Raw genomic sequence first — 72,089 nt, forward strand, 5'->3', positions numbered from 1 at the left:
ATCAATTGATTATATTCACTACATTGTCTATTATCTTTTTTTTTTTTGTGCACTATTTTTTAATTAAATATCAAAGTTAAAATACAAAATAATGCAATATATTTATTTACCAAGTATTTTATTAATACCATGAAAAAATTTAAAAATAATAATTAATAAAGCCAATCATATTAATTAACTACTTGAGGAATTTGTTGACAAAGAAAGTATTCAAATTACACAACAAATTGAAGTGAGAATTACCTCGCAATGTCCTTGTTTGACAATTAGCAGTTAGCAGTTAGCGTTAGCGGATTATATTAACGGATTTGACCAGCGAATTATATCAACGGTTGGTAAAAAGATATTTGAAAAAATTAACTGTTTAGATTAACATGTAAAATGACCTAAGGGTATACATATATTTAATATTAATAATAATAATAATAATAATAATAATAATAATAATAATAATAATAATAATTGTTTAAAAAAAAAAACAATAATAATTAAGCCAATCATATTAACTACTTGGGCGATTTATTGACAAAAAGAGTATTCAAATCACACAACAAATTGAAGTATCCTTGTTTGACAATCAGCAGTTAGCTCTTCAATATTAGTATATATTTAATATTTTATGCCCTAATTTTTATTTGCTCTCCCTTATGTCCCATATTTGATTTCAACCAAACATATACAATTATTTTATTGACAATTATAATCAATCTTGACTATATTATCTTGCATTTGTAAACTTAGAATTGCCTATTTAAATACACAAATTTAACATTCAATTATCTATGCATGAACAATTTCAATATAATATTGCCATGATATACCTTAAAGTACTTTTAAAAAAAAAAAAAAAACATTGGGCATTATCTCAATCGCGCAATGCGCGTAAAAAACTAGTATAATCATAAGAGGGAATCTGTGTTAGTACCATTGATTTATGTCCATATTCCTATACTTGTTGAGTTGTATATTGTGTTACAAGTATTGAGAAAAAAAGTGTCAAATAAGCCACTGAATTTTTACGCATTATGCAATTGAACCATCGAACAGAAAAAATGTGCAATTAGACCATTAAAAACTCAAAAAATATCAATTTTTACAGGTTATTTCTAAGTTTACCTTAAATATGATGTCTCAAATTGTATATAAAAATATATTTTAATTATAAGTTTTATTATTTTTAAAAATTAAAAGATATAAAACAATTTTTTTTATCGTTCATTGATGAGGAGCAGGAGCTAGCTAGAACACGAGGATTGTGATTCCTGAATGACCAATTGACCATATTGCTATGATTTCGTGCTTGGTTTACTGCTTTGAAGCTTGAACCCAAGCCATCCGGCTCAAATTCAGTTATTAATCATCATGTTGTCTAGGTTGTGAGGAGATGTTAATTGTAAAAACTGTGGAGTTTTGAGTTTAATTGGAGGAGTTTCAAAGCCATCTAGATACATCACATGGAATTGAACGGCTCTATACTACGAGACATGATGATGAGGCGCTATGGAAGTAAAGAACGGACAAATTACAAGTATTATGGATTCAAATTAGCAAGACGAACGAAGGATTTGAGGTTTAGGGACAATCTTTATGGAGTCGTTATGTTGTGCATTCGTGTGCATCATGCATGGTGCACACAGATGCAAAAACGACGTGGTTTTGACGTTGACTTGAAAAATAAAAAATTTCATAATTGCATAACTACACATCCAGAATTGTATAACTATACATCCAGAATTGCATAACTGTACATCTAGAATTGCATAACTATACATCCAGAATTGCATAACTACACATCCATAACTTCATAACTATAAATCCAGAATTGCATAACTTCATAACTATACATTCAGAATTGCATAACTACATACACATCCATAATTTCATAACTATAAATCCAGAATTGCATAACTATACATCCATAATTTCATAACTATACATTCAGAAATTATGCACAACATAATGTTGTTGACGAGAATCAAAACTGATTTTTTTTTTTAGTTGGACGTGCGTTTTTAATCAAAACGACGTCGTTTTTGCATTCTGCACAGCATAATTTGCCATCTTGATGGGCACCATGTTAAATATGTCCCTGACCATGTTTGCCTTGTTGTATGCCAATAGTTATGCTGTGCAACCGAATGCACCATGCGCATGGTGCATACGATGCAAAATGACGTCGTTTTGATTAAAAACGCGCCTCCCACTTAAAAAAAAATTCAGGTTCGATTCTCGGCAATAGCATTATTGTGGATATATAGTTATGAATTTCTGGATATATAGTTATGAATTTATGGATATATAGTTATAAATTTATGGATATTTAGTTCATTCATTGTGGATATTTAGTTCATTCATTGTAGATATTTACTTCATTCATTCACTGTGGATATATAGTTATGAATTTCTAGATATATAGTTATGAATTTCTGGATATTTAGTTCATTCATTGTGGATATTTAGTTCAATCATTGTGGATATTTAGTTCATTCATTGTGAATTTTTACTTCATTCATTCACTGTGGATATATAGTTGTGGATTTTTACTTCATTCATTCACTGTGGATATATAGTTATGAATTTGTGGATATATAGTTATGAATTTATGAATATATAAAAATGCTATTACCGGAAATCAAACTTGATTTCTTCTTTAAGTGGGACACGCATTTTTTAACCAAAACGACGTCGTTTTGCATCGAATGCACCATGCGCATGGTGCATCAGTTGCACAGCATAATTTGCTTTATGCTCACCAGGCCATAGGCCCACCACGACAGTTTTTGGAGCTATGGTCAAGGCACCAATGTCGTTTAAATAGTGTTTTGTCAATTTTTTTTTTTTTACATATTTTTTAGCCCCTTTTAAGAGCTCCCTTCTTTGGCAATTTATATCCTACACCACGGCGCACGTTGCACTGTGCGCCCAAATGCAAAACGACGTCGTTTTAATTTTTTTTTTTTTTAAATTTCCCGCCCTAGTGTATGACAGTTAATTTAAAAAAAAAAAAAAAAACTCATGTTCAAAAATGTACATAATGTTATACTAAAATACACATAATTGTATATATGAATGTACATAATTATACAACTAAATATACATACTCTTTTTAAAAGATAATACACATAATCTAACATAATACATAATAAACATAAACTTTTAACATAATACACATCAACTCTGAACATAATACATACAAATTTTTTGATTCGGATGTACATAATTGTATAAAAAAAATGTACATAATTGTATAAAAAATGTACATAACTGTATGAACAAATATATATAATTGTATGAACAAATATACATAATTGTGTGAACAAATATACATAATCACAGCAACTTCCTACCGCACCACCCAAAACGACCCCAAAACGACGTCGTTTTGGGAGGCGCGCGGCGCACAATGCTACACGCGCCGTGGTGTAGGGTATAACGATTGCCCTTCTTTATTGTTCATATTCCAAAATAGTTTAGAGTTAGAATATATAGCTTGTACTACACATTTATTACTTAGATTTAGGGGCGGAGTTACAGTGGGGATAGCTGTCCCACTTACCCCACCCCACTCCCACTCCCACCTCGTATATAATCTTTATATGTATATATGTATATATAATATAGGATTTACTATAAGTATAGAAAAATAGATAATTGTTAACAAGAGAGGCATTAGATTAGTTGGCAAAGGGTGCCTTTCATCTTGAAAAAAGGCAAGGGTTTCAACACATGATTGGCTTTTCCTTTCCTTTTATACACCTATTACTAGGTGTAAAATATTAATGTGGTTTGATTTTTTTTTTCACTATTATTAAATGTATAAAATATTGATAATGAGCCTATTGCTTCAACACTGATACATAATTTCTTTATGATTTCTAAATATTAATTAATGGTGAGATTTTTCACACACATAATATATATATATATATATATATATATATATATATATATATAGTTGCACTCGGGTGCGAACGGCTCGCCCAGGCGCGAAATAGGAATGAATTCTGTTCGTCCACGTGTCCAGATCTAATGGATGAGAAACACTGATTTTTTAAAAAAACGCGGTGGCATTTTCATAAATAATTGAACATCGAAGTGTAAGTAAAATGTATTACAAGTGCATGTAAAATGTATTATAGGTGCAAGTAAAAATTTACACTGAGCATCAATACTTAGTTGCACTTATAGTTCTAAATAGTTGCACCTATAGTTCTAAGTAGTTGCACAAATAGGTATAAGTAGTTGCATCTAGGTGTATGAATGTTTGCGAGTGGTTTTCAGGAGTATTACTACCCGCTGAACTCATATCAATGAATGTTAACAAGACAAAATTACATGCACTTATAGGTGAAAGTAGGTGCACATATAGTTATAAGTAGGTGCACCTATAGTTATAAATAGTTGCACATATAGTTATAAGCACACCCAGGTGCATGAATGGTTGCGGAAAGTGAATGCTAACAAGGCAAAATTGGCAAATTATATTATGCACCGCGGTGCATAATCGATTATGCACCGCGCGTCTTTTTTTTTAAATGAAAATTAACAGTGTTTATTTCCGCCGTTTCGCACCCTTTTACAAAAAGTAACTCTGTTATTCAGTGTCATTTTGTATACACTGCAGTTTCAGTTGAACACAACTACAGTTTCATTTCGATATAACTATAGTTTCATTCGATATTTTATAGACTCAAATATGTGAAAATGTTATTTAATTTTTTTTATATACACTATAGTTTTATTAAAACACAATTACATGATCATTTTGATATAATTACAGCTTCATTGTACAATATACACTCAAATATGTGAAATGTTATCCAGTTTCAGTTTATATACACTGCAGTTTCATTTCACTATAACTATAGTATCATTTTGATATAACTGCAGTGTCGGTTTGGATATACTGTAGTGTCAGTTGGTGTTTAATACACCAAACAAACGGACTCCGTTAACTCTAACGGCGGGCCGTTTCTTTACTTAAAGAAACGGCGCCGTATATGGGCCGCGGTGCATAATCGATTATGCACCGCGGTCTATAATATAACAACTGGCAAAATTACATGCACTTATAGGTGAAAATAGGTACACTTATAAGAGATTTTACTTGCACTTCGATGTTCAATTATTTACGAAAATGCCACCGCGTTTTTTTTTAAGTTATTAGATCTGGACACGTGTCACGCGCTGATTCGTTCGTATTTCCTTCCTGGGCACTTATTCGCACCTGAGTGCGTCCCTATATATATATATATATATATATATATATATATATATATATATATATATATATATATATATATATATATATATATATATATATAACTTTTTTTTTTATTAATAATGAGATGTGTGATTTATAATGTGTTTTTCTATTCGAATTATTTTATTAAATTAATTATGTTTCATATTTTCTTATGAATATTTTTATAAAGTTTTGATGTGTTTTATTTTTCGTTCATATCTAACATATTTATAGTTATACTTCTTAAGTGTTTCATTTTTTTTTTCAAACTATCTCTTTTATTTTAATGTTTCGCCCCCACTGGAAAAAATTCATAGATTCGCCACTTCTTAGATTAATGCCTTGTTTGGTAACATAGTTAGCTTATCAGTTAATTTTGGCTTATTTGATTACTATTAACTGTTTGACTTGGTTAAATAGTCAATATAAGTGTTTGATTAATTAGTTTTTTTGTAACAGCTTATTGTTCCAATACTCTAAAATTCAAAAAGCTGCTCAAAACAGTTTTTTTAGAAAGTTATTTTGCATGTAATCAAATTATCAGCTAACAGCTAATTAACCAAACATCTTTCTACAATCAATTAATGTTATCAACTAATCAAACTCACTAACCTAATCAACTAATACAACTATCAGCTAACAATTATTTACCAAACACCCCCTAATGCTCTTTAATTAATCTTGTATTTCAACATTTCTATGGATTAATATATAAGTTTTCTTTAAAGGTTTTGCGTCTTCTGTCGTCAAAATTTGGATTCTTTGGTCAAATTCTTTTGATGTTAATGTTTTGTTTGATTGTGAACAATTTGTCTATTGTAAAGCATCATATCCTACACACCTCGGGCCTTTGATTTTGAGTTTGTAGCGCTGTATGCAATGCACACTCGAGCAGACAGGCAAATCCTTTGGTCACAGCTGGTGCTTTAATTGAGGATTGTTAGATATACAATAGTCTAACTATATGAACCATAATATACGAGAAACCTAACCTCGTATGATAGCGGAAGCGTAGCCGTGTTGATCTCCAGCCATAGTTGATGTTCCTGTTGTGTTACCTCTTAACGGTAGACCGTCAGCCATGTTTTGCCTCAGACCTGACTCAGAACCCTAGATGGTGTATTGGTATCTACTGAGCAGTCTGAGTACCGTAACTGAATGTGCTAACAACAACCATCCTGTATCCCATCAATACAGGATTATATTAGGCACAGAGTTTGGTTGACTAACAACTACTGGTTATTAAGTCCAACCAGACCACTTAATAAGTCTAGTCAACTTGCACCACTTAATTAAGACCCTAATATATAATATATAATATATTATATATATTATTAGGGAAAATCTTACATTCTCCCACTTGGTGCAAGTACCAGCACAACCTTCATCAAAGAACAAAACACACAAATCATAGTGATATGTCCTCTATTTAATCAGTAGTATCCATTATGGTCACATGCATTTTAATTCTTCAACTTAGGTCCTTAATGAACAAACCCTATGTTTATTCTCAGTACCTTAAGGGATGTTTCTCAAAATACATTATGTGCACAACTGAAGGAGAAAACGCATCCAAATTGTACAAAAGAGTACATTGTATGATCTCTAAAACTTTATAAGCATGCCTTACGTAGAGATCTCTTAATGTTAGCATAATGCTAACTATATTCCATGACTTCTTTATAAGTTAACTTTAAGTACTATCTCTAACAGCTAAGAGCTTGGAGTTGACACGTCTGTCACTCCCACTCATCAAAAATAGCCAAAAGATAGTCAAGTCACAGAAGCATTCCAATAACTTAGACAAAAAACCAAAGGTCTAAGTCCATAAATTTGGAATCTTAATCATACACCATAACTTCCCAAATAACTTCAATGTCCATTTTAAATGAACGGAACATAATGAGTCTTACTTATATGTCCCACAAAATTGTTTTGAGCCTTACAACCGAAATGACCCAGAATCAATTTTGAAGAAACTAAAGACTCTATTAATCACTGAAGAATTTATTAAATGACAGTGCACCACAAATTAAATGTTTTTGTTCTAATAAATTCCTTAATATTGTTACAACATTTTCATAAATATGTTGCACAACCAAATGTTCAATAATTTGAACTTATGAATTTATATGAACAAATACAAGATTAATACTTGTGGAATATTTTGGACTTATTGTTTGACATTCAACCCAATTTGGAATGTATGAATACAATAATTAAATCCAAAAACTTTAGTGGAGTATCTTAATGATCTTTTGCTAAATGATCACTCCCACTGATTAAAACATTCTTCAGCGAAATTAATAAAATGAACTTAATAATATACATACTCATAATTGATTTATTGACCAACTGACAAATGAAGACATAATTCCCCACCATTAGTTGGACATACTAAATAATCAATTTTTGGTTCCAATTAAAGTCTAACTAAATAATGAAGATATATTTCCCCACCATAGTTGGACATACTAAAATAAACAAAATACATCTTTCAAAACCAAGATAGAATTTGGCTCAAAAGATACATTTTATCATTATTGGAATCCAAGAGGTATGTCAAATCACGTAACTTACTACAGTTAGTCCGAAGAACCGAGCAAGATCTGTGGATCAATTAATAAAAGTTGCTAAATTTTGGGAAGTAACTGAATACATGTTTTGCCAATGCAAACCATGAAACTTAGAATTATAATTGAACTGAATTTATAACTCTAAGAAATTGTGATAAAATTATCATATAATGGGTGGTGGGATTTATTGACATAAAACTTGCCTTTGGGCTAAAATTTTAATTCTATTAAATCCAATTAAGAAACCCTTATAATAATATTTTTCACAATTACTAAAGAGCCAGAAGAATCTAGAGACATAAAACTTGCCTGTGGGCTAAAGTTTTACTCAATTAGATCCAACTGAAAAATTTATTTATGATGAAACCATTATCAAATGAGTTGAAGAATCAAATGACATAAAACTTGCCTGTAGGCTAAAGTTTTAGTCAATAAGATTCATTGCTATCATTATGATAAAAAAACTTAAGAGATCATGTTCCTTTTCTTAATCCCTGTGGGCAAATTAAGAAATATGATCTAAAGTTTACATCATAAAATTAAACTTCATGATAGAATTGGAAATTATTTACAAATAACCATAAAGTAAATAAATTGATTTATTTCTATTGTCACTGATAAAACTACTAAACTACATTCCGATACATAATTGCCTGTTGGCTAAATTATGACCGTAGTCCAGTATTTCATCCTGATTAATTATACAAATACAACGAAATTGCCTGTGGGCTAAATTCCATCATATTACATACAATTAGTCACAAATGATATGTCCAAAACTTTATGTGATCAAAATAAACCGCTTAATATATAATTTTAACAGATTAAGGATGCTGTGGCTACTCCAAAATCAAATTAAAATTATAAGATCACTAGACAATTATCAATTCATTGCCTACACTTTATGTGATTGAAACTTAACAATCTTAGGTAGCTGAATATGCTGTAGCATTTCCTTAATTAACCAAGATTGAAAACTCAAGATATTTCAGTAAATTAAAGATGCTTTGGCTATTCTTTAATAAACCGAAATAAAATCACATTGGCAAGGAATACTTAAAATTTTGACAAACAGATTATACCAGATTGTGATGGGAAAATCTAAATATACTCCAAGGAAAGGCGGTTAGAGACTAAGTCTCACTGAAAACCAATTCCTTAAATAGAGTATCAATTTAAGGAGACTAGTGGCTCAAGAAGTCTTTAACTCATGGCCATTAAAACTAGTATGTCTCCCCGATTCATATATACTGAATGTATAACTGTTTGGGGTATAAACCTGTAAACTGTATGGTATACACCAAAAACTGTATGGTTCACCTATGATTAAAGCTTAAATGGTGAACTAAATTAGCGGACTAAACGTGCTTAAATTCAGGCACTACCGCAACTAAAGTTTATGCATAAGTCCAAATTAAATAGAAACTAATGTAATTCCATCTCAAAGTATGCATTGCTAAAGGCATAATAAAATTGCATAATTTAAAACATAATATTATGCTTAGGACGAATATGCATAAAATTAAACATTAAACTCATATATTTCAAATAAATTGCATAACTTAAAGCAATTTACAATATGAGATTTTAAAGTATAAACTTAATATTCAAACACCGATGAATCCAAACCAAAAGAGACCCAACATTTTGAATAATAATGTACTGAATATATACTTTAAAATTTTTAAACTGTAAGCCCATGGAAAAATGTTTTAATGCATAAATATCAAATTTATGAGAAATAACTGAATTTACAAATTCAAACAATATCAAACCAAAAAGATATCCTATAATTTGTAAATCAAAATCTCACAAACCCTAATTGCATAATTAAACTTAATATTATGCACTTAATGTGATCGAATGCGTAAAACAATATAAAGAGTATGAACCAACTAAAGGATATGAATTTAAACAAAATATTCATTTATTCATACTTAACCAAACATGGGCAATCAGAACTAAAATCATAATTCCAAGAACTAAATGAATTATGGAATTAATGGCAAAAGTCAATTGCCTAGAAAATATGTTTTTCCAAGATTACTAAATTGATTCAAAATCACTCTCCATAACTCAGTTAATAATAATATTATTATTATTAATGGCAAAATTTCAAATAACCAAAATAGCAATAAATAGCCATAATAATATTATCACATTAAGTAGGAGACTAAATATGAAAAAACAATGGTTAAAACCGCTAACATTAATAAACGTTTTCAGATAAAATTTTGAAAACTTAATAAAATTTGAAGTCCGAAAAACATTAATGTCAAGAAAAATTATTTTCTGCACTGAATATTGTCACATAAATTTATTTAGAAACAGTTCAAGGTACATAGCTGAATACCATAACAATATTAATGTCATCATTAATTAATTATTAATAGTAATAGGTAACATTATAATCACTACTAACATTAATAATAACAACAAACTGAAGTATGGTAATGCATCTTTAAATGTTTCTATTTTTCTAAAGAATAAAATATGTGACTAGTCCAAACTAGCGGTTAACTGTAACTGTAGCACTAATTATCAATAATAAGCATAAAAGATAATTAATGGCTAACCTTAATGATGCAAACCGCATCTGCCCATTGCGCTAACAACGATGACGATCCACAAGAGAAGAAAAGACTCCAGAATTCTCCCAATCTTCACTATCGGTGTCAATAAACTCGATGCAGCGTCCAATGGTACGTTAAAAAATTTATTGGTAGGACTTAATTACCAACATTAATAGTCATGTAAAATGAAGTGGTAACCATGCCAATGTACCAAATATAGCAGATTACCATTAAATAATAATTATTATGAAAGGTAATAAAATGAGATTAGCCCCTTAAACTTAATAACAGTAATTAATAATGCCAATTAATAATAACTACAATAAAGGCAAAACTGTAATTAAGGGATGTCAAATACTAATCTCAATTTACCACATAATAATTAACCATGACTATTATGATACTAAGAGAGACTGAAGTTAAGGTAATAACCAAATTACCATTATACAGACAATATACCAACTATATTGCTTTTACCCTAAAATTAAAGACTTAATATTATTATTAAGGCCCTGAAAAACTATTGATAGATTAAAAATTTAATCAACTTAAACAATAGTTATAGTTCTTAATGGCCAAAATAACAATTAAATCCTTAAATCCTTAATGTCTCTAAACAGGCCGAGACAATAATTATAGCACTCAATCATTCAAATTAGGCTCATAAACCTCAATGACCCAAGTGAATTATAACATGAATAAAAATGGTCTAAGTACTGAAATAGACTCAAAACTTAATATTATTACCAACGATGAATACCAAAACATGGTAGTTAATAATAATTAAAACTTAATAAACATGTTATAAGGAGGTATAATTATTATTAAAATATCAATCAAAAAGGTGGGATCCATACTTTATTGACCGAAGATAGGTCCTGAATAGCTTGTTCAAAATAGGTTCTAAAGTCCCAGAGACACATAAAATTAAAATGTGCTCAAATTAAAGGGAAACGAAACAAGCTACCTTTAACATGCTGAAATGACTAAATTTGGCCTAAGGATCCAAAATTGAATGATATTTAAAAAGAATTTATGAGTTAATAATATGCTAAATCCAACCTTAATACATGCTATTATGAATGTATAATATAACAATAATGTATGAATATACATAGCATGCTTGGATTTGCATATTAATATATTATTAACACATATTTTCTAAATAAATTGCAACACTTGAGGCAATTTAATTTGCACCTTAACATTAAACTAAAATTCAAGCAGCAAATTAAAACTTAATATTTGCCTCAAATTGAATGATAATTTAATAATTAATTAAGGAGGAATTAAACTGAAAATTAAGATAGAAGAAGCTTATATATGATGAAGGAAAAATAATGAAGTAAGCCTAATAAACTAAAGCAGGCCCAATATGTTTTTTTTTTTTTTTTTTTTTAAAGATCCAGGTCTGGCCGAATTGGGCCAGACCCGGCCCAAAAACATTTGCCTTCATCATCTTCTTCTACCACTGTAACCCTAGCAGCCTGGTGACTCATTAGCGTCACCCAAAACTTGAGAAGCAGAGACGGAGCAACGACGGCCTTAAGGAGGAGGGGACGCTGAGAAGTCAAGCACGCCTCTGCCGGACCACCTCGCTCAACGCCAAAGGTTGCCGTCGTCGGTCCTAAGAGCAGTGCGGAGAGGGAGGAGCAGCAGCCGGTCGCCGCCGTCGCCTGAAGGAGAAGAACAAGCAGCGACGTGGCCGGGAAAATCCAGCCTCGCCTCCGCCGTCCGTCCTGGTGCAACGCCAGCTTCGCCGCCGTCCTCTATAGTCGCAATGCCATCTCCGACTCACGACTTAATGGCATAACAACGATGGCTCGGAGGAAAATGACGGTGAACGTCTCGCCGGCGACTGGTCCCAGAAAATTAAAAAACAGTAGCTCGCCAAAACATTGTTTGCTAGGCAGTGGTTCAAAATAAAACACAACATATAATTCCACAAATCCAAAAGGAATTAAAATTGTGTTGAATGCCAAAAATAATTCCAGCATACCAAAAACAATTACAAATAATTCTTCTAAATATACATGCTAAAATACTAAATTATATCAAAACTAAATAGATACAATTTTGTACGCATATTTTGAAGAATTAATGTAATGTAATTGAAAATCAAAGTATATACAAAAACTCAATGTATATGATATTAATGTTGATTTTTTAGGCAATAACAATCAACCAGACAGAGATTATAATGGCTCTGATACCAAATGTTAGATATACAATAGTCTAACTATATGAACCATAATATACGAGAAACCTAACCTCGTATGATAGCGGAAGCGTAGCCGTGTTGATCTCCAGCCATAGTTGATGTTCCTGTTGTGTTGCCTCTTAACGGTAGACCGTCAGCCATGTTTTGCCTCAGACCTGACTCAGAACCCTAGATGGTGTATTGGTATCTATTGAGCAGTCTGAGTGCCGTAACTGAATGTGCTAACAACAACCATCCTGTATCCCATCAATACAGGATTATATTAGGCACAGAGTTTGGTTGACTAACAACTACTGGTTATTAAGTCCAACCAGACCACTTAATAAGCCTAGTCAACTTGCACCACTTAATTAAGGCCCTAATATATAATATATAATATATATTATTAGGGAAAATCTTACAAGGATAACTCTGTTCCATTGCTTCTGGCCTTATGGGCAGTGATTTTAATGTTATCTCAAGCATTGCAACCCCTGAATTAAATAGCATTTCAAAATTTTTAACATTCATTGCAGACCATTCTTTACTTGATTTAGCTACAACCGGAGGATATTATACCTGATCTGGAGTTCGAAATACGAGAAGAGTCTGGAAACGACTTGATAGGTTCCTTCTTAATTACTTCTTCCTTTAGAGATTATTTTACTGATGTTCGTATTATGCTTTTGAATTGGACTACCTCTAATCATGCACCCTTGCTTTTAAGCTAAAACGGCTTAAGGAAGTTCTACGAGTATGAAACCGGGATGCTTTTGGTAATGTTTAAGATTGGGTAAGGAATTTGGAACAGTCGGTTTCAGACACAAAAATAAGGTTTGATGAGTTGCCATCCCTTGAGAACCGAGAATTGCTGAGTCGTGCTCAAGCTTCGCTTCTCCATGCTCTAAAGCAAGAGGTAACTTATTAGAAACAGAATGCTAGAGTCAAGTGGTTGCCGGAAGGTGATGCCAACACTCGCTTTTTTCATGCTACTGTTAAAGATAGGCATCGACGACAACACATTAGTGCTGTTAGAGCTGACTCGTCCGGGGTCCTTCTTACTAATCAGGCTGATATCCAATTAGAGGCAGTTAACTTTTACACTTCTTTATTTCAAGACGAGGATTGTGAGGGAATGGACTCTATACTAGAGTGTTTACCTATAGTTTTAACTATTGAGGATAATGTTTCTCTTTTGGCGCCTTTGACTCGGGAGGAAGTAAAAGATGCTGTTTGGGCGTTAGATCCGGACAGTGTTGTAGGTCCTGATGGTTTCTCTGGATCTTTTTTCAGATGCTGTTTGGGCGTTAGATCTGGACACTGCTGCAGGTCCTGATGGTTTCTCTGGCTCTTTTTTTTCAGGAGCTGTTGGGATTTTATTTAGAATGACATTTTCATGGTGGTGTTGAATTTCTTTGTTGGAGTCTCGGTACCTATAGCCTTCTCAAGCGCACAGATTGCTTTAATTTCCAAGAAGCTTAATCCGACTACATTTGCAGACTATAGGCCAATTTGTTTGTGCACCTTTGTTAGCAAGATTTTTACGAGGGTGATTATGACTCGTCTCAGTAAGATGCTGTCGAGGCTTATATCAAGAGAACAAGCAGGCTTTGTTCAAGGTAGGAACATTCATGATAATGTTCTTTTGGCCTTCGAATTAATCCACTTTATTAATAAGTGTTCTCAGGGCTATAATGTGGCAATTAAGCTTCACATGATGAAAGCTTTTGATTGACTTCCTGGCCTTTTCTACGGGCAGTTTTATTGCATTTCTGGTTCTCGGTAAATTTCGTTAACCTGATTATGAATTTTCTTAGTGCAACTCGTCATTCAGTGCTTGTTAATGGAGTTTCTTTGTGGATTTTTCCAGCTTTCTAGGGGTGTAAAGCAAGGGGATCCGCTGTCTCCATTACTGTTTATTCTAGTTTCCGAGACCCTATCTCATTCGTTGATTTTACATTATGACTTGGGACTTATTTCCCCATATGAAACTTCGTTAGGCTGCCCGACAATGTCGCATCTAGCCTTTGCGGATGATATTATAATATTTGTTAATGGAGGTGTGAATTCTTTGAGAAATCTATCCAAAGTTTTGAGAATCTATCAGCACACTTCGGGGCAGAGAATTAGTTTTGGTAAAAAAAAATTTGTCACCTCTAAACATTGTAATTTGCACCGCATTACTGCTATGGACGGAGTCTTGGGTATGAAACACTCTTCATTGCCTTTTCGTTATTTGAGAGTGAATCTTTTTCAAGGCCGCAACAGGTTAATTTTTTATCACTATATTTTGGAGAATGTGGATAAGAAGCTCCAAGGTTGGCAATGCAAGCTGGGGGGGGGGGTGGGGGGGGGGGGTCGTCTGATTCTTATTAAACACATTTTGATATCTATTCCTCTTTATACAATCGCATGCGTCCAATTACCTCGCAAAGTAATTAAAGAACTTGAGTGAAAGTTTGCTAGATTTTTTTGGTGAACTTAGGAGGGCTGATTTTTTTGGTTTAACTTTAAGTGCAAAGGTTCTTTGCGGGCTGAGTTCATGACGGTCCGTTATTCTAAGAGTTCTGCCCGGGCAACTAGGTCTCATATATCATATATGGCGTCGTATGTTGCAAATTTCTGAGCTCATCGATGATCATATTTGTGAGGTTGGCAGTGAAACTATTTGGACGCCGTCTACAATGGGTGATTTTACGTTGGCATCGGCATATGATATGCTTAGACCACGGATGGGTTCAACTCTCTCTTCAAAATGTATTTGGGCGTCGGGGAACTCTACTAAGTGTTCAATATTTATGTGGAAGCTTCTCCGGAGGTACTTGCCATTCCCAGATTGCCTAGAGAGGTTTGGTATTTGTTTACCTTCTAGTTGTCCTTTTTGTTTTAATGCGAGTACATCTTTGGAGCATTGTCTTTTTAGATGTGCTCATATTTTTGGCGTGTGACATAGTTTTGCTCTAATATTTGGAATTTTCCTTGATAATGTTCGGTCGGTAAGAGCTGCATGCCATAAATGGTGGTTATTAGCTTCGTCGAGGACTGCTGCGGTTTTTTTTTTTTTTTTTTTTGCTACCTCCTCCCTTGTCTTATTTTTTTGGATGGTGTGGACTTTGTATAATGCTTCTCTGTATAATGGTACTCCATTCTCTTCTATTGCTGCTATTTCCAAGATTAAAAAGGAGACTTTGTTGGTTTCTTTGGTTCATCCTGTTCGTAGAAGTGGTTTGTCTATGAAGGGATTGTTGCTCTATTTGCCTATCATCCGAGGCGCATGGTGACTTGGATTAAGTGCCATAAACCACCTTCAGGAGGTCTTAAGTTAAACACTATTGCATTATTTTTCATAAATGGAGTGACAGGTGGGGAATGTTTGAGAAACTCGACAAGCTTTCTCATTACGGGATTATCTTTTCCGTTGCTTGCCTCCTCGGCACTCGAGGCGGAGGTATTGGCATTAGATTTTGCCTTGTGTTGGTGTGATATGGCATCTATGATACCTGCACAGTTTGAAGTTGATTCTCTTGCACTAGGTAGCTATGTTACCTCAGCTCATCCACAATGTTGATCCCGTGGAGAGTTCGTGGTGCACTTAGTCGGATCCATTCGCGATATTGGTTTCTTGGTCTTCATCAATTGTTCATGTTTATCGTGAAGCAAACCATGTCACAAATGTTTTAGCTTTTGAGGGTTTGCTTTGCTCATCAGCTTCTGTGTTTTATTCGTTTAGCTTGTTACCAGAAACTGTTATATTGGCCCTTCTGTATGATTTCCGGGGCTTTGCTACTCCGAGATTTATTCGTTCCTAATAAATCTTATACTTTTCATATATAAAAAAAAGTTTTCTTTATATCCTGTCTTTCTATCTACCTTTATTTATAAAGCTAGCTTTACCTTGTGTTTACTTTGTGCTTTAGGATTTACTTTGTTAACATGTGTGGCTAAAGAGTTTGTGGGTTCGAGTTTATTTGATTTTATCTTAAGATTTATTTGATCCCCATTCCCGTCCCTTTCGAGACAAGAAATTAATTGGGTTCCCCGTTGAATACGGGTACAATTGACATCCCTAATTAGTTGTTTTGTTTGATCTTGTATATGATTGAGGCCTCATATGATAGACTCTATGAATTTGTGTTTTTAATTTGGTATAAGAATAGAACACATTTTTGCTACACTACACAGTCTACACACACTCTTGTTCTTACTTTTTGTGCTATGTGCTTGTTGTGCCAAACTGCCAATATAATGGAGTGGACTTGTCTTGAGAATAGAGTCTAAGGTTCGATTGGCTTACCAATTGCCTACAACTCTACAAGAATAGCATTTGGGTGTTTTGATGCATCTCTCTCTGGCTTCCACTACACTACCCCCCCTCCTTTTTCTTTTTTTTTTTTTTTTTTTTTTTTTTTTTGTTTGTTTCCTTATCTTGTTATTTGTTTACTTGTCTATTTCACTATTCCTCGATCTGGCTTGAGCTAGCTTCTACATAACTTGCATGATTAGTGTTTGATTTGCTTTTTACTCTTTGCTTATTTTGTACTCCGAATTCCTAAAGGATGACACTGTGAAACCACCATTTCACAAATTCACCCGTTTAGACCATATTAAAGTTATTTATTTATTTATTAATACAGTAATTTGGGTCGGGTCTAGGTTATGGGCTCAGTTGTGTAATAAACCCATTTATGAAATTGGGCTGCAGGTTGGGCCTGTTCTAGACAAATATATATATATATATATATATATATATATATATATATATATATAGAGTTGCACTCGGGTGCGAAGGGCTGGCCCAGGCGCGAAATAGGAATGGATTCTGTTCGTCCACGTGTCCAGATCTAATGGATGAGAAACACTGATTTTTTAAAAAAATGTGGTGGCATTTTCGTAAATAATTGAACATCGAAGTGCAAGTAAAATGTATTACAAGTGCATGTAAAATGTATTATAGGTGCAAGTAAAAATTTACACTGAGCATCAATACTTAGTTGCACTTATAGTTCTAAGTAGTTGCACCTATAATTCTAAGTAGTTGCACACATAGGTATATGTAGTTGCATCTAGGTGTATGAATGTTTGCGAGTGGTTTTCAGGAGTATTACTACCCGCTGAATTCAGATCAATGAATGTTAACAAGACAAAATTACATGCACTTATAGGTGAAAGTAGGTGCACATATAGTTATAAGTAGTTGCACCTATAGTTATAAATACTTGCACATATAGTTATAAGCACACCCAGGTGCATGAATGGTTGCGGAAAAAAATGAATGCTAACAAGGCAAAATTACATGCACTTATAGGTGAAAATAGGTGCACTTGTAAGTGATTTTACTTGCACTTCGATGTTCAATTATTTACGAAAATACCACCGCATTTTTTTTAAGTTATTAGATCTGGACACGTGTCACGTGCTGATTCGTTCGCATTTCCCTCCTGAGCACTTATTCGCATATATATATATATATATATATATATATATATATATATATATATATATATATATATATATATATATATATATATATATATATATATATATATATGGTAGGGTTCCAGTGAGAACATGTGCTTAGGTGAGAACATGAGAACACATCATGTGCATCCATCTAATATTTTTTAATGGTATAGATTAGATTAAGTGTGTGTGAACGCGCATTAAATGTGTGCAAACATACTTAATCGCGTTTGCACACCTTAATCTAATCAAGACCATTAAAAAATATTAAAAGGATGCACACGATTTGTTCTCACATTCTCACCTAAGCAGGTGTTCTCATATGATCTTAAATAAATAAATAAATAAATATATATATATATATATATATATATATATATATATATATATATATATATATATATATATATATATATATATATATATATATATATATATATATACATACAATCGTTATGCTGTGAAACGGTGTCTACCTTGCAAGGTGGACACGATTCTATGTTCATAATTACTAACTATATGTTCATAATTATAAAGCTATATATTCATAATTTTTTAACTTCATATTCATAATTATTGAATTCTATATTCACAATTACAGAACTCTATGTTCATAATTACTAAACTACATGTTCATAATTATAAAGCTATATATTCATAATTTTTGAACTTCATATTCACAAATATTGAATCTCTATATTCATAATTACAGAACTATATGTTCATAATTATGCTCACAACACTATTCTCATAATTATAGAACTATATGTTCATAATTTTTGAATTATATATTCATAATTATGAACAGTTTTGGAATCGTGTCCATCTTGATAGGTGGACACAGTTCCACAACATAATTTGCCATATATATAGGCAAATTATTGGGTGGACCATGGTCCACATAGTTGTGTAAACCATGAATATCAGGATCATTTTTAATATACTAAAAGTACATTATTTGTGTATCACATATTCTTTTATCTTTACATATAAGTCAGGGACAGACGTTATCCCATGTTGGATAGCTACTTAGTAAGCCAGTTTTTGTACAATGAAAGTTATATATAGCCGCATTTAGAGTGAGCAATCCTAAAGGTCTTGAAATTTTCCTTCAAAAAAAAAAAAAAAAAAGGTATTTAGAGTGAGCAATCCTAAAGGTCTTGAAATTTCCCTTCAAAAAAAAAAAAAAAAAAAAAAGGTATTTAGAGTGAGCAATCCTAAAGGTCCTGAAATTTCCCTTAAAAAAAAATTGAAATTTTGATTTGTAATGAATTAGGCAATAGTTTGTAATTCAACCACCAATGTTATTTACGAAGAAGTATTTAAAAATTTGTAATTTCAAGTTATTTTTGACGTATTCTAACAATAACAATGACGTATTCAAGTTGAATCAACGATTTGGTCCCTCACTTATTCGCGACTTGTCAATGTTGCCCCTGAATCACGTATTCATCGATTTAGTCCCCAAAAATAATTGTTTTTCGTCAAATCAGTCCCTATGGCCGTATTCCGTCAAGTCTCAGGCGAGAGCTCCGATTTGCCCTGGGCATTTTGGTATTTTCACACCTTCTTCTTCATTAAGACCAAGCTTCGTCGGAGAAGCTCAAGCTCGCCAGAGGGAGCTCCATCTCTTCTCTGCTCGTCGAAATGAGCTCATCCGCAGTATTCCAACTCTTCTTTTTCTTCCTCTAGGTTTTTTTTTTTTTGAAAGTTGTGGCCGGAGAAAGCTTAAATACTCGGTGAGGGGGGTCGGGTGTGCGCTAAAGACTGGGGAAATGGAAGCATCGTGCGTGTTCTGCGGCGGCGCATCGAGCTTCCTCAGTATAAGGGTGCGGCGTCAGAGGGATTCCCTTCATTCTTCTTTCTTTGCTTCTGTTACTCCGTTCGGCGGGAACAGTAGCTTCTCTCGTTCCATCTCGTTCGCGTCGCCTTTGCCGCATTGTCGCTTCCAGGTTGCGAACTCCAATGGCGGAGGCACCAAGGCCGTCCGTACTGCCAAACGGAAAACCCGCAAGTCCGGGGAAGTAGTGGGCCCGGACTCGGACCCGTTGATGAGAATTTGAAAATTTCCCCAGTGAGCTCGTCGGTTGTGTTTGAACGGCAAGGACGAAGGAAGCCGGCGCTAACAAGGAAAAATACGAACACGCCGGCGAACGTTGCCGCACTGTACCAAAGCGACGACCCGCTGGGGCGGAGGGATCTCGGCAAGTGCGTGGTGACGTGGATTAGTCGAGGTATGAAAGCCGTGGCTATTGATTTTGCTACGGTGGAGGTTCAGGGGGAGGGGGAATTCTCGGAGCTTCGGCAGCAAATGGGGCGAGGTCTGACCTTCGTTATTCAGGCGCAGCCTTACCTCAACGCCGTGCCGATGCCGCTAGGCCTCGAGGCCATCTGCTTGAAAACCTGCACCCATTACCCTACCCTCTTCGACCATTTCCAGCGGGAGCTCAGGGATGTTCTCAAGGACCTTTAGAGCAAGTCTTTGGTTCAAGATTGGCGGGAAACCGAGTCATGGAAGCTTCTCAATGATGAATCACTACTGCGGATGAGCTCATTTCGACGAGTAGAGAAGAGATGGAGCTCCCTTCGGCGAGCTTGAGCTTCTCCGGCGAAGTTCGGTCTTAATGAAGAAGAAGGCGTGAAAAGACCAAAATGCCCAGGGCAAATCGGAGCTCTCGCTTGAGACTTGACGGAATACGGCCATAGGGACTGATTTGACGAAAAACAATTATTTTCAGGGACTAAATCGATGAATACGTGATTCAGGGGCAACATTGACAAGTCGCGAATAAGTGAGGGACCAAATCGTTGATTCACCCTAGTTATTATTATTATTAGTAGCAGTAGCAGCAGCAGCAGCAGCAATATGCAGCCTACAATTACTTTCAACTATATGAAGAATTTAGAGATGTAAAATAAGGAAACGATACAAGATAACACTTACATTGTCCCTGCAACTCTTGTGCTAATATGTGTATTCCCATCATCGTTAAGTTTAGCAAGGTCAAAATCAGAAATTTTTGAATTGAGTTCTTTGTCAAGAAGCATATTGGTGGCTTTTATGTTTCTATGAACAATCTTTATTGCTAATTCTTCATGCCGAAAAGCTAAACCTTTTGTAATAACGAGACAGATTCTTTGTCAGAAAGGCCAATCTATTTAGACAGATTCTACATGTAGACTTTTTTTTCTCAAATATAAATAGTTAAAATCCAACCATCAACCCCAAGATTTCAAAATTTTCTTTCTAACAACTTTGAATGTTTTCTCTCTCTTATTTAAACTCTATTTTTTCTCCCTATTTAAACTTTATAAACCCATTTAAATTTAATAAAATTATTTTTTCTTCATTATCCTATATTTTCCTCATACCTAAACTCTACTAATTTTTCTCTGCCGCCTAAACTTTACAATCTTCCTCTAAAAATTTGAAATAATATTATTTTTACTTCATTATTGCTTGTTTATTTTGATTTTTATTTTTTCTATAAATTTTTTATCTCTAACTTTCTCTAATTCTCCCTAAATACATGAACAAAGCAAATTTTTCATCGTCAAATTTTAGTATATTTTGATTTTTATTTTTTCTAAGAATTTTTTATCTCTAACTTTCTCTAATTCTCCCAAAATACATGAACAAAACAAATTTTTCATCGTCAAATTTTAGTATATTTTGATTTTTATTCTTTTTGTATTTATATTCATAATATATATTTTTCATTTTTTTTTACAACAGGTTACTATGAATAACGAACTACTGTTCGCAACAACAATTTGGGGTTGCAAATAGTAGCACATTATTGTTGTTCGCAGTCTCAAATTATTGCTATTGCAAATAATAGTTCTTTGTGTGATGCCTAGCAATATATGAAGTATAATTTTGTATATATATTAATTATTAATATTAGATTTTTACTTTTTTTTATTTTATGCAACTTGTAATTATATTTTTAAATATTTTATTTGATCAATTATTTTATTATAAATTTTATTGTTCAATATTGTTATAAATTTCTAATGAAATAGTTTTTTTTTTTTTTTTTTGATGTTTATTGATAATATATATAACAATTGACATATAAGTATCAGCATACTATCGATAAAAAAAAAAATAATAATATAGAGAATGTTGATGTTGGTGAAGAACTATATAGTAAGAAGAATTTTATGATATATTATAAATATTTTGTAAGAAAATTATAAACGATAAGAATCAAAATCATTGAAAGTTTGTAAGGATGTATTCAATTTAGAATTTCAATAACTTTTGTAGACTTTTTAAAATAAAAAGTTGATAAAAGTCTATGAATGTTTTTTATATAGACTTTTATAGTCTTATAAAGTTTTAAAAAGTTTTGAACTACTCTATGAAAGTCAATCAAAGTTTATTAAAATCTATCATTTTAAAAGTCTTTAAAACTCCACAAAAGTCATTTTTTGAAAGTTACTGGCTCTATTACATTGTAGTATCTGTTCATATACTTTCTCAACCTACTGAAACACAAAGAACCAATAACGCCTCCACTGAGGCTCGAACTCATAATCTTCCAAATGGAAGTCCAACCCGGGTACCATTGGACCACATAGTCCTAGTGTATGTAGTTATATACTTACATATATATTTATCGGAGACGGGACGGGGAGAGTACTCTCCATCCTTGCTCCTGTCCCTGACGGAAAATTAAAAAAATTCTCCCCATCTCTAAGCCCGTTCCCTTATTTTTATCGCCATCCCCATCTCCGCTGAGACAAGTCAGAAAGTCGAGTTCACTGTCGATATGAGTATAATTGACATCTCTAGTTAATTGTTTTGTTTGATCTTGTATATGATTTAGGCCTCGTTATATGTTAAACTCTATGAATTTGTGTTGTTGCTATAAAAATAGAACACATTTTTGGTACACTACACACACTCTTGTTCTTACTATGAGAATAGAAGATCAAAAGGATCAGAGTTTTTTGTGCTATGTGCTTGTTGTGCCAAACTACCAATATAATTGACTGGACTTGTCTTGAGAATAGAGTCTAAGGTTCGATTGGCGCAAATTATGCCCTAGAAACGTGTTCACCATGAATGGTGAACACGGGTCTAAACGGCGCCGTTTTTACGTAAAAAAAAAATAAAAAATTGCAGATATGGTGTTAACGGCGCACGTTTGGTCGGATTATGAATTTTCTGTTATGAGATTATGAATGTATTGTAAATTCATAATCTCATAACAGAAAATTCATAATCGCATAAAAGAAAAACATTTATTAAATTATGAATTTTTTGTTATGAGATTATGAATTTACTGTAAATTCATAATCTCATAACAGAAAATTCATAATCTCATAACAGAAAATTCGTAATCTCATAACAGAAAATTCGTAATCTCATAACAGAAAATTCGTAATCTCATAACAGAAAATTCATAATTTCATAACAGAAAATTCATAATTTATGAATGTTGAAGAAGCTTGCGCTACAGAGGAGCAGTCATGGTTTCGGACTGGAATGTGTAGGCACGGGTCCAAAGTGAATGTGCAGGTAGCAGTCATGGTTTCGGACGGGAATATGTAGGTACGGGTCCAAAGTGAATGTGCAGGCATGGATTCATAATTTATGAATGTCCGAAATCATTGCTCACCTCAAATTAAAATGAAACCGCAAAATGTGAAAATGAAGAAGAAAAGTCACGCGATTAATTAAGAAAAAAAAAAAAAAAAAAAAAGATAACGGTGCACTAACACCGTTGGGACCGTGTTCACCATCCATGGTGAACACGGTTCCATGGCATAACGATTCTTCGATTGGCTTACCAATTGCCTACAAGAATAGCATTTGTGTATGACTTGAGTCCACGTTATCATATGAATCCCGATCCATGCTGTAACCATTGTTAAAAAAAAAAAAAAAAAAAAAAAAAATGGCCTAGCATATACGGAGTATTAGATAAAACAAAAACCTTAGCTTTTTTTTTTTTTTTTTTTTTCAAATTCATAACATTCTATTTGATACAAATTCATAAAACAAAAACTAAGACCCAAATTGTTCATACAAAATGATTTAAAACTTGTTGAAAGTGTATTTGATACACAAAATTATTGAATCTTATTTTTCCTTGAGTTTTCTTACACCAAAAACCAATATTTTCTAACACCACGGACTACTGTAATTCCATATTTAGATATGTGCACTCTGAGATGTTTGGAGAATTGCTTGAATTGACTAGAATTTCATCATAATGATTTCTCATTGCTTGAACGTTGAATTCATGTAGATCGGATTTGTACTCAAGAATATCATCATGGTCTTCAAGCATACTGACTACTGCAGACATGGATGGCCTTAGCACTGGCGAAGGATTAGTACAAAGCAGAGCCACTTTGGTCATTCTGAGTGCCTCTTCTTTGTCAAAATCAGAACCCAATTTTGGATCAATTAGCTCCATTAAGTTCCCCTTTTTTTGAAGATCAAGTGCCTGAAAATTGTACAATAAAACATAGGTCACTTAGTTTGTAAGGTCTACAATCAAAGAATTGGGTTTTGTAGTACTGATATCTCACCCAATCAAGGATGCAAATATATTTCTCTTCAGGATGATACTTCATGTTGCTCTTCCCTGCAACAATTTCTAGTGCCACTACACCGAAACTATAAACATCTGCTTTGTATGTTAAGTAGCCCCACATCGCATATTCAGGAGCCATGTATCCTCTATAGATAAGTAAAGAGTAATAGTTCATTTACTTGAAAGATTCAACGTAGAGAAGTGTATAATGAAGTCAGAAGATTCAAAATTTGTCAAAATGACGAAGTAATCAATTTAAAACTTTAGCAATTCTTCAAAAGAGCAATAAACTTTTTAAAAATGAAGATGTTTATGCAACCTACAATTACTTTCAATTATATGAAGAATTTGGAAATGCAAAATAAGGAAACTATACAAGATAACACTTACATTGTCCCTGCAACTCTTGTGCTAATATGTGTATTTCCATCATCGTTAAGTTTAGCAAGGCCAAAATCAGAAATTTTTGGATTGAGTTCTTTGTCAAGAAGCACATTGGTGGCTTTTATATCTCTATGAACAATCTTTATTGCTGATTCTTCGTGCAGAAAAGCTAAGCCTTTTGCAATACCGAGACAGATTCTTTGTCGGAAAGGCCAGTCTATTTTCAGTTGACACTCTTCTGAACCTATAATTAACTGTTAACTCAAAACACTTTTCTTTATCTCAATATAAAATAAACTAAATCATCTATACTCTAGTAGCATATCTTGCATATACATATAAAGAAAATTATTGTTTTTATTATGACTAGCTGGAAAATTAATTATGATTTCAGATTTACCGAAAAGAGCATGGGCAAGGTTATTGTTTTCCAAGTACTCGTAAACCAGCAACAATTGCTTTCCCTCAACACAAGACCCATAAAGTTTCACAAGATTAGGATGTTGCAAACAAGAAATCATGCCTATTTCATTTAAAAATTCGCGATTTCCTTGACTTGATTTGGATGAGAGTTTTTTTACAGCAATAACTGTACCATCCAATAATGTACCCTATACACATAGAAAACATTTAATCCAAGATCACTAACATAAGCATCTAAATAAGTCCAAAAGCAAAAATGTCAAGGCATGAATTAACAGATATTATGGATAATCATATTTCACTCTACCTTGTAGACAGGCCCAAAGCCACCTTCCCCAATCTTATTTGCAGCATCAAAATTGTTTGTAGCGACTTTAATTTGTGTGAAGGAAAACAGTCCTGTTCGTAGATCAAGATCTCGTAGTTCTGTACAAGAACAATAACTTTATAGAAATTTCTAGTGCAAGAAAGAATGAGTTTTGGGATTGAACAAATTGTCACAATGTCCAGGTTTCCTATACAAAATTAGAAAGTAATTAAAATTAACTGCATATATTACCCTTTCTAGTTGAGGTCATGTTTCTTATCAAGATCTTCCACCAAGCAAAATAGAGAATTGTGGAAGTAAGAATCAAAGAAAAAATTACTGAACCAAATATGATTGAAGTCTTTCGCTTTTTGGGAGGCTTGGAATCTACAGAATTGGCTAGAAAGTAACAAACATATTAATAAAAACCTAAATATATAAATATGTGCTATTAATTAAAAATATGGAAGCCATAACTAATTTTACCAAATTCCACAGAAATGGCAGAGATTAAAGGTCCATATGTTCCTCTACTTGGGGCTGCTGTTGTTCCTTTCCCCGCATACTCAAAGCGCACCTCTAAAGTTTTATCTCTGACAATTGTTTGAAATTCTTTAACCAAGGCTTTATCAACTCCTTGTGCTTCGGTTTTAATTTCAAAATCCTTTAGTTTCACTTCACCCTGTAATAAATAAAATCACTATAGTCAAATGCACATCATTTAAACATTGAAGTCATCCGTTTAAATTAAAATTCTTAGCTAACCTGTATATAAACATTAAATATGCGTCTTCCAAGACTTTGAAAAGATCTATTATCTCTAATTACTATTTCTGCAAAATGAAGTTTTACAGTATAGTTTCCATTTGCCAAACAGCGCCCATAATACGTTAGAGATAAAGGAGACAAACGAGCAGTCTTGTAGATTTCAGAGATGTCTTTTCCACTGATGACAGATATATTTGTTGCTGTATAGTCATTTAGGGATATAATTTTATCCCAAAAAATCCCTGTACGACTGGTTACCCAGTTCTCTCTAGTGGGAACAAATTTTGCGAAGCTTGTGTTATCTACATCTGCGTCATATGTAGTGTCACCAATCAAAACATTGCCCCCACCACAATTGATGTGAAATGAATACCAATCTGTAGAAAAATGAACTAGACATTGGTCTACAATGATAAACATAAAATGGCTATTGCTTGTCAAGTGCAAATGACACATGGTGCAAGTATATATTGTGATATGATGAGCAGTGCTTACCCTTCGAACATTGCTGAAAACACTTTGCAGCATCTCTATACAAAGCCAAAATGGAGCTCAAGTAAGAAAACCTTTGGGGACTATATTACATTAACAGCACGTTTGGTTCACGGAATGAATTTTGAGGTAATAGGAATGCTATTCCATAAGAAATAGAATAGGCAAGGAATAGAATAGGAATTGTATTCTATGGTTTGGTTTGCGGAAGGAATAGACTTTAGGAATTATATTACAGTATTTGGTTGATTTAAGGAATAGAAATGAAATATGTTTTAAAAGACATAAATACCCTTATAAAAATATGTGATGTTGGCGATGGTGGTGGTGGTGGTGGCGGTGGTGGTGATGGTGGTGATGGTGGTGGTGGCGGTGGTCGTGGTGGTTCTAGGGTGGTAGTGGTGGTGGTGGCGGTGCAGTGGTGGGGGCGACGGTGGTGGTGGTGGCGGTGCAGTGGTGGGGGCGACGGTGGTGGTGGTGGCGGCGGTGGTGGTGGCGGCGGTGGTGGTGATGGTGGTGGCGGTGGTGGTGGTGGTGCTGGGGTGGTAGTGGTGGTGGTGGCGACGACGGTGGTGAAATAGGATAAATTTATATATAGGATAAAAAAATTAGGTTAAAGAAAAGGGTAAAAAAGAAAATAAATTCTAAAATCTATTACTGAGGATTCAGTAATAGGCTAATACCAGGGGGGGCCCCTAGTAATAGCTATTACCTTATTTGAGGTAATAGGCTATTACCAGGAATAATATTCCTGGTAATAGAAATGGTTACCAAACAAAGGAATATGCCTATTACTGGGAATGCTATGCCATTCCCGGCCTATTCCGTGAACCAAACGGGCCATAAGAGTGTTAATGGGGTGTTTAATATATAGTTGTTAGCTTATTCGGTTAGTGGGTTTGACTAGTTGATAGCATTAGTTGATTGTAGAAAGATGTTTAATTTGGTAATTAAGTTAGTTGTTAGCTGATAGCTGATTACGTGCAAAATGACTTTTTCAAAAAACTAATCGTAAAAGTTGTTTTGAGTAGTTTTTTGAATTTTACCGTTTTGTAGCAATAAATTGTTACAAAAAGCTAATTAATCAAACACATATTGGTTGTTTAACCAAGTCAAACTGCTAATAGTGGTCAAACAAATAAAAATTGACATATAAGCTAACTATGTTACCAAACCGGGCCTTTAGTATTTTGAAGCAATAAGCTGTTACAAAAAGCTAATTAATCAAACACTTATATTGAGTTATTGACTGTTTAACTAAGCTAGTCAAACAACTAATAGTGGTCAAACAAGTCAAAATTGGTTGATAAGTTAATTATGTTACCAAACATGGTCAATATCTTTGTCAAAAGATGTTAAAACTTACGAACTTTCTCCTCCTTTGTAGCTTTTGAAAAAATTTCTGATAAAACATGAGAAAGTCAGGTAAAATGATCTATGTCTGAAGGAACACTTGAAAGAGTAGATGTATAAAAGGGATAGAATTTTACATGTTTTTCCGACAATTTGGTGGCACTGAGCTCTTATCAAAATTATTGTAGGAAAGATCTATGTTCACCGCTGGAAATCTTTTATTTTTTGACCTAAAAAATGATCGAAAAGTGGTTGAAAATACCGACCACAAAGTAAAGGTGGTCAAAAAAAATTCAAATTTAAACTGAGTTGGGAATTTTCGCCAATCTTTTTAGTAGCTAATTTTTCCGACCACTTTACAAAATTGGGTGCTATTTCCGACCACCTTTCCAGTGATCGGAAATAGTAACAAAGGTTTTTTAGATACCCAAAATGGTCGGAACAAGGGCTTGCAACTTAATTTAAGATCAGTTTTAGGTGGTCGAAAATTCTTTAATTTTCTGCCGTAATTACTATACACCAACTTTTAAAATATGTTAGAGAATAATTGAAAACTCAGATATAAACCACTCATCTAATGTATAAGACTGAACTTACAATCTGGAATTTTGATTTAGAACCCATGAAGGTATTTTCCCGGTAAGGTTGTTGTTCGTTAGAAACCTAAGAACATGCATATAACAAAAATTCAATTTAGTAAGGTGTTACAATTCAAGTGAGTAATGTATATTATATTGTATAATATAAACATAAATTTATATATTTTTAAATGATATTATATATTATTTTTCAGTGTATTGCATAATATAAATATGAATTAATACTTTAGTGTAACAAAATTAGTACAAGCTATGATTATGATTAAAATACTAAAACATCATTATCCATCAAATCATATTATATATAAATTAAAATTTATATTTTTTTTCTAATTATAAAACATAGTATGTAATGTTAAATAAATATCTTCTTGCGAAAATAACATTTTTACACCTGAATTGTTTTAGTTTTGAAATTTTGGTCCTTCTTAATTTCCAAAACAAATTTAATTAGTACCTTAATTGTTCATTATGTTGCACTTTTAGTATCTTTGTTGTATAAGATAATTTTCACTTTAGTGTACTATTATTAAAATTTTCAAATTTGGTACCACGACTTTTAAATACTTGCCACATTTGATACATCCAAACTAAATTTCAGCTACCGGTGACAAAATTTTATGCAAGTGAATTATCTTAAGGGTGAAATTATCATTTTTTAATACTTTTTTCTTAAACTTATTTTTAAGATAAACTTTTTGTTAACCTTATTTTTAGAAAAAGGACAGTTTTATTCACTACAAAATTATCTTAAAAATAGTTTAAGAAAAAAGTAATTGAAAATGACAAATTTAGCCGTAAAATAATTCATTTGCTTGAAATTTGTCACCAATAGCTGGAATTTAAGTTCGATAGACCAAATGTGACAATGATTTAAAAGTTGTGAGATTAAATTTAAAAACTTTAATAATTATGGACCAAATGTGAAAATGGTCTCATACTTGTCGAACCAAAAGTAAAAATAAGTTAGCAAAATTTTTAACATCAAAATTGATTTGTTACTCACAGAAACTTCACTTTGTTATCAGATTGAAGCCCTTGAAGACCTCGAAGACCTTGAAGACCACTAATCCCTCCTTCGAGATGATTAAAGCTCAAATCTCTGCAAACTCAATATAATAACAAAACAGTAAAGCAACCGTAAGCTAATATGACATTAACAAGTTGAGAAAGCAGAAAATGGAATTTTAGTCCTTTAATAAAGAAAATTAAAGAACAGAATTACAGAAACGAAAATTTTCTGAAATAATTACACTGGATAATTTATTTATTGACATGATTTGTAGTATAAAATAAATAATTTCCCCAGACAAATTAAATAGTCGAGAAATTTAGTTACTGACATCATTTGCAAGTTTGCCATAGCATGCAAATCATCAGGTAAATTCCCCGAAATGTTGCACCTACTCAACATCCTGCACCAAAAATTATTTTTTGCATAAATAATATCTTCACTTCATAGTGGAATCACTACTGGAAATTCTGAAATTTTCGACTACCTGAAAGTGATATTAAATCAAGTCAAAAGCTTGTTCCGACCACTTTTGGTATCCGGAAAAAACCCTTGTTGCTATTTCCGACCACTTTTTGCTTTCAACTTGATTTAAGATCACTTTCAGTTGGTCGAAAATTCAATAATCTCCAGTAGTGAATTATGAAACTTATGTTCATATTTTGGAAATTAAAGAAAATGAGATACTCACAACTTTCTCATGTTTGTCATGTTATTTAATGTAGGAAAACTCGAGACACCTCCATTTAGGTCACTGATTCTACTGCAGGTTTGTGTTATTGACAATCATATAATAATCAGAACTTGAGTATTAATTAATTTATATTGTAAAGGAAATCAATCTCAACTCACAGTTCTGTCAAGTCTGACGGTATAAAGTCGTTTTCAGGTATGGGTCCTTCAAAACCACTTGCTTGAAGCTCTCTGCCAATCATATATTATGCATTTATGCTAGCATATGTCAATAAAAAATTAATGATTTCATCAATTTCTAAGTGTTAGAGTTGAATGCTTACAGTCGTTGAAGGTTTGTTAAAGATCGAAAGCTAGGCAGTTTCCCAGTGAAGTTATTACTGTTCAGCCTGCTGCAATATATTGATTTCCCAAGACACATGACAAGTAGTAAACAAAAAGTATAGAATTAAGCTAAGGATTGGAGTTGCAGCATAAATTAGCTAGGAATATGCATGCACTTACAGATATCTCAAATTTGTGAGATTATTAAGTACTTCTTTTGGCAATTCACCCGTGAGATAATTAGCACTAAGAATGCTACAGATCAGAGAGCAAAAATAATAGAGAAAGCGTCAAACAAGTGATAACATACGAAAATTTAATATATATAATCAGCTAATAGTTAAATTAAGAGAAGGATTATATTCTTACAGATTCTGTAAGTTGGTAAGATTCCCAAACTCTAGTGGAACGGTTCCATTGAACATATTGTTTTCCAAGCTTCTGAAAATTTGATCATTTGTTGTGTTGTTAATTAGGACAAAGTCCAAACATTTAATTAAATTAGTTCCTCATAAAAAAATTGTACTATATGTGTGAGATCGAGGAGCAAGCTAAGCTAAGGGAACATACAATTGTTGAAGAGTTGTTATATTTCCCAAGTATTTTGGAATTGGCCCCGACAATCGATTCACACCAACAATGCTGCAAACTTTCACTTCTTTAGCATGGATATATGACATACACTTATTGTATGGCTATAACTTATAATACACAATACAACTTACATAGTTACCAATTTGGTAGAAGCCCATTCAGGGGGAATTGTACCACTTAAATAGTTGCGGGTGAGATCACTGCATGAAGTACGTAAACAATATTATTAATCAAGCAAACAATATATACAACAGATTATTGCATAAACTACTACTGGAAATTATGGAAACAATATATATCAAGCAAACACTACTACTTGAAAGTGATCTTAAATCAAGTCGAAAGCCTTGCTCCGATCACTTTTGGTATTCGGAAAAATTTTTGTTGCTATTTCCGACCACTTTTTGCTTTCAACTTGATTTAAGATTACTTTCAGGTGGTCGGAAATTCAATAATTTCCAATAGTGAACATAGAAAGTGTGTGTTGTTACATTGTCTTGAGAAAGGGTAACTTCACCAAGGAAGGAGGAAGGACACCTTGCAGATCCAGTCCCCTTAAAACTCTGTTTACACAAAAATAAAAAATAAAAAATAAAAAATAAAAAAATAGAGACTATTAAGGATCATGTTCCCCGAATCTATTTTTGAGCACTTACCTGATATTTCCTCTGTCCCATTTTATATGTTCGGTTGGCTGAAGTTATTTTCCATTCAATTTTTCATAATATTAAGTTTTGTATTAGTATACAAAATTTATATATATATATATATATATATATATATATATATATATATATATAAACTACACTAAAAATACTATTAAACATACACTAAATTAATACGGGGCAACGGGCTAAGTAAAAAAACCAGCAAAGACACTTGAAGTAAAATGTGAGATGATGATGAGAGAGTTGGATAGAAGGAAGAGCTTAGCTTACATGCTTTGCACATGGCAAATACCAGCTGCAGGGAAACTACAATCGCAAGTGAGGGATTATTGTACAGAGGCATATCTTCCCTATATGGTGTCATCCAATTTGAGTTGTTGTCACAAGGATTTAGACTAAAATTCCAATCCTCCTTGCCCAGTTCTTTAGCTATTTCCCTAAGTGCATCGACTGCCATATACATACATGAAACCAAATTAAGAAATACTATGTAATTTGCATATAGAAAATTAATAATCACCAAAGAAAACAACAGAGAGAGAGAGAGAGAGATATGATCGAGGCTCACTTTCATGTGCAGGAAGATACCCAGTCTGCGCTTCAAGAAATATGGGAAAGAAGGATAATATAATTGGTATGAGGATTATAGACATGGCTGAGTTCTAGCTTGGGAAGATAAGCTGCAATGATTGTGTTATTTAATAAGTTTGTTGTGCATATATATAATAAATAGAGATAGAATAATGATTGAAAGAATTGAAGGAAACAGCACTTGATGACCATGAGTCAATGAGGCCTGTGCAAGTGGACCCAGAAATCATTACAATTAGACAATTAGCTAATCAGCAAATGTTATCAACTAGTTACTCAAACTCATCAACTAATCCAATCAACTTAACTAACAGCTATTTACCAAATATTTCCTTAGTGATTCTTGTGCCATTATTATATTTTGTTCTAAACTTTAGAAGTAGTAATTATATTTAGTCTCATGGATGATATAACATATTTAAAAAAATAAAAAAGTCACCGTGATTTACATCCTCTCAAATGTTCCATCCGATTGGGTTGTGGAGGATCATTAGGGTTGGGGATTCAACCTTTTAGGAGAAGTTCAATTATCTTTATTATTGTATATGTGTTGTGTATAAATGTGTTTTAGTAAGTGGCTGGAGATTAAGATTATTATGAAATACCAGACTCTAGCATAAGCTTAACTAAGTTAATTTCGTGCCCTTAATTATATATGTTAAGTGATAAGGGAAATTCACATCCATTATCTGATGGTGTGTACTAAGTAATCACAAGAAGATAAACCAACTTATATTGCATATTGTTAAATGTCTCAAACTAAAAAGGTCAATAGATATTTTCAAAAAAAAAAAAAAAAAAGTCAATAGATAAATATTTTATATTCCTTAATCCTTATTACCGAGTAAATTTTTTGGAATATAATTTAGATGACTATGGCTCCAAGTCTTCCAAGTAAATTTCTTGGAATATAATTTTAGATGAATATGGCTCCAAGTCTTCCAAGTCAACAAATCAATAATTCATTCTATCCAACCTTTCTTTACTTTCCAATAACCAATTAATACATTTCAATCTGCATGTCAGACGTGCATGAACAATGAAATTAAAGTAATATGGACTATAATTGCTTCCCATCTTATTCCACGGGCGGAGCTACAGTGGGGGCAGTTGCCCCCACCCCCGCTCCCATATATTATGACTTCAATTTTGGAAAGGTCAAGATTTGATTCTCACTGCGGATTTTTACACTTTTTTGGTCTTTTAGAAATATTAATAGTGATCCACCCATGTGAATGGAGCAAATTATTTGGCTAGTCTCTTACCACTTAGTCTGCTAATCGTTGGGATGGAGGATTAGTCTTTTGGCTATCGGATGGAGGGATATCTTTGGGCAACAAAAAAGATAAAAAAGAAATATTAATAGTGATTTTTTAGTTTTATTCTTTAAAGTATAATATTTGCAAACATTCTTTTATATTAATATTGAGATGTATAATTTATAATGTATTTTCTATTTGAATCATTTTATCAACCTAATTATGTTTCATATTTTGGTATAAATATTTTTAAAAAAGTTTTGATGTGTTTTGATTTTTCACTCATCATATCCAATAATATTTATGGTTATGCTTTTAAATGTTTTTTTTTTCAAACTATCTCTTTTGTATTAATCTTTCGACCCCACTAAAAATAAATAAAAATCTAGATCCGTCTATGTGCGAGACTCCGAAAAAAAGTAACTAGCTAAGCGAAATTAGAAGTTTTCTTCAGAGAATTAGGAGTCAAGTATCAAAGTTTAATTTGTTACCACTAATTTTGATGGATGAAAATTAATTTCATTTTTTTTTTTTTGGGTGAAACCAAGAAACCTGTTACAATTATCTAAAGGTATGCATGGAAAAGATCATATATGATAAGTTCAATTGATAAAATATTAGCAAGAAGTCAAGATCTTGTGGTCTAATGACACCAAGGTTGGACTCCCATATGAAAAGTCGTGGATTTGAATCTCAGTGGAGATAGATACTACATTATAATAGATTCAGTAGCATCCCCAAAAAAAAAAACACCTTGACTTTTAAATATGATGTAGTGGTTGGAATGGAAGTTCCCATGGCATTTTTCACGTTTGAATGTTATGCGAGGCAGCAAATTAATGTCTAAAGGTGGTCTCCCCAAGATACTTCCTTGTAATGAAATAGCAAATAATTTTGAGTTTGGAGATCTCAAGTATGAAATAATGACAAATTAAGAACCAAAAAACGTGTGAAAAGCCCAAATCTAAGACGTGTGGAAAAACCAAGTCTAAGACATAATGTGGAAAGCAATTGTTATATCGTGCGCCTTAAAAATCTTCTGTTTCGTATGTACATAATTGTATAATAAAATATACGTAAACTTTTAACATAATAAACATGAACTCTTAATATAATATACATAAACTCTTAACATAATATACATAAACTCTTAAAATAATACATTGTAAGTGTACAAAATGGTACACATTAGATTGGCTAATTTATTAGTTTATTTTATTAATATGTAATGTTAATTAAAATTGATTTGTAATTAGTATTATTGGACCAAGCTAAAATGTGTGGTGGAGATTTATTGTTAATGAATTGGACAAAGAAGCAAGTCTGAAGATCTCATTTAATGAATGAGTGGTTGAGAAGAATTCAAGCCACATATGAAGCTACAATCAAGGCTTGGTGAAATGGGAGTTGCATACAGTATATAAGGAAGGGAAAACGAAAGAGGAAGTTGTCAATTCTGAAATTCTGATCTCATATGCAAGCTTCCTACATTACTGCTTTAATATTGATTATATTATTTGTGATTTAAATCTGTACTGCAAATCAGTACCTGTGACAACTGAAGTGCTACACCAAAGATGGTTATGGCATGCACGGTTCAGTCCTGAGTAGGTGTTTTAGAAGAGTTGTAGTGGTAAAGGCTGTGAGCCATTTGTAGTTACCTCTTGTAATACTCTGTGGTGAACATCTAGTGGATTGGGCAGACGTGGGTTGCCCCGCAGACGTAGGAGAAGGAGCTCCGAACTGCGTAACAATTCTACTGTGTCTTTACTTTATTTACGCTTTCAATTTCGTTATTTATACGTTGATTAAATTGATTTAATTAAACAACGAAATTGTCTCGTAACATAAAATATCAAGTAGAATCCTTAGTGTTAAATTGATTTCAAGATACACGGGCTTTTTCAATTGGTATCAGAGCCTCCAGACTTAAGTTATTAGTCTGACGATCTGGCTACTCCGTGTCCCTTGATCTCAATCCTTCAGCGGTTAATATTATTATTTCTGATTTTGTTAAATTGTTCAATCTCACGGGTTATTGAGTGCTACAGAATGGAGCATACTAAAGCTCTTCCCCAGCTAGTCGGTGACAACTATGCATATTGGAAGGTGCGCACGCGTACTCATCTCAAAGCACAAGGTGAAGCAGTATGGTGTATCATTGTAACAGGATGGGATCATCCAACCAAAGCTAGTTCCAGTGAGGATGAAACTCGAGTGACGAAACCTGAAAATGAATGGACCCAAGCTGAGAAAACGAGTGCTGGACACAATGATAAGGCACTAGATATTATTTATGGGCTAATTCATGAAAGTCAGTTTCCTATTGTTGCAGGCCATGATTCAGCTAAAGGTGCATGGGAAGCACTAGAGGCTACCTATGAAGGCACATCGTCGGTAAAACAATCGAAACTGCAATTGGTACAGTCAGACTTCGAGGAGCTCCGGATGAATGAAGATGAAAACATCGTGACCTTCCACACTCGTGTGCAAGAGCTAGCAAATCGAGCTATGGTCCTCGGAGAACCGTTCACTCAAGAAAAGTTGGTGAAAAAAATTCTACGATCACTGCCACCTCGGTTCCGGATGAAAGTTACAGCAATCCAGGAACATGACGACTGGGAGAAAAAGACTGTAACACAACTAATGGGGAATCTAAGAACTTATGAGATGGAAATCTTAACAGATCACACACAAAAAAAAAAAAAAACAAAAAACAGTAGCATTTACCGCTGAAGAAAATAATTGTGCACCTGACTTAGATGAAATAGGTGATGATCCAGTTGTATTTCTTACTAAACAATTTTCTAAACTTTTGAAACAGGTGTCAAAAGGTTCACGAAACAAGAATATGCAAAAGGGGGCGTCATCATCTAAAGCGAGTTCTAAATCCGGTTCATCAACCTTCAAGTCTTCTGGTTCACGTCCAGGACAGTCCAAAGAGAAATCCACCAGTAAAGGGATCAGATGCTATGAATGTGAGGGCTTCGGACATGTACAAGCAGAGTGCCCCACCTATCTTCGACGCAAGAAATCCATGTCAGCAGTTACTTGGAGTGATAATGACTCGGACGGTGAAACAGGAGGATCTGACTCAGACGAAATTTCTGGGAATTTTGTTGCTTTTACTGCACATATGGCTGCTAAACCGTGTCATGAAGATGTTGCTGACTCAGAAGGAGGCGAGTATAATTCTGCAGAAGATTTAGAGTCAAGTGAATCATCTTTTGAAATTGAATTTAATAAATTGTATCCCAAATGGGCAGCACTAAGAAAAGAAAATCGTAGATTAACTAGTGAAATAGGGATTGTAACAAACGCAAAGAAAGTGTATCAAACTCAAATAGCTGACAGGGATCTACTTCTCAAAGAGGCATTGGCCCGAGAAGAAAGACTGAAACAAGAGGTACAGACTCTAAAGCAGGAGCTGAACACCTACAAACGCCAAATCCAAATGATGGATACCACGTCTACTCTTGATGAGATCCTTGAGTCTGGAAGAAAGACATCTACAAAATCTGGTCTAGGATTCACAGGAAACAGCTCAAAGGATAAAATAGTGTTTGTCAAAGCGTCAGGTCCTGGTTGAGGAGATATTCCAGAATCTAGCACAACGACACATCGCGTTGGTACAGTAAGATCACTCAAGCCGTACTATAAATCCTATAATCCAGTATGTCATTATTGCAGGTTACGGGGTCATACCAGACCGGAATGCTACTACTTCTACAAGGATCAAAGAATCGAGAAATTCAAACACAAGAACATTCAACCCTTTACAAGACAAATCTGGGTGAAAAAGACAAATTATATCTCATTCGTATCTTTCCACTCTAAGAGTACAGGCCGAGAAGAAAAATGGTACTTTGATAGTGGGTGTTCACGTCACATGACAGGAAATGCTAAATTTCTGAGTAACGTAAACACAAGCAAAGGTGAAGTTACCTTTGGCGACGGTATAAAAGGACAAGTCACTGGTATAGGCACGCTAAACGTAGTTGGTCTGCCAAAACTGGAGAAAGTTCTACTAGTCAAAGGACTTCATGCAAATCTTATAAGTATAAGTCAACTATGTGACCAGAACTGGAACGTGAGCTTCAACAAAAATAGTTGCAGTGTCTTAGACAAAGCAAATCAATGTGCTATGGAAGGTACAAGGTCAACTGATAATTGCTATATTCTTACTAACAATATTTTGTGTTGCAGGATCAATGTAGATGAAACTGAGCTTTGGCACCAAAAGCTAGGACATCTAAGTTACAGACTTCTTGACAAACTTGTGAAAATCGAAGGTGTTCGTGGATTACCCAAGCTGAAAGTCAAACCAACCATATGTGGTGCATGTCAAGCAGGAAAGCAAACCAAATCCTCTCATCCAGCGCAGCACACTATAAACACAAGTCACTGCCTGGAACTGATCCACATGGATCTCATTGGTCCAACTCAAACAGAAAGTGTTGGAGGTAAGAAATACATACTAGTTTGTGTAGATGATTATTCTCGTTTTTCTTGGGTTACCTTTCTCAGGGACAAGTCTGAGACCCTTGAAGCTTTCAAAACTTTGGCATTAAAACTCCAAAAAGAAAGAAATGAGCCCATCATTCGAATCCGAAGTGATCACGGACGAGAATTCGACAACAATCTGTTCGATACCTTCTGTAACCAAACAGGAATCACACATGAATACTCAGCTCCGAAAACACCTCAACAAAACGGAGTTGTTGAACGGAAGAACCGCACAATTCAAGAAATGGGATGAGTTCTGCTCAATGTCAAAGGACTACCTCAAATATTTTGGGCAGAAGCTGTGAACACTGCATGTCACATCATCAATCGGGTCTATTTACGTCCAGGCACGAATCAGACTCCGTATACATTATGGAAAGGTAAGAAACCAAACATTAAATATTTTCACGTTTTCGGATCACGCTGTTTTATCTTGAAGGATCGAAACCCTGTCGCAAAGTTTGAAACAAAAAGCGATGAAGGCATCTTCCTCGGCTACTCAACGAACAGCAGGGCATATCGTGTATACAACAAAGTTACCAAAACCATTATGGAGTCCACAAATGTTGTAATCGATGATCAACCAAGTGATATTATCACAACGTCTCAGCCTGGACCAATGACAGAACCTGACACAAGTTGTCCAGAACCTAATCCAGAGTCTCCTATGCCATCTCCCTTGTCAACTCAACCAGAGCAAGAAACTGAGTCTGAGTCTGAATCTGACACTGATCATGGTAACATTGATATCCCTACTCGCATCCAGAAAACTCATCCAATACAAAACGTAATTGGAGATCCTAGTTCCGGCGTAAAAACCAGAGGTAAACCGAAACGTGATTACCTTCAATTAGCGGGATATTCTTGTTATACCTCACAGATCGAACCAAAGAATGTCAAAGAAGCTCTAACAGACCAACACTGGATCAAGGCCATGCAAGAAGAACTGGGGCAGTTCGAACGAAATAAGGTATGGTCTCTAATTCCCAAACCTGACAATGTCAATGTTGTAGGTACCAAATGGATCTTTCGCAACAAAACCGATGCAGCTGGCAACATTGCTAGAAATAAAGCACGACTTGTAGCCCAAGGCTACTCCCAAATTGAAGGAATCGACTACGACGAAACTTTTGCCCCTGTTGCACGGCTAGAGTCAATACGACTACTCCTATCGATTGCCTGTGCCCTAGAATTCAAGTTGTTTCAGATGGACGTTAAAACAGCCTTCTTAAATGGCTATCTCTCAGAAGACATATACGTTGCTCAGCCAAAAGGGTTTGAAGATCCACATCATCCAGACTATGTCTACAAATTACAAAAAGCTCTCTATGGCTTAAAACAGGCCCCAAGAGCCTGGTATGAAAGACTTACTCAATATCTTCTTCAGAACAACTACAAAAGAGGAGGATCAGACAAAACGTTATTTATAAAACGATCAGGTAAACACATAACAATTGCTCAAGTGTATGTAGATGATATCGTTTTTGGATCCACACAACCAGGAGAGACAGACCAGCTAGTCGAGGTAATGCAACAAGAGTTTGAAATGAGCATGATAGGCGAACTAACCTATTTTCTTGGACTACAAGTAAGTCAAACTAAAGAAGGGATTTTTATTTCGCAAGAAAAATATGCAAAAAATCTTCTGTCCAAATTTGGGCTTGAATCTGCAAAGGATGCCCGTACTCCTATCTCTACGACTTCAAAATTGTTCAAAGATGAAAAAGGCACATCTGTAGACTCCACTATGTACAGAAGTATGATAGGCAGCCTATTGTACTTAACAGCCAGTCGACCAGATATTATGGTAAGTGTTGGTATGTGTGCACGCTATCAAACCGATCCAAAAGAGTCACACCTAAAGGCGGTAAAGCGTATTATAAAATACGTTAAAGGCACGATAAATTATGGTATTTGGTACTCGAACGATACTAATCTGAATCTTGCAGGATACAGTGATGCTGACTGGGCAGGAAATGCTGACGACAGAAAAAGTACATCCGACGGATGTTTTTTTATCGGAAAAAATCTAGTCGCCTGGCTAAGCAAAAAGCAGAACTCGATTTCACTCAGCACAGCTGAAGCTGAGTATATAGCGGCGGGTAGTTGTTGTACACAATTACTCTGGATGCGTCAGATGTTAGCTGACTATGGTATAGAACAACAAAGTATGACATTGTTCTGTGACACCACCAGCGCAATCAACATCTCAAAAAATCCAGTCCAGCACTCCAGGACGAAACACATAGACATCCGACACCACTTTATTCGTGAGCTAGTCGAAGAGAAAGAAATTATCTTGGAATATACTCCAACAGATAAAAATCTTGCAAATCTATTCACCAAGCCGTTAGACAAATCGAGATTTGAACTGCTCAGAGCTGCCCTTGGTGTTTGTAATCCCACAGCTTAATCATCAACAACGGTACAACAAATAATCCTTAATTATTTTTTTAACGTAGTTGTTGTTTTTTTTGTTTGCAGGAAAATTCTAAAACTCTCCATCTTAGTTTTAATTCTTCTCACCCATATACCTTCTTTTTCCTTAATCGGCTCGGCTACCTTATTTATCTATATATTAATTCCACCATTACATAATATGTATTGAAATATTAATTTCAAACAACTTCCACCACTCTCTCCTAGTATGAGTCTACTACTACCCCTACAAACTAGTCACATCACTCATCCCATCCATCACAACTTTTAAGAAGCTCATTAATTAAAAATCCTTCTTGTCTTACTTGCTCTTACACGCCAAACCCACACCTTTCATCTTCATCTTTACCACTCTCAAACTTTGAACCTTCAACAATGGAAGACGACAATCCTTTCGCCATTTTCACAACCAAATCCGAAAGATTGGAGTTTTTTCGACACATCATCAATGCTGAATCTCCACTTACATCTGATGATACGGATCGAGTTCTCGCAACGATCAAGCAACATGCAGGCCTTCTTGAAGGACTTTCGGACAGGGAAATCAAACAGATCCAAGCTCTGGCTAGGTTCATATCTGTGGAGCCGTGGACTTTTCCGGCCGAATCAACCAAACCGCCTCCGCCACAATCTGAGTTGAATCTCTCATCCCCGGAAACCATGGTAGTCTCTTCACCTTTAGATGAATTAGTTTCTGCTTCTCGAAAGCTAGATTTCAACATCTCTTTGCCAAATCAGTTTGTGTCCACCTCAAGTGAATTGTGTGCCCCTTCCATTCCTTTACAAGGTGATCCGTATGAGTCTTCTTCACATAAATTACCTGAAAATCTTGTGCCTTTATCTGATTTAATGCATGTTGTGTCATCTCCCTTCACCATTCGTAATATTAATCAATATGTGTCTCCCATGGTGTGTGTTGCATTCTCTATTCCCATAACCATCCCAGTCTCGAAATCAGCAGAGGTCACCATCCCTGTACCCACCTCACATGATTCTGTTCCCATTATCTCTGTGCCCGTGGGCAAATCTTCCCGAAAAGGGAAAGAAAAAACTACTGTTTCAGGTACAGCCGAGAAAAGAAAAATTAGAGCATTGGAGGATGTTGTCTACTTGTCTGATTCCAAGCAATCAAAAAGATGGTCCACATTGCCACCCAGAATGACAAGATCCAGATCAGTTTCAGGCCCAGTACCAAGTCCGGCCCCTGCACCTACAACTGCTACTGCCCGCTCTGGCTCAAAGATGAAACAACCCAAGAAGAAATATCATCCTATTTTATTGTCTCCAGATTTGATGTCTGACTGGAATGTTCATGCTACTAGGGATTTTATTCTGGAAAAATCCATCAATGTGGAGAAATTGACAGAAAAATGCAACATTGTGCCTATTTTGCGAGATCAATACCTGCTTGCGTCACTTGTTCATATTGGTCCGTACTCCAGATGGCTCACTGCCGAGTTCTACACAAATTTAACATTGGATACATTTTCGGAGGGGTCACCGCGATTTCAACAAGTCTTTATTCGGGATAAATGGTATCCCTTAAGTCCGGCAGCGATTAATTCCTATTTGGGTACTCCAAATCATCAAGCTGCTCCTGACCCGAGTCCAAATCTCCTAGCCGCTGCTCTAACTCACAACAAGGTCGTCACTTGGCCAAACACCGGACTTGAAAGCTTAAAACTCACCACGGTCTACTCTGGTCAGATCGGCAACGTAGTTGCACTTTCCGAAACCCCGGTGAACTTTGGTTCGGAGACCGGTGGTGGCATCAAAGGGTATATCCCTACGATGAAGGTACATGAGACGGTACCTTGTGGATTGGTCGAAAGACCATGGAAATTCAAGATGTTGAATTTCGAAGGGTTGTAACTTAAAATGTTGTACAACCTAATGATTCTCGGCATGTCATGGTTCTTGACCGAGATGGTTCCTAGTGGAAAGGAACATGAGTCTAATGCTCAAACCGTTAGCATAGTGAGGATTTGGAAATATTTGGTTTTCCTATGCCTAAACTATGTTTTGAATGGTTTGTGTGACTCGTTGTGGGAATCTTTGGACCTAAAGTATAAGAGTGATGACGCTAAGGCAAAAATGTTTGTCGTTAGCCGATTACTTGAATACAAGATGGTGGATTCCGGGATCGTCCTAAGTCAAGTTGACGAAGGAACGATCGTGAGTGAAGCCTTTCAAGTGGAACCTAGTATCCATTTGTTGCCTTTGGGCAGAAAGGACTTCAAGAAGCAATTCTACGGAAAATGCTTCAATTGTAGCATTATGGGTCACAAGTGGACTGATTGTAAAGCACTTAAGAGGAAGAATGATTATTCGGAATCTAACGTGGTGCGGCTCAATCAGAATGAGTCCGAAATCATCCTCTCGGCAATGGTGACCGAGGTAAACCTGGTTGGTTCGAACCAAACGGAATGGTTCATTGATACGGGCGCGACCCGACATATGTGTTCCAACCGTAAGTTGTTTACTACCTTCGAGATGACTAATTGTGGAAAGGTATGGATGGGAAACTCTGCTCAGTCTACTGTGATAGGCATGGGCAAAGTAGTTCTCAGAATGACCTCTGGGAAAGAGCTGACTCTGAACAACGTCTTGTACGTACCGGAGCTACGGAAGAACTTAGTTTCTGGTTCATTGTTGAACAAGAATGGCTTCCGGTTAGTGTTTGAGTCAGATAAAGTTGTTTTGTCGAAATCAGGAATGTACGTAGGCAAGGGTTATGTGCAAGATGGGCTTTTTAAGCTTGATGCAATAACCGCGATTAATAAAAGCGTTATTAATTCAGCCTACTTACTTGAGTCTTCGTGTTTGTGGCACGGTAGACTGGGTCATGTTAATTTTAATTCTATACGTAGATTAATTAACTTGGACCATATTCCTGCATTTCAAGTTGATAAGCACAAATGTGAGATTTGTGTTGAGGCAAAACAAACAAAAATTCCTTTTAAATCGATTGAAAGGAAAACAGAACCAATTGAGTTGGTTCATAGAGATGTATGTGACTTTAGATCAATAAAATCGCGCGGTGGTAATAAATATTTTATCACGTTTATCGACGATAGCACACGATACTGCTATGTGTATTTGCTTAAGAGCAAAGACGAGGCCGTCGATAAATTCATTCTTTATAAGAATGAAGTGGAAAACCAACTTAATAAGAGGATTAAGAAGGTTAGAAGCGATCGAGGTGGTGAGTACGAAGCACCTATTGGTGACTTCTGTGCAAGTGTAGGTATCATACACGAGCGTACGGCACCTTACGCACCTCAATCGAACGGTGTTGCCGAACGGAAAAATCGCACATTGAAAGAGATGATGAATGCGATGTTGATAAGTTCGGGCCTACCTCAAAGTATGTGGGGTGAGGCGATTTTGACAAGTAACTACCTTTTAAATAAGGTTCCCCGCAAGAAGCTCGATAAGACTCCTTATGAGCTGTGGAACGGTAGGAAACCTTCTTACCAGTACCTGAAAGTGTGGGGGTGTCTTGCCAAAGTTTTGGTGCCAACACCTAAGAAAATAAAGATAGGTCCTAAGACGGTGGACTGTATCTTTATTGGCTATGCACATAACAGTAGTGCATATCGGTTCTTAGTACACGAGTCTCATAATCCGGACGTACATAAGAACACGATAATTGAATCAAGGAATGCATCGTTCTTTGAAGATGTATTTCCGTGTAGGCCCAGTGAGGGACCTAGTACGTCGAAACGAGCATTCGACGAGGCTGTGGATAACGGCAGTGGAGGGTCTGAAATAGAACCCGAGCTCGAAGCTAGACGTAGCAAGCGAGTTAGGATTGAAAAATCCTTTGGTCCATATTTTCTGACGTACATGTTAGAATGTGATACGCATATTATAACTTGTTTACTAGAAAATGAACCGGATTTTCTGACATGTTTGTTAGAAAACGAGCCTCAAACGTATGTAGAAGTTGTGACTTCTACGGAATGACCAATGTGGAAAGAGGCTATAAAGAGTGAAGTGGATTCTATCCTACAGAATCACACTTGGGAACTACCAATGGGTTCAATATAAACGAAAGTGACAAGTGTGTCTACGTTAAGGAAACGATAGACGGTTATGTCATTCTTTGTTTATATGTTGATGATATACTCATCGTGGGTAGTAACGATCGAATGATCAAATCTACCAAGGACATGTTAAATTCGAGATTTGACATGAAGGATATGGGTTTGGCAGATTTAATCCTTGGGATTAGAATCGTGAGAAGACCTGATGGTCTCGTGTTAAGCCAATCTCATTATGTTGATAAAATCCTTGCAAAGTTTAACAAGGATGATTATCAAGTGGCCAGGACTCCATTAGATACTAACGTTCATCTGTCCAAAAATCGCGGAAAGTGTATCTCTCAAGTAGAATACGCTAGGATTATTGGAAGTTTGATGTATCTAATGAGTTGTACCAGGCCTGATATTGCCTTTGCGGTTAGCAAACTCAGTAGATATACGAGTAACCCCAGTGATGCGCACTGGAAGGCAATAGTGAGAGTTATGAGATACTTGAGGTATACTTGAGGTATATAGGGGTGGGAGTTGGTTCGGTTCGGGTGATACCCGAATTTTATTTCGGATATCCAAAAATTTCGGGTGATGTTTTTGACACCCGATATCCGAACCAAATTTAATTCGGATATGTTCGGTTCGGGTGAAATTATTTTGGGTTTACTTCGGGTTAGTTTGGATATACCCAAAATATTGTTTTATCAATTTTGAGTTTTTTTTTTTAATGAATTTATTATTTTATTATTTATATTTTTTTCATATACTATCAAACTAAAAATAAGACAAATACTAATAATAAACTAATAGACTTTTAAAAATTAATTTATTATTAATTATGAAATACATTTAAAACTAAATATATAAATTATATTATTATATTTATAATAAAATTTCGGTTAGTTCGGATTTCGGGTCGGGTGTGGATAAATTTTTAACACCCGATATTCGAATCGAATTTATATTCAGATATACCAAAATTTAAAATATCCAAACTGATAACTATTTGGGTTTACCCAAAATTTAAAATTCAGTTCGGATTTCGGGTGTTGGTTCGAATAATCCGAATTACGCCCACCCCTATATATATATATATATATATATATATATATATAACCATTAGTTTAGATTTTTAATTAAAATGATTATTCTTTATTTGACATTTTAAGTAGACTTGTACCAAAAAAACATGGATTTAAAACCCACAAATACACATATGTCATTAATATGACAATGACGGTCATTCAATAGACCAAAATTAAAGAAAAATGAATGTATCTTTCTTTGTAGTGACTAAACCAACGGCCAAGCACTAAATATTGGACGATACGATTTAAGATTCTATCGTGCACCAAGGGTTACGCCACTTGCTCAAAACTCATTATATTGGCATCAGCCAAACAGTAATAAGGGCATAAATATCTCATTCTGGTCCACTTCCCCACAACTAATTGTAACTCTATCATAGTATCATGTACTCTATTTTTGTTCGGGTCAGTTCAACTGGTTATAGAGGTGAAAGTTTAGAAAAATAGGGATCGAGTCTCATCAATGACAGTGAGGAGCTTCTTGTGGGTATATATATATATATATATATATATATATATATATATATAATGACACACGCATATATATGTAAGGAAAAAACTGAAGCTGAGGAGTTCAAGCATGTCAGCCTCCATGTTCATAATCCTCATACCAATTATACTCTCCTTCTTCTTTTATCCAATATTTCTTGAAGCACAGAGTGGGCATCTTCCTCAACATGAACGTAAGCTTCATCTCTCTGTTCTTTTCTTGCTGATTATGAATTACATGCAAATTACATATTTATTAACAAGTAGCTTTTTTTGAATGAATATGGAAGTAAATGCACTTAAAGAAATAGCAGATCAAGTGGGGAAGAAGGATTGGGATTTTAGCCTAAATCCTTGTGGCAACAACTCCAACTGGTTGGCACCACAAAGCATAGATACACCTCTCTACACTAATAATCTCACTTGCGATTGTAACTTCCCTGCTGGTATTTGCCATGTGCGGCTCATGTAAGCTCTTCCTTCTACCCAACTAGTTGCCTTCTACCCACTCTAGTTGCCTTCTCAAGTCGCCGAGAAGGCAACCAGACTGGTTGCCTTCTCTTGCGAAGGAGAAGGCAGACCAAACAACACGGGCGAGGTTTCACTAGTGTTTTTTTGGCCAGAATATGGTCGGACTCCCGCCGGAGGTTTGCCGGAACGCTAGTCACCAATTGATTTTTGGGTTAATAATATGTTTAAGGGTTTAATTAATTGCACGCTTTTAAAGTTGAAAGGTCTAATAATTGACTTTTTGATTAAAGTTTAATGGCCTATTTGACCATTTTCTTTTTTTTTTTTTTTTTTTTTTTTTTTTTTTTTCTTTTTTTTTTCTTTTTGAAAAAGACAATTTCCTTTAAATAAAAGTTAATATAATAATATGGTGAGAAAAATGAAGAGCAATTATATCATGGACCATGGTCCAAAAACGGAGCCGTTTCTTTAAGTAAAGAAATAGCTGACGTTACACTTTAATGGAGTCTGTATTTTTTGTGTGTTAATTATAAAATAAAACTATAGTTTATCTAAAATGAAACCGCCTCACATATTGTTTTTATATTATCAAATGAAACTGTAGTTGTATTGAAATGAAACTGCAGTGTATATAAAATGAAATTGAATAACAGTTTCACATATATGAGTATATATTGTTCAGTGAAACTGTAGTTATATCAAAATAATACTGTAATTGTGTTGTAATGAAACTATAGTGTATATAAAATGAAACTGAATAAGAGTTTTACATATTTGATGTATAATGTCGAATGAAACTGTAGTTATATCGAAATGAAACTGTAGTTGTGTTGAAATGAAACTACAATGTATATAAAATGAAAATGAATAACAATTTCACATATTTGATTGTATATTGTCTAATGAAACTGTAGTTATATTGAAATGATAATATAATTGTGTTGTAATGAAACTATAGTGTATATAAAATAATGGATCTGAATAACAGTTTCACATATTTGAGTGTATAATGTCGAATGAAACTGTAGTTATATCGAAATGGAACTGTAATTGTGTTGAAATGAAACTGCAGTGTATATAAAATGAAACTGAATATGTTATAAAAACAGAGTTACTTTTTGCGAGACGGCACGAAACGGCACCGTTTTGATGAATGGACTACAATACATTGTGGACTGTCCACAATAAAATTTGCCAAAAATGAAAGTACAAGAATGGGACGGGGGATCAATGAATTAAAAAAAAAAAAAAAAAAAAAAACCATTAAAATTATGCAAATTATATCGTGCACCAGGGCGCACAATGCATTGTGCGCCTTGGCCAAAATGACGTCGTTTTGGTCATATTTTTTTTTAGAAATTTTGTTTCCCGTTTCTACCGTTAACTTCTAAAATAAAAATCTCATGTTTCGAATCTACATAAACTCATAACAGAATACACATAATCTAACATAATACATAATACACATAAATTCATAACATAATACACATAAACTCTTAGCATAATACACATAAAATCTGACCATAAAAGACGACGTCGTTTTGGTCCGGGCGCACCATGCATTGTGCGCCCTAGTGCACGATATAACGATTGTTAAAATTAAACGCTGATGGTTTTGACCCACTATTATTGGATAAGTAATAATTCAGTTTTTTTTTTTTTTTTTTTTTTTTTGACATTTACCAACCACTCTACAAACAATTGTCAAATTATGTAACATAATCATGATTAAGCTAATTGCCAAACAACGCAGATACTTTATGTTGTATAAAGATGAATTTGCTTAAGGTTACTAGTGTACCCTCATGGTTCTAATAGTCTCTATGGTTGTTTAAGCAGAAATTTGAGGGGACAGGATCTGCAAGGTGTCCTCCCTCCCGCCTTGGTGAAGTTGCCATTTCTCAAGAGAATGTACAAACACTTTCTACATTTATGCAATAATCACTCTTCTTATTCATATTCTTTGCTTGATTATTAGTATTATTTTCTTTAGTGACCTCAACCGCAATTACTTAAGTGGTACAATTCCCCCGGAATGGGCTTCTATGAAGCTGGAACTTGTGTAAGTTGTGTTGTGTATTATAACCTAAGCTATATAAATGTAAGCCATCTGCTAGTCCATGCTAAAGAAGTAAAGATTTGCAGATCTCTTGCTGTGAATCGATTGTCTGGGCCGATTCCAAAATACTTGGGAAATATAACAACGCTTACATATTTGTATGTTCTCTTGCTCCTATATATCACTCTACTTACACAAGTAAAACTTTTGTTTAACTTTTTATTATGGGGAACTTATTGTTTGTGTTTTGTTCTAACAACAAATTAAATAAACTTTCAGGAACTTGAAGTACAATATGTTCAGTGGAAGTGTTCCACCTGAGCTTGGGAAACTTGTCAACTTACAAAATTTGTAAGCCTTTGTTAATCAAATTAAATAAAAGAATCTTTCTCATCATATATGGGCTGAATTTTTTTTTCTTGTTTGATGATTTCTTCTTTTTCGCTTTCTGTAGCTTTCTTAGTGGTAATTATCTCACAGGTGAATTTCCAAAAGAACTTAATGCTCTCACAAATTTGATAGAGTTGTAAGTAATTTGTGATGAACCTCTTTTCTTGTTTCCTCTACACTTTATGCTCACTTGTCATGTGTTCATCAATGCAGTAGGCTCAGCAGTAATAACTTCACAGGGAAACTGCCTAGCTTTCAAACTTTCAAAAACCTTCAAAAACTGTAAGCACTCAAATCTAACGCTCTAAAATTGAAAACATTTCTTATCGACAAGCATATATAATTGGCAGAGAGGTTCAAGCAAGTGGTTTTGAAGGACCCATACCAAAAAATATTTCTGTATCGACAAGCTTTATAGAACTGTGAGTTAAGATTTCTTTTGACAATTTAGTTAATATTCATACACGTTTTGTTTATAGTAGAACTTTCTATCGTTACGATCCACATACTAAAATGTAATTGTGAATAACATGAATCTGCAGTAGAATCAGTGACCTAAATGGAGGTGGTGTCTCCAGATTTCCTACATTAAAGCACATGACAAACATGACAAAGCTGTGAGTAATGCCTTTTCTTTTTAAAAAATGACCTTAATATAAGTTTCATAATTCCACTATGAAGTGAAGTTATTTACGCAAAAAATAATTTTGGGTGCAGGATGTTGAGGAGGTGTAATATTTCGGGGAAGATACCTGATTTAGCTAATATGAACAGCTTGCAACAACTGTAATTTCTGCAACTAGAATTTTCTCTTCATCCTTCTCAGCTGTAAATTAATGAACTATTAGATCTATTTTTCTAATATCATATCATATATTCTCTGCTTTACTGTTCTGTTATGATATTGAGTTTGTAGAGATTTGAGTTTTAATAATCTGGAAGGAGGGATTGATGGTCTTCAGGGTCTTGATAATCTGCAGTACATGTGAGTAACAAATCCATTTGATGTTAACCATTATGCACAAGAAACTTCCATTCTAAACTAATAACCACTCTTTGTTGTTTTTTTAATTTTTATTTTTCAATTTAAATGATGAATTGAATATTACTTGCTTCTTAGGTATCTAACGAGCAACTCATTCAGTGGGCAAATACCTCAATGGGTTCTAAATCGAGGTTCCACATAGTAAGTTCAGTCTTTAAAGTTAGTTATATATCCAGTATTGTACATGAACTCTTTTCAACTACTGTCGTCTAAAAAAAGCACTAATAGAATTTAAACAATGACGTACAGTTATACAGATCTTTCTTACAATAATTTTGAGGAGAACTCTTTGTCGCCAACTTGCAATCGGGAAACCCTGTAAGATTTGGGTCTTTTATGCATTACTCTTTCAAGTATTCCTTCAAATATGGTTGATTTTAGCTTTCTCATTTTGCTTCAGAAACTTGTTCAAAAGCTATAATGGAGGAGAAAATGGGTAGGTTTTAACATCCTCTAATAAATTAAAGCGTGAATATAGTGTAACTCTGATCTTAAAGTAATTTAGTCTCTAAATTGAAGATCTCTAACTTTACTTACCTTTTGGCTTTATATAGAAAATTTGGAAAGTGTCTAAAGAATTGCACTAAAGGTTAGTACATCATATCACAATACTTGCATCATGTATCCCTTGCTTAGTTGAGTTGAACTTCTTTCACAGTGCTTTTTTTTTTTTTTTTTTTTTTTCATTTTGTGCAGATTGGTATTCATTTCACATCAATTGTGGAGGAGGCAATGTTGTAATTGGTGGCACTACATATGACGCAGATAAAGATTCATCGGGCTATGCGAGATTTGTTTCTAACAAAGAGAACTGGGTAACTAGTAATACGGGGTACTTTTGGGATAGAACCTTAAATTTATCTGACTATACAACAACAAATATATCAGTCATCAAGGGAAAAGACTCTGAAATCTACCAGACGGCTCGTTTGTCTCCTTTATCTCTGACATATCAAGGACGTTGTTTAGCAAATGGAAACTACAATGTGAAACTTCATTTTGCAGAGATAATTTTGAGAGATGGTAGATCTTTTCGAAGTCTTGGTAGACGCATATTTGATGTTTATATACAGGTCGAATAAGAACTTTACCGTTTAAACTGATCAATTCAACCACCGAGTGATGTGCAGTTGACCATAGTGATTTTATGGCTACAGGGTGAAAGGAAATTAAAGGATTTTGATATTGAAACTGAAGTACAAGGAGTTGATAAGGCCTTGGTCAAACAATTTAAAGCAATAGTCAAAGATAAAACTCTTGAGGTGCGGTTTGAATATGCTGGAAAAGGAATAACAGCAGCCCCAATTAAAGGATCATATGGCCCTTTAATATCTGCCATTTCTGTGGAATCTGGTAATATTAGTGATGACTCCCATATAATAAATCAATTAGAGTTTTAATAAATAGCATATATAGTTGATATATTTTGGCTTTTTAAATTTTAAATGTGGTTATTATTTAGTTATTTTTAGCCAATTTTGCATATTACTTTTTCTTTGTTTCTGTTTTTTCTTTGTTTCTGTTTAGTGCACATAAATATATAAAAGATATCTAACTCACTTTCATCCCCTTCCAACAAACCTGCAGATTTCAAACCTCCCAAGAACAGAAAGACTTTAATCATAGTTGTTGCTATAGCTTCTTCTTCATTTCTTATTTTCACAATCCTCTGTTTTGCTGGGTCGAAGATCTACATTAAAAACAAGACCTCAAAGGAAAAGGGTAATATTTGCATCTACTTTTAATTACTTTCTAATTTTGCACGGGAAACTTGGACATTGTGACAATTTGTGCATGCATTAGTTCGTTCAACTCTTAGTGGGAGCAGCCTATTGGCCTTCTTGGTTTTAACCGGTCAGCTATGGGTGACTTAGATTGGCTTACCTCCTTGTGGTCTTTTGCTGGCTAATTTTCCCGCGCACACCTTAAGTAGTAACTGCGGGTTTCTCCTGTCATCCCCAAAAAACAATAAATTAGAAATATCTAAAACGTGCCCATGGTTGCTCTTGGCATCACAAAACAATCATAAGCTTGTTGATAATGTGCCTTGCAGATTCACACAATTTTTTTTAAAAATTTTTTTCATTAAAAGTAATTTTCTTGGTGCAGAACTACAAGGCCTTGAGCTAAAAACTGGTCTATTTACCTTCAAACAAATTAAAGCTGCTACAAACAACTTCAATATTGCAAATAAGATCGGAGAAGGTGGTTTTGGACCTGTATACAAGGTATAGAGAAATACAAATATCCACAATATGTCAATGTGCTAATTCATAACTTTTGTTTTCAGGCTTACTATAGATGCTTATGTTGATAATCTTGGATTTTCCCTTGTGTATAAAATTAGGGTACATTATTGGATGGTACAACTATTGCTGTAAAACAACTCTCAACCAAATCACGACAGGGATACCGTGAATTTTTGAATGAAATAGGCATGATTTCTTGTTTGCAGCACCCTAATCTTGTGAAACTTTATGGGTGTTGTGTTGAGAGAAAACCATTGTTGCTGGTGTACGAGTACATGGAAAATAACAGCCTTGCCTATGCTCTTTTTGGTAAATTTGAAATCATAATTTTATTATTTCTGTTGCCACTCACAATTTTTTTTAAAAAAGCCAATAATATGAACAAAGACATTTCAATTCGTTGTCTATATACAAGATATATATCCTAATAGTAGAAAAGTGAGGATTTAGTTTATTTTATCAAGATAAACATTAAGTATTCTAAGTTAATAGCCAATAACAGGTTCAGAAGAGTGTCACATAGACTGGCCTACAAGACAAAGTATTTGTGTTGGTATTGCAAAAGGTTTAGCTTTTCTGCATGAAGAATCGGCAATAAAAGTTGTTCATAGAGACATCAAGACCGCCAATGTTCTTCTTGACAAAGAACTCAATCCAAAAATTTCTGACTTTGGTTTAGCTAAACTCTATGATGATGACAAGTCACACATCAGCACAAGAGTTGCTGGGACAATGTAAGATGTTAAACAAATTATTGTCCATTTTGTATTTCGATCAAGATCCATCATGCATATAGTTGTAAGAAATTGTTGCTTTCTCCATTTTCTCTATAGGGGATACACTGCTCCTGAATATGCATTATGGGGCTACTTAACATTCAAAGCTGATGTCTATAGTTTTGGGGTAGTGGCATTAGAAATTGTTGCCGGGATGAACAACATGAAGTATCGTCATGACGAGGAGTGCGTTTGCCTTCTTGATTGGGTGAGATTTCAAGACTACCAAGCTCATAGATTCCAAACCTTCAAACTAAGTGGCATAGTCTTAATACTTTACATTGTTTTGTTGTATCTATCTATGCACATTTTTAGGCACTTGTTCTTCAAGAAAAAGGAAACCTATTGGAGCTAGTGGATCCAAGATTGGGTTATGATTATGACAAAGAACAAGCACTCAGAATGATCAAAGTGGCTTTGCTTTGTACTAATCCTTCCCCTATGCTTAGGCCATCCATGTCTGCAGTAGTCAACATGCTTGAATGCCATGATGATATTCTCAAGAACAATTCCAATCTACGCGAATCCAATTTTCAAGAAATCAGAGATCATTATGATGAAATGCCAGTCGATTTAAGCGAGTCTTCCTACAATGTAAATTTTTCTTTAGATGCAAATCAACCATCGTTATATTTGTAGTAGCTAGTCGTGTGGTTGCATTTACTTCAATCCTCTAGTTTTCATTTATCTAGTTTTCCATTCTCCATACTCTATTTTCAAAGTTTAAAAATGTATAAGTAAACACATTTTCTGTTTTCATTATCGTATTTTCAATATCTCTAAAAAATTGGAAACATGTCTAGTTAATAAACTCTTCTTATTTCCTTCCTTCCAAAGTTAAGGACCTTAGCACTATTACCAAGCAAATTAATGTGCATAATTCTGTTTTTATATTTCAAAAATATCTTCAAGGAAAAATAAAATAGCTAAAAGGGATAACCTTCTGAGAAACAAATATTCTATCGGGCAAGATCTAAAATTTATAAAACAAAGAGGGAAAAAAAACCTTAGCGACATTTTAGTAACTTTCTCGATCCAATTTAAAAAAACTGCACTATCCAATATTATACGGTGCACTTTACAATATTATACCATATATTTTGGCTAGTTTGAAAGTACACGTTATAGTTCATTAGAGGTTCATCTTTTAGAGTTTATGATTTTGGTTTGGTTTGGTTTGGTTTGGGGTTTCAATTTTTACAGCTTAGGCTTTATTTTTTTTATGATTTAGGTTTATTATTAAAGTGTTTATTGAGAAATGCACTTAAAAATTACACTTTTGAAGTTAGAAAAAATTACCATAATGCCACTATTTTTTTTTTCCTAAAATTGCATGAACACAATTAATTCTCCGTAATTAAGCTACACAATCTATTCCTACTTATATTATTCCACAATTAGGGGCGTATCATGGAACAATACCATGTGTTATTATTAGAAGCTTCCCTCTTTTTTCTTTTTGGAACTTCAATATTGAAGACTATACCAATGAAGACTAAGACTTATGCAGCATGGCCCTTGGTCTTTCCACACGTCTTAAACTTGGTTTTTCCACACGTCTTATGGTTCTTTGTCATTATTTCAAACTTGATATCTCCAAATTCAAAATTGTGGCATCATTTAGTGCTTCCATTGAGTGGCAAGTGTGTGGTGGCCTGGTGGGAAATGGCTAATGTATTGACTTAAGTGTCGTATCATTTGATATTTGCATTGATAGGCGGCTACTGTATGGTGGAAAAGGGTTGTTCTGTGGTTGATACGATCAAAGATAATTGAGAAGAACCGATACATATGAAAGCTATCTAAAGTGAAATCGCCCATTCAAAGAAGAGGGTTAATCGGTGCTTGATAAGGTTCAAAGGGAATTGAGAAGAATTCGGTGTGAAAGCTATCTAAAGTGAAGAAACATCGCCGTTTTGACCGCGGTCCACGTGCACCGCGGTCAATGATATAACAACCCGTTGCATACTTAGAAGGCTTAGGCCATCCACATTAGTGAATTTTGGACCAGTTTTTGAAGAAATATGAGTGATGTGAATGAGAGAGAGTGGTTGAGTTCTTCCTACAAATATTGATTTTTTGTGGGACCAACAGGAGAGAGAAAGGGGAAGGAAAAGACACATCCTGGGGCGCATGGATCGCGCCCCGCGGTGCGTGCAGTAGTGCACATGCCCGTTGGCACCTCAGCCATTCTTTTTTTATTTTTAACTTTTTTTTTCTTCTTATTTTTCCCTCCTCTCTTTCTTAGTTGGCATATCAAAAACCACCCCAAAAACTTGACTACCAAGGATGCCAGAGTATAAATGAAATGTGGTCCCAAACTCAAGGTCAAATGTCAACAATTGTTTTCTTGTGTGTATATGACTAAATATTGAAATGTGACACACCACTAAATATATATGTTAGAACCTGGAGCAGATCGGACCTTCCCCAGAAATCAAGCATGTCTGCGGTCAAGTTCATAATCCTCATACCAATTATACTACTCTTCTTCACTGCAAGATTTGTTGAAGCACAGAGTGGGCATCTTCCTCAAAATGAATGTGAGCCCCCTCAGCTCTCTGATCTGTTGATTATCAATTTTCTCTAATATTCACTTTGTCGTCATTACATGCAAATTACATATTTATTAACACCTAGCTTAATTTAATTTGTTTCATTATGTATCTGGAAGTAAATGCACTTAAGGAAATAGCAGGTGAAGTGGGAAAGAAGGATTGGGACTTTGGACTAAATCCTTGTGACATCAACTCAAACTGGTACACACCATATAGGGAAGATATGCCTCTGTACACTAATGCTATCAATTGCAATTGTAACTTCCGTGGTGGTATTTGCCATGTGCAAAGCTTGTAAGCTTATCCTTCTATCCAACTCTCTCATTATGTTACGGCTCAAGCTTGTGACATTTTTCTTGGAAGTGTGTCTTTGGGTTGGTTTTTTACTTGTTGCTCTTTATTAATTTAGTGTTACATTAATGATTGCCTTCAATATGTTATTAGTAAAGTCTTACATTAATAGTATTCTTGCCAAGCACCTTGTGCTCAGATGACATGTAGTGACCTTTCTTATGTGGGAGGTCATGAGAACGAGCTTCAGTAGAGGCGTTGCTGATTCTGTGTGCTTCATTAGGTTGAGAAAGTATGTATGAACTGATACTACAATGTAATAGAGTCAGTAGTCTTCAAAAAAAAAAAAAAACATTAATAGTATTCCTATATTATGTTATGATTAGTCCCACATCGGCAAAATGTAGAAAGAGAAATTGGATTATATTTGGCCGGGTATAGTAAAATGTTCTATAAGTGTTCAAATATAAATTTGAGGGAACTTGATCCTTATTAGAGCATCCATAATTGTAGTTTTTTTTTTGAAAAGATTTTAAATGGGGAGAAGGCGCCCAGATGGCGCGTGCAACTTTTTCCTTTTTTTTTTTTTTTTTTTTTTTCAACTGACATTCAGCACTCTCCCTCTCTCATGCTATGCAATATAATCTGACAAAATTCATTGAAAACCCCCAACAAATTAGTCTCCATGTTTTGTGTACACAGAGTTTTAAGTGGACAGGATCTGCAAGGTGTCCTTCCTCCTTCCTTGGTGAAGTTATCCTTTCTCAAGATAATGTAATAACACGACTTTCTATGTTTATGCAATAATCTGTTGTATATATTGCTTGCTTGATTAATAGTATTGTTTAATGCAGTGATCTCAGCTCCAACTATTTAAGTGGTACAATTCCCCCTCAATGGGGTTCTACCAAATTGGAATATATGTAAGTTGTATTGTGTATTGTAACCTAAGCTATACAAGTGTATGCCATCTGCTTGTCCATGCTAAAGATCGAAGTGAAAATTTGCAGATCTCTTAATGTGAATCGATTGTCTGCGCCAATTCCATACTACTTGGGAAATATATCAACTCTTACATATTTGTATGTTCTCTTGCTCCTCTCACTCTACTTACACAACTAAAACTTTTGTTTAACATTTGTTGAGGTTCTTATCATTTGTGATTTAATTTGTTGTAACAACATAACATATGAATTTTCAGAAACTTGCAGAACAATATGTTCAATGGAACTATTCCACCAGACCTTGTGAATCTTGCCAACTTACAGTATCTGTAAGCTTTTGTTAATCAAATATATGAATCATTCTCATCTCTAGCTGAATATCGATCTATTGGTTAAATTTTAAATTTTTGTTATATGACTTATTTGATGCTCTCTCTATTTTTGTTGTTTGTAGCATTCTTAGTGGTAATTATCTCACAGGTGAATTGCCAATGCTACAACTTAATGTTCTCACAAATTTGACCTATCTGTAAGTGCATCATGCGTATCATGGATATTCTTCAATTATACATACACCTCTTTAATATGTCGTTCTTCTATACTTTATGTTGACTTGTCATGTGTCCTGGGGAAATAAAATACAGTATGCTCAGCAATAATAACTTCACTGGGAAAATGCCTAGCTTTCAACATTTGAAAAACCTTCTTATGCTGTAAGTATTCAAATCTTACACTTCAGAATTGAAATTTGTGGATAAAATCATTTTTTGTTGACAAGCATATATGATTGGCAGAGATCTTCAAGCAAGTGGTTTTGAAGGACCCATACCTCAAAATAATTTTGTACCGACAGGCTTGATGATACTATGAGTTAAGATTTCCTTTACAATTTAATTAATACTCAAGTTCTGATTATAGCAGAATTTTCTATGGTCAAAATCAACAAAATAAAATATTATTGTCAACAACATAAACCTGCAGTAGAATCAGTGACCTAAATGGAGGTGTCTCGAGTTTTCCTACATTAAATGACATGACAGACATGACAGAGTTGTGAGTAATGCATTTTCTTTCCAAAAATATGAACTGAAGTTTCATAATTCCACTATGAAGTGAAGTTATTGATGAAAAAAATAATTTTTGGTGCAGGATGTTGAGTAGGTGTAACATCTCTGGGAATTTACCTAATTTACAACATATGACAAACTTGCAAATCATGTCAGTAACTAAATCTCTGAACTATTTTTGTTGGGAAATTGCTTGTTTTCCATATTTGTTATGATATTAAGTTTGCAGAGATTTGAGCTTTAATTATCTCGAAGGAGGGCTTCAAGGGCTTGAAGGGTTTGAGGAGAAATTGCAATACATGTGAGTAACAAATCAATTTTGATGTTAATGATTTTGCATAAGTAATTTCTTTTATATTTAGGCATTTTGTTTTAATAGAAATCTAATCAGCATTCTAGTTATTTTTCTCATTGTTGTGATTCAGTTGAGGATAACTTCTCTCTGTTTTTTCTTGTGTGTGAATTCAATATTACTAAATTGAATTTTGTGCTCTACCTATTCTTAGGTTTCTAACGAACAACTCCCTTAGTGGGAAAATTCCTGAATGGGTTCTAAATCTAAACACCAGGTATTAAGTTCAGTCTTGTGATGAGTTTTAATTTGTAGTATTGTACATGAACTCATTTCAAATATTCATCATAAAAGCACTAATAGAAAATTTCAACGACCATCCAATGTCCAGTTACATAGATCTTTCTTACAATAATTTTGAGGAGAGCTCTATGTCACGAATTTGCAATCGGGAAAACCTGTAAGATATATTCTACCTCTTATATGCATCTACTGTTTCAAGTCTTTCTTCAAGTATGGATCATTTTAGCTTTCTCATTTTCCTCGCAGAAACTTGTTCAAAAACTATAATGGAGGAGGAGAAAATGAGTAAGTTTTAACATAGATCCCCTAACAAACCATGAATATTATGTTGACACTCATAATGCAATTTAGTCTCCAAGGACACTCATAATGTAATTTGAATTGGCTTTTTACAGAGAAATTGGACAATGTCTAAAGCAATGCACGAAAGGTAAGCACATCATATCACAATACATTAATGCATTAGTGCTGCTGATAACCAATGACAAGCAACATCCTTTTCTCTGTATATCATTTCACTGCAGATTGGCATTCATTTCACATCAATTGTGGTGGAGGCAATGTTTCGATTGGTGACACTACATATGACGCAGATAAAGATTCTGTTGGACCTGCCAAATTTGTTTCCAATACAGAGAACTAGGTAGCCCCTAATACAGGGTACTTTTGGGACTCAATGTCAGATAACTATACACGGTATACGGCAACAAATATATCTGTCGTCAATGCAGAAGACTCTGAAATTTACAAGACTGCTCGTTTGTCTCCTTTATCTCTAACGTATAACGGGCGTTGTTTGGCAAATGGAAACTATACTGTGAAACTTCATTTTGCAGAGATAGTTATTAGAGATAATAGATCTTTTCAAAGTTTTGGAAGACGCATATTTGATGTTTACATACAGGTTAACTCAAAATTTCAATTTAAATTGAGGACTTCAATGATTAAATGATGTGTATTTGACTATGATGATTTTATTTACTACAGGGTGAAATGAAATTAAAGGATTTTGAAATTAAAACTGAAGCACAAGGAGTTGATAAAGCCTTAGTTAAAGAATTTCAAATAATTGTTAGAGATAAAACTCTAGAGGTGCGATTTGTGTATGCTGGGAAAGGAAGATATGGACCTTTAATATCTGCCATTTCTGTGAAATTTGGTAAAATTAGTTATGGATTCCATATTTTTAATTAAAAGCACATATTTATATATTTAGGTTTTTATTAATATTTTTGTTACTTTGTAGCCAATTCTGTAGATTTTAAGCCTCCCGAACAGCAAAAGACTTTCGTCAAGCCTCCCAAAAAGCGAAAGACTTTAATCATAGTTGGTGCAGTAACTTTTTCTTTGTTTCTTACTATCACAATTCTCTGTTTTGTCTGGTGGAAGATCTACATAAGAAACAAGACCTCACCAGGAAGAGGTAATATATGCAATTTAATTTCAATTACTTTCTAATTTTGTATGAGAAACTTGGACACTGACAATTTGTGCATGCAGTCATATGTGCCATGCAGATTCAATCCCAAAAATCATTCTTCCTTAGCTTGCATTAGAAATCTCATTAAAGTAATTGTTCTTGTACAGGAGAACGAGATGTTGATCTAGGAACAGGACTGTTTTCCTTCACACAAATTAAAACCGCTACAAACAACTTTGATGCTGCAAATAAGATTGGAGAAGGTGGCTTTGGACCTGTCTACAAGGTATAGTGAAATATGATTATTCATAATATCTGTTAATTCAGGCCTTGACATATTTGCTTTTGGACTTATTTAGATGCTTGTGTTAATGATCTTAGATTTTTCCCATGTGTATAGGGTATATTATTGGATGGTACGATTATTGCTGTAAAACAACTCTCATCCAAATCAAGTCAAGGAAATCGCGAATTTTTAAATGAAATAGGCATGATTTCTTGTTTGCAGCATCCTAATCTTGTGAAACTTTATGGGTGTTGTGTTGAGGGAAAGCAATTGCTGCTGGTGTACGAGTACTTGGAAAACAATAGCCTTGCTCATGCTCTTTTTGGTAAATTTGAAATCATAATTAATTTAACAGATAATAAAAACAATAATTTTCTTTATATGTATATGTAAGATATGCTACTATACTAGAGTAGAGAGGGTTTAGTTTATTTTATTGAGACAAAAGATAAGTGTTTTGATTTAACAGTTAATTATAGGTTCAGAAGAGTGTCAACTGAAAATAGACTGGCCTTTCCGACAAAGAATCTGTCTCGGTATTGCAAAAGGTTTAGCTTTTCTGCATGAAGAATCAGCAATAAAAATTGTTCATAGAGACATAAAAGCCACCAATGTGCTTCTTGACAAAGAACTCAATTAAAAAATTTCTGACTTTGGCCTTGCTAAACTTAACGATGATGAGAATACACATATTAGCACAAGAGTTGCTGGGACAATGTAAGTGTTATCTTGTATAGTTTCCTGTTCATTTTGCATTTCCAAATTCTTCATACAGTTGAAAGTAATTGTAGGCTACATAAACAACTTTATTTTTAAAAAGTTCATTGATGTTGTGAAACATTGCTAAAGTTTTGAATTGATTACTTCATTCAGACAAAATTTGGATCTTCCGACTTCTTTATACACTTCTCTACATTGAATCTTTCAAGAAAATGAACTATTATTCTTTACTTATCTATAGAGGATACATGGCTCCCGAATATGCAATGTGGGGCTATTTAACATACAAAGCAGATGTCTATAGTTTCGGAGTAGTGGCACTAGAAATTGTTGTAGGGAAGAGCAACATGAAGTATCGTCCCGATGAGAACTTTATTTGCATCCTTGATTGGGTGAGATATCATTACTACCAAACTCAATTCATTGATTGTATACCTTACAAACTAAGTGGCCTATTCTTATATTCTACTATGTTTTGTTGTATTTATTGCACAAATTTCAGGCACTTGATCTTCAAAAAAAGGGGAATCTAATGGAGCTAATTGACCCAAGATTGGGTTCTGATTTTGACAAAGAAGAGGCACTCAGAATGATCAAAGTGGCACTGCTTTGTACTAATCCTTCACCAGTCCTAAGGCCATCCATGTCTACAGTAGTCAGGATGCTTGAAGGCCAAGATGATATTCTTGAGTACAAATCCGATTTACACGAATTTAACTTTGAAGCAATGAGAGATCATTATGATGAAATGCAAGTCAATTCAAACGTTTCTCCCGACTAGACAGAGTGCACAGATCTAAATAAGGAATTACACTAGTCAGTGTTATTAGAAAATATTGTATTTTAGTGTAAGAAAACACAAGGAAAAACAAGATTCATTAATATCAAGTGTGTATCAAATACACTTTCTACAAGTTTTTAATTACTTTGAGCAATTTGGATCTTAATAAAACTTGTGAGATACAAGAAACTTATAAATTAATCAGGTTGCAACGAGATAATTCAGCTATGTGGTAGAAAGTTATGAATTTGCCAAAAAAAAAAAAAAAGGTTTTAGTTTTATATAATATTGCACTAGCTAGGCAAGCCAAGCACCTTAATTGTGTCCAATTGGCATGTGGTTCTTCTTGAGGGAAGGTCATAGGACCTTGGTGGTGGGGTATTGACTCTTTGCGTTACAATTGATAGAGAAAGTATATTGAACAGATAATACACAAACAACACTAGGCAAAAAAAAAAAAAAAAAAAAACCAATGGTTATATCATGGAGTAGGAATCATACATTCATATATGATAACATGGACTCAAGTCATACACAATCAAAAAGATCATAATATTTCAAAAGACCCCTAAGTTCCTTAGATTTTTTTTTTATAACTTAATTACGTAAACTTATTATTCTCATTTTCTTTTGTACAAATAAAATTACTGTATAAAAAATTATTAAATATGGTCTAAACGGGTGATGAGTGTGTGAAGTGGTGGTTTTACAGATCAGAGTGTCATCCTTTAGGAGTAGAAAATAGGCAAGAGTAAAAAAGCAAATCAAACACTAGTCATGAAAGTTATGTGGAAGCTAGCTCAAGCATTATGGACTAGGGTCCACATAGCATTATGGACCTTGGTCCAAAACTATGTAATTTTCATTTTATATTAATGGTTTTCTTTTTCTCTGTTTTGATTGGTCGTTGCTCTTTAGCTTTTCAGGCGTTGCTCTTTGAGAGATATGCACAATAGCTTCTTTCTTTTTCAAAAAAGCAACATTTATTTCTTTTACTAACATCTGCCGATACCCTGACTATGATAGTTCACGTTCCAGGTGCAATACGATGATAGAACATCTACAAAAAACCTTAACTCATTAATGATAATGGTATATCATTGATTTGCTTAGGAAGAAAATTCTACTTTGTTGGAAGATGTACTCGAGCCGACTGGCATTTCATCATAACCGTCCCTCATTACTTCAAAATTGAATTCGTGAAGATCGAAATTGTACTCAAGAATATCATCATGGCCTTCAAGCATGCCGACTACGGCAGACATGGATGGCCTTAGGACTGGAGAAGGATTAGTACAAAGCAAAGCCACTTTGATCATTCTGATTGCTTGTTCTTTGTTGAAATCACAACCCAATCTTGGATCTATTAGCTCCATTAGATTTCCTTTTCTTTGAAGAACAAGTGCCTAAAAAGCGTGCATAAATACAACAAAACACAGCAGAGAATTGAATAAGAATAAGCCATCCCGTAAGGTCTGCAATGTATGTATATATGAGTTTGGTAATCTTGATATATATCTTACCCAATCAAGAAGGCAAACGTAGTTCTCATTAGGACGATACTTCATGTTGTTCTTTCCCGCAACAATTTCCAATGCTACCACTCCAAAACTATAAACATCAACTTTGTCTGTTAAGTAGCCCCACATTGCATATTCAGGAGCCATATATCCTCTGTAGAGAAAAAAAAAAAAAAAAAAAGTAAAGAATAACAGTTCATTTTCTTGAAAAACTAAATGCAGAGAAGCGTACAAAGAAGTTTGGAGATTCAAAATTTTGGCAAATGTGATCAATTCTATCAACCTATGGCAACAAGATGCAATGTTGCAAGCCTAATTGTTCTTTTAATTAAAAACTATATGATGAATTTCGAAATACATAATGGACGAGGAATTGTTATAACATCTTACATTGTCCCCGCAACTCTTGTAATGATGTGTGTATTCCCATCATCGGCAAGTTTAGCTAGGCCAAAGTCAGAAATTTTTGGATTGAGTTCTTTGTCAAGAAGCACATTGGTGGCTTTAATGTCCCTATGAACAATTTTTAATGCTGATTCTTCGTGGAGGAAAGCTAAACCTTTTGCGATGCCAACACAGATTTTTTGTCTGGTAGACCAATCTATTTTCAGTTGCCACTCTTCGGGACCTGTAATTAACCGTAAACTCATAACACCCATGCCTTTGTTTATTGACTAGCAGCCAAAATAATTAAGACTTTGAACTTACCAAAAAGAGCATGAGCAAGGCTGTTGTTTTCCATGTACTCATACACCAACAACAGTTGTCTTCCCTCAACACAACACCCATAAAGTTTCACAAGATTAGGGTGTTGTAAACAAGAAATCATGCCTATTTCATTCAAAAATTCACGGTTTCCTTGTCTTGATATGGATGAGAGTTGTTTCACAGCAATAATTGTACCATCCAATAGTGTACCCTAGTTTTATACAGAAGGGAAAATCCCAAAACATCAACATAAGCATCTATGGATGATAGTAAGCCCAAAAACAAGTGTTGATATATGTAGGGTGACATACGGATCGGAGTACTAAACATATTATGAATATCCACATATATTTCACTATACCTTGTATACGGGCCCAAAACCACCTTCCCCAATCTTATTTGCAGCATCAAAGTTGTTTGTAGCGGCTTTAATTTGTCTTAAGGTAAATAGACCCGTTCGTAGATCAAGACTTTGTAGTTCTGCACCAAAAAAAAGTTTAAGAAATATAATTTATAGTGCATGAAAAAAAAAAAGTTTGTGATGATGCCTCTGCAAGCACATCTTCAACAAGCCCTCCTCCTTCCCCTCCCCAAATGAACTCGCAACCACTACCAGGGGTGTGCACTGGGTAATTCCCGCCTTGTAACCCTAACTGGCAGAGAATCAAAAGATGGTAAACCAGCCTAGGTTTTCCACAGCTGACCGGCTCAAACCAAGAAAGCCAACAGGCCGCTCCGCTAGGAGTCGAACTTGTAATCTTGTGGTTACCAAGTCAACAACATGACAAACTTGGCTGAGGTTGCTCAACGTGTGTGCATATTTGATACTATGTGAAGTGTGTGCACGCACAAATTGTTGCAAAGTCAAAGTACCGTTTTCTTGTGAGGTCTTTTTTCTGATGTAGATTTTCCACCAAGCAAAACAGAGAATTGTGAAAATAAGAAATAAAGAAGAAGCTAGTGCAACAGCTATAATTAAAGTCTTTCTCTTGTGAGGAGGCTTGAAATCTGCAGGTAAAAATGGCATGAGATTAAATTAGATTTTAAAAATTTTCTGAAAATGAGATTAAATGAGATGTATGCAGGTTTAAGACTATTAGGGAGGATAAAACATTTTCCCATAGGTAATATATAGGAGAGATTACCAGATTCCACAGAAATGGCAGATATTAAAGGGCCATATGTTCCTCTACTCGGGACCGCTGTTGTTCCTTTCCCAGCATACTCAAAGCGCACCTCTAGAGTTTTATCTTTGACTACTGCTCGAAATTGTTCAACCAAGGCTTTATCGACTCCTTGTGCAACGGTTTCAATATCGAAATCTTTTAATTTCCTTTCACCCTGGAACCAATAAAACCACTATATATAGTCAAATGCACATCATTTAACAGTTGAAGTCCTCACTTTAAACTGTAATTCTTAGTTCACCTGTATATAAACATCGAATACGCGTCTTCCAAGGCTTTGAAACGATCTATTATCTCTCATAACTACCTCTGCAAAGTGAAGTTTCACGGTATAGTTTCCATTCGCTAAACACCGTCCATAATAAGTCAGAGATAAAGGAGACAAGCGAGCTGTCTGGTAGAGTTGAGGGTCATTTCCCTCGATGACAGATTTATTTTTTGCTGTATAGTCGAGCAGTGTTTTATTTCTATCCCAAAAGACCCCTGTACTACTCGTTACCCAGTTCTCTCTAGTGGGAACAAATTTCGTGAAGCCAGTGGAATCTTCATCTGCGTCATATGTAGTGTCACCAATCAAAACATTGCCCCCGCCACAATTGATGTGAATTGAATACCAATCTGCAGAAAAATGAACTAGACATTAGTCATACAATGATATATTTATACAGAAAACGGCTAACACTTTGAGGATCGGATGTGCTTACCCTTCGAACATTGCAGAAAACACTTTGCAGCATCTCTATACAAAGCCAAAACGGAGCTCAAGTAAAAAAAAAAAAAAAAAATCTTTGGGGACTAAATTACATTATCAATATATATGTACATATATGCTTTGTCGAAAGATGTTAAAACTTACGAACTTTCTCCAGCCTTATAGCTTTTGAACAAATTTCTGATAGAACAATGAGAAAGTCAGCTAAAATGATCCATGTTTGAAGGCGCACTTGAAAGAGTAGGGGTATAAAAGGGACAGAATCTTACAGGGTTTCCCGACAATTTGTTGGCACTGAGCTTTCATCAAAATTATTATAGGAAAGATCGATGTCACTGCACACCAACTTCTAAATCCGTTAGTGCTTTTTATGACAAAGAATAGTTGAAAACTCAGATATAAACAACTCATCTAATGTATAAGACTGAACTTACTGTCTGGAATCTTGACTTAGAATCCACTGAGGAATCGGTCCACTAAGTGAGTTATTCGTAAGATACCTAGAACAACAACCAAATGCGAGTATAAGAAACATAACTAGAATGTTGTTTAGATGTCTATTAGAACAATATGACCAAATAGATCATACGTAATCGTTAACATCAAAAGTAATTGTTTACTCACATGAATTGCACTTTAGCAAGATCTTGAAGACCATCAATCCCTCCTTCTAGATTATTGAAACTCAAATCTCTGCGAATTCAATATATATCACAACAAAATTTAATATATTTTCAGCTTATACTTCAGCTTTCTCTTAGGCGATACGAAATTTCCACACAGAGAAGTATCAAACGAAAAATCAAGTTTCAGAAATTACAGATATTGCAAGCCTCTCATATAAGCTATGTTAGGTATCGTCCCAGAAATATTACAACTCCTCAACATCCTGCACCCAAAAATTATCATTGCATAAATAACTTCGACTCATAGTGGAAATAATGAAATATGAAACTTAAGTTTATATTTTTGGAACGAAAATGTGTTACTCACAACTTTATCATGCCTGGCATGTTTATTAATGTAGGAAATCGGGAGCCTCCACCTCCATTTAGGTCACTGATTCTACTGCAGATTCATGTTGTTCACAATTAAACTTCATTTGGTGACCTTGACCACAGAAAATTATGCTATCATCGAAATCGTCAAAGGAAATCTTAACTCACAGTTCTATCAAACTTTTAAGTACAGAAATACTTTCGGGTATGGGCCCCTCAAAACCACTCGCTTGAAGCTCTCTGCAAATCGTGTTTGTCAATAACAAAAAAAATGGTTGCATCTAAAGATTCCAATTTTGAAGTGTTACATTTAGATGCTTACAATTTTTGAAGGTTTTTCCAACTCTGAAAGCTAGGCAGTGTCCCGGTGAAGTTATTACTACTGAGTCTACTGCATTGATTTTCCCGGGACACATCACAAGTGAAAATAAAGTATAGAAGATCGAGAAAACAAATAAATTAAGAATATGAATGATGCACTTACAGTTCTGTCAAATTTGTGAGAGCATAAAGTTCTTTTGGCAATTCACCTGTGAGATTATTAGCACTCAGAATGCTACAGAGAGCAAAAATAGAGAAACGTCAAACAAGTGATAACGAAAATTTCGTATTTAGCTAGTGAAGGATTCTTACAGATTCTGTAAGTTTGAAAGTTTCCCAAGCTCGGGTGGAACGGTTCCATTGAACATATTGTTCTCCAAGCTTCTGAAAATTCATTTGTTGTTACAACAAAAACCAAACACTTAATTCCTCAAAAAATGTTAAACACATCTAAGTAGCTAGAGCAAGAGGAGCAAGGGAACATACAAATATACAAGAGACGTTATATTTCCCAAGTATGTTGGAATTGGCCCAGACAATCGATTCACAGTAAGAGTTCTGCAAATTTTCACTTCTTTACAATGGACAAGCAGATGGCTTACACTTGTATATATAGCTTAGGTTATAATACACAGCATAACTTACAGATTTTCAAATTTGGCAGAAGCCCATTCAGGGGGAATTGTACCACTCAAGTAGTTGCGGGTGAAATCGCTGCAAAAATAATAATAATATTAATCAAGCCAAGAATATGAATAAGCAGAACAGATAATAAAGCATAAATGTAGAAAGTGTAGGTTGGTACATTATCTTGAGAAAGGGTAACTTCACCAAGGCAAGAGGAAGAACACCTTGCAGATCCTGTGCTCTCAAAACTCTGTTTACAAAAACAGTATAGACTATTAGGATGATGTGTCCTAGTAACCTTTATACTTTGTTAATATGCTATTAATCTAAGACTTTACTATTACCATATTGAAGTCAACCATTTCTAGTAGAATCAGTTTAATACCAAAAGAATTGTACTATTGAAATATATATGTAACTTTGTTTGCCTTTTCCCCGATACGAAAAAAAGCCATTGGGCATTGGCCTAGTAGGTGAGAAATTTTATGTCTTGCTTCCAACCGTAGATGGGGTTCCATCCCGAATTGGCTCAAAGCCTTACTTAAGACTTGCTTTTAACAATAGATAGGGGTTTTGATCCTTATTTGGCTCGAATTACCCCCTCATGAGCCTGGAGTTGGTTTATGGGGTCAAGGATAGATATAGTCTGGCAAAGCCGAAACACCCGTTATCAAAATAAATAAATAATTTGACCCTCATCCTACACTTCCCCCCTCCCCCATCCCAGCCAACCAAAACTAAACTAAACATCAGACTTACTATGATGTATAATATATACACTAACATAATACAACTTTAGTTTAGTTTGACTAAGGGTGTGTTTGATAAATATCTTGTTAGCTGTGGGTTTGGCTACTTGATAACATTAGCTGATTGTAGAATGATGTTTAGTAAATTAGCTATTAGTTGATAGCGAATTTCATACAAAATGACTTTCTAAAAAAGTTGATAGAAAAAAGCTGTTTTGAGCATCTTTTTGAATTTTAGTGTTTTGGAGCAATAAGCTGTTACAAAAAGCTAATTAATCGAACACTCATATTGGTTGTTTAACCAAGTCAAACAGCTAATAGTGGTCAAACAAGCTAAAATTGACTGATAGCTAACTATTTTACCAAACAGAACCTAAGCTTCTTAACCTGACCAGGGGCAAAGCGTTCCAACAACAGGATCAAAATCATTGCAACAAAAATGGGATCCGAGAAAGAAGAAATTAAATGAGAAATTGAAGAAAGGAGTAATATAATGAGAGTATTGGGTAGAAGGAAAAGTAGCTTACATGCTTTGGACATGGCAAATACCACCCGGGAAACTACAATTGCAAGTGAGAGTATTAGTGTATAGAGGCATATCCTCCCTATCTGGTGTCATCCAGTTAGAGTTGTTTTTGTCACAAGGATTTAGTCTAAAATCCCAGTCCTTCTTCCCCAGTTGATCACCTATTTCCTTCAATGCATTTACTTCATTCCATATACATTAATTCAACAAAATCTAGCTGTTAATACATATGTAATTCATAATCACCAAGCAATTAAGAAAACAACACATGCAGAGTTGAGGGGCTCACATTCATCTGGGGGAAGATGCCCACTTTGTGCTTCAACAAATAATGGATTAAAGAAAAAGAAGAAGAGTATAATTGGTATGAGGATTATGAACATGGAGGATGGCATAGTTGCACTCTGGGGAAGATCTTCTGCAGTGTTTTTCTAACATTGAATTATCAAACATATATGTGTCGTTTTATATATTTATACACAGAAGAGAACAGGTATTTAACAATGAGTTTTGGGCAAGTGGCGTGCACTTTCATTATTATTTATCTAACCACATATTTTATGGACCAGCGAGCATTTCTGAGAATGTAAATCATTCACTTCGAATATAATCTCTACACTGTTACTGTTGAGGTTCGAAACTGAATTAATAAACTAAATCTGTGCGGGTAATTCTCATCAATTCCTAAATGATGAATAGAATGTTTTGAATTTAATATGAAAAACAATTGGCTTTTACTTTTCAATGTTCAAAATACTTGTACTATCTCTGTGGGATAATAAATTAAAGCAAATTTACTGTTGAAAACTAACTTTTATGTTTTAGAAATATTTTATGCATGTAATTCAGTAATTATTGCTTTAAATCATCTTTTCTTACAAGTTAACAAATAATCAACACTTAATAAACACACAGCACAAAAATATTTATCATTTTACATCTTCCCTTTTCTTATAAGTTACCACTTTTTGTCCATTAATTATAGAGCAAATTACACTTTTGGTCATGTGACTATAGGGGGTGTGTTAATTTGGGTACGTGACTTTTAAAACTAACAATTTAGTCCTTTAACTATCATTTTTTTAGCAGATTTGGTCCTCCCGGCCAAATTGCCGGTGGAATTTGGCCTGAAAGACGTTCGACTTTTTAAATCAAATATTGGTGGGGGTAATTCGGTTCAATAATTAAAAAGACCGAATTACCCCGACCAATATTTGATTTAAAAAGTCGAATGTCTTTCCGGCCAAATTCCACTGGCAATTTGACCGGGAGGACCAAATCTGCTAAAAAAATGATAGTTAAAGGACTAAATTATTAATTTTAAAAGTCACGTACCCAAATTAACACACCCTCTATAGTCACAGGACCAAAAGTGTAATTTACTCTTAATTATATATATGTAAAATGACTCTTTTTTGTCCACGAGTTCTGTTCGAGTTAGGTTAACTCACTTTGCAGACAATTAAGGGATGAATGAATTCACTTTATAAAAACATAGCCAAGCACATTATCCTTAGATGACATGTAGTAACCTCTCTCATGTGAGAAGTCATGAGATTGAGCAAATAAAGAGATTTTTTTTTTGAATGCTACTGGTTCTATTACATTGTAGTATTTGTTCATATACTTTCTCAACCTACTGAAACACAAAGAACCAATAACGCCTCCACTGATGCTCGAACTCACAACCTTTCAAATGGAAGTCCAACTTGGGTACCATTAGACCACATAGTCCTGGTTGACTCAAAAGAGATGATTGAATAGGTAAAGCATAATTTTTGTACTAAATAATTACTGCGAAATTTGTACGTTACCACAAGACAAAAAGAATAAATAATAATAATAATAATAATAATAATAATAATAATAATAATAATAATAATAATAAAACACGAATTATAGTCTAGTTTTAATGTAAATGAAAGTGAAAGCATATATATGCCGCCGGTTGGGTCAAAGGGTCATGATTGTAGGCTCGTGTCCCCACCAAATTTAAAGAAAAATTTTCTACGTTCTCCGATCCATGCACTCTTTTCATTGGGCAGCGTTTTAAGATTGTCGTAGACTTTAACCTCAACTTTTCTCAATTCAAATTACATTAATTAATTTCATTAGTTAAACAAGGAAGGCCAAGTCTGCACCAAATTAGAAAATGGAAAAGAGGAAGAGATCAATAGAGCAAACTGCAAAAGGAGAGCAACAATAATATAATCCATCTCTATATTCATAATCTATACTCTATAAACATTTAAATATCCCGCAATTTGGACTTGGAGCATGTAATTTGTAAGTTAGTTGAGACACATTCCATAATTTAATTATTTCATCTACCAATCTCTAGGACATGAATGGTGTAGGGCTCTAAAGTTTGAGGTACAAACTTATAATAATAATAATAATAATAATAAAAGAGTTCATACTTAAAATGGTACTTGACTATAATGATTTTTCTCAA

General features: G+C 34.3%; 2 protein-coding genes and 2 pseudogenes across 2 annotated transcripts; 2 read left to right on the forward strand and 2 right to left on the reverse strand.

The window, feature by feature from the left end:
• Positions 1 to 24,110: 24,110 nt before the first annotated feature.
• On the reverse strand, positions 24,111 to 32,905 carry LOC109184599 (annotated as a pseudogene).
• LOC109184611 (probable leucine-rich repeat receptor-like serine/threonine-protein kinase At3g14840) lies at positions 30,475 to 54,330 on the forward strand. Its single transcript, XM_019334632.1, has 25 exons — positions 30,475 to 30,581; positions 46,719 to 46,828; positions 46,925 to 47,102; positions 48,945 to 49,016; positions 49,099 to 49,167; positions 49,251 to 49,322; positions 49,444 to 49,515; positions 49,619 to 49,690; positions 49,768 to 49,836; positions 49,905 to 49,976; positions 50,097 to 50,171; positions 50,272 to 50,340; positions 50,471 to 50,539; positions 50,675 to 50,740; positions 50,849 to 50,917; positions 51,000 to 51,035; positions 51,154 to 51,188; positions 51,296 to 51,672; positions 51,757 to 51,952; positions 52,187 to 52,321; positions 52,709 to 52,827; positions 52,947 to 53,157; positions 53,351 to 53,582; positions 53,682 to 53,832; positions 53,940 to 54,330. Exons 2-25 carry the CDS (start codon positions 46,726 to 46,728, stop codon positions 54,261 to 54,263), a joined length of 2,943 nt encoding a protein of 980 aa, XP_019190177.1. The 5' UTR covers positions 30,475 to 30,581; positions 46,719 to 46,725; the 3' UTR covers positions 54,264 to 54,330.
• A 1,709-nt stretch (positions 54,331 to 56,039) lies between these two features.
• Positions 56,040 to 62,301, forward strand: LOC109184604 (annotated as a pseudogene).
• Positions 62,302 to 63,358: 1,057 nt separating this feature from the next.
• On the reverse strand, positions 63,359 to 70,080 carry LOC109184605 (probable leucine-rich repeat receptor-like serine/threonine-protein kinase At3g14840). The gene is made up of 24 exons (XM_019334623.1): positions 69,924 to 70,080; positions 69,636 to 69,816; positions 68,538 to 68,609; positions 68,378 to 68,446; positions 68,219 to 68,290; positions 68,045 to 68,116; positions 67,896 to 67,967; positions 67,734 to 67,802; positions 67,580 to 67,651; positions 67,407 to 67,481; positions 67,234 to 67,302; positions 67,038 to 67,106; positions 66,848 to 66,913; positions 66,683 to 66,748; positions 66,558 to 66,593; positions 66,406 to 66,440; positions 65,943 to 66,319; positions 65,660 to 65,855; positions 65,388 to 65,522; positions 64,876 to 64,994; positions 64,515 to 64,725; positions 64,197 to 64,434; positions 63,810 to 63,960; positions 63,359 to 63,692 (listed from the first exon to the last, which is right to left on the reverse strand). The coding sequence occupies exons 1-24, from the start codon at positions 70,027 to 70,029 to the stop codon at positions 63,396 to 63,398; spliced, it is 2,925 nt and encodes a 974-aa protein (XP_019190168.1). The 5' UTR covers positions 70,030 to 70,080; the 3' UTR covers positions 63,359 to 63,395.
• Positions 70,081 to 72,089: the final 2,009 nt, after the last annotated feature.

The sequence above is a fragment of the Ipomoea nil genome, unplaced genomic scaffold, assembly GCF_001879475.1.
Source record: "Ipomoea nil cultivar Tokyo-kokei standard unplaced genomic scaffold, Asagao_1.1 scaffold1266, whole genome shotgun sequence".
Lineage (NCBI taxonomy): Eukaryota > Viridiplantae > Streptophyta > Magnoliopsida > Solanales > Convolvulaceae > Ipomoea > Ipomoea nil.

Bases quoted from the DNA above. Each gene is read 5' to 3' on its own strand.
- LOC109184611 (XM_019334632.1), top strand. From the start codon at position 46,726: ATGTCAGCCTCCATGTTCATAATCCTCATACCAATTATACTCTCCTTC. The intron at 50,918-50,999 runs GTAAGATTTGGG...ATTTTGCTTCAG, and splicing joins ACTTGCAATCGGGAAACCCT to AAACTTGTTCAAAAGCTATA. The intron at 51,953-52,186 runs GTAATATTAGTG...ACAAACCTGCAG, and splicing joins TGCCATTTCTGTGGAATCTG to ATTTCAAACCTCCCAAGAAC.
- LOC109184605 (XM_019334623.1), bottom strand. From the start codon at position 70,029: ATGCCATCCTCCATGTTCATAATCCTCATACCAATTATACTCTTCTTC. The intron at 68,447-68,537 runs GTACCAACCTAC...TTATTTTTGCAG, and splicing joins TTACCCTTTCTCAAGATAAT to CGATTTCACCCGCAACTACT. The intron at 64,435-64,514 runs GTAAGTTCAAAG...GGTTAATTACAG, and splicing joins CCTTGCTCATGCTCTTTTTG to GTCCCGAAGAGTGGCAACTG.